At 44.7% G+C, this 52,527-nt stretch overlaps 10 non-coding genes and 4 pseudogenes across 10 annotated transcripts; all 14 read right to left on the reverse strand.

Moving 5' to 3' along the window:
- Positions 1–118: 118 nt before the first annotated feature.
- Positions 119–293, reverse strand: LOC141250068 (U2 spliceosomal RNA; annotated as a pseudogene).
- A 13,224-nt stretch (positions 294–13,517) lies between these two features.
- On the reverse strand, positions 13,518–13,706 carry LOC141250064 (U2 spliceosomal RNA). Its single transcript, XR_012312435.1, has one exon. It is a non-coding gene; the product is annotated as a U2 spliceosomal RNA (small nuclear RNA).
- Positions 13,707–19,780: 6,074 nt separating this feature from the next.
- On the reverse strand, positions 19,781–19,971 carry LOC141250062 (U2 spliceosomal RNA). Its single transcript, XR_012312434.1, has one exon. It is a non-coding gene; the product is annotated as a U2 spliceosomal RNA (small nuclear RNA).
- Positions 19,972–21,086: 1,115 nt separating this feature from the next.
- LOC141250061 (U2 spliceosomal RNA) lies at positions 21,087–21,277 on the reverse strand. The gene has a single exon (XR_012312433.1). It is a non-coding gene; the product is annotated as a U2 spliceosomal RNA (small nuclear RNA).
- A 1,115-nt stretch (positions 21,278–22,392) lies between these two features.
- LOC141250071 (U2 spliceosomal RNA) lies at positions 22,393–22,583 on the reverse strand. The gene has a single exon (XR_012312439.1). It is a non-coding gene; the product is annotated as a U2 spliceosomal RNA (small nuclear RNA).
- Positions 22,584–23,698: 1,115 nt separating this feature from the next.
- Positions 23,699–23,889, reverse strand: LOC141250073 (U2 spliceosomal RNA). Its single transcript, XR_012312440.1, has one exon. It is a non-coding gene; the product is annotated as a U2 spliceosomal RNA (small nuclear RNA).
- A 1,115-nt stretch (positions 23,890–25,004) lies between these two features.
- On the reverse strand, positions 25,005–25,195 carry LOC141250074 (U2 spliceosomal RNA). The gene has a single exon (XR_012312441.1). It is a non-coding gene; the product is annotated as a U2 spliceosomal RNA (small nuclear RNA).
- A 1,115-nt stretch (positions 25,196–26,310) lies between these two features.
- On the reverse strand, positions 26,311–26,501 carry LOC141250075 (U2 spliceosomal RNA). The gene has a single exon (XR_012312442.1). It is a non-coding gene; the product is annotated as a U2 spliceosomal RNA (small nuclear RNA).
- A 1,115-nt stretch (positions 26,502–27,616) lies between these two features.
- On the reverse strand, positions 27,617–27,805 carry LOC141250065 (U2 spliceosomal RNA). The gene has a single exon (XR_012312436.1). It is a non-coding gene; the product is annotated as a U2 spliceosomal RNA (small nuclear RNA).
- A 6,074-nt stretch (positions 27,806–33,879) lies between these two features.
- LOC141250066 (U2 spliceosomal RNA) lies at positions 33,880–34,078 on the reverse strand. The gene has a single exon (XR_012312437.1). It is a non-coding gene; the product is annotated as a U2 spliceosomal RNA (small nuclear RNA).
- A 6,070-nt stretch (positions 34,079–40,148) lies between these two features.
- On the reverse strand, positions 40,149–40,346 carry LOC141250067 (U2 spliceosomal RNA). The gene has a single exon (XR_012312438.1). It is a non-coding gene; the product is annotated as a U2 spliceosomal RNA (small nuclear RNA).
- Positions 40,347–41,124: 778 nt separating this feature from the next.
- On the reverse strand, positions 41,125–41,216 carry LOC141250069 (U2 spliceosomal RNA; annotated as a pseudogene).
- A 1,115-nt stretch (positions 41,217–42,331) lies between these two features.
- LOC141250063 (U2 spliceosomal RNA) lies at positions 42,332–42,537 on the reverse strand (annotated as a pseudogene).
- Positions 42,538–51,904: 9,367 nt separating this feature from the next.
- On the reverse strand, positions 51,905–52,019 carry LOC141250070 (U2 spliceosomal RNA; annotated as a pseudogene).
- Positions 52,020–52,527: the final 508 nt, after the last annotated feature.

The raw sequence follows: 52,527 nt of genomic DNA on the forward strand, positions 1-52,527 counted from the left end.
AATCCAATGAGGAGAAGAAAAGCAAAGCCAAAGAGTCCATCCCAAAATCCGACAAACAAGCAAAATGAACAAAAAACATTGAATTCAATTCTTTCTGATTTTAGAAACTGCATTAAAGAAGGGGTGCACCGGTCCTGGAGATACTGCAATACCAGGTCAATGCGTGGAGTGGACAGAGCAAGCTCTTTTTCCATCTCCCTGTTCTAAAAATCCATTTAATATATGGTCCCCAGATAGGGGACGTATCAGATATTAACCCCTTAATAACATCTGACGTACTAATACGCGTCTGTGCCCTGGGACTTAAGAGCCAGACCCGTATTAGTACGTCATCGCGATCGCGCCCGCACACAGGCTGTGCGGGCGCGATCGCCGCCGGGTGTCAGCTGATTGTCACAGCTGACACCCGGTACTATGTGCAGGGAGCGGTCACGCACCGCTCCCAGCACATTAACCCCCGCGATGCTGCGATCGAAGTCGATCGAAGTCGATCGCGGCATTGGGGGGGCAAGGGGAGGTGATCGGCGATACTCACCTCCTCTTCCGGCTTCCAGCGCAGTCTGCAAAGGCTTCCCGGGTGTTGCCATGACGACCCGATGTCGTCATGACAACATCCGGGTCACCAGAGAGCAGGAAGATTGCTTGGACATGCGCAGTGCATCTCCAAGCAATCTTCACACTGTGCATTTCTGACAGCTTGCATGGCATAGGGATGGTGCTCCATTCCTGTGCCATGCAGGCGATCAGAAAAAAAAGTGAAAGTCCCAGAGTGGGACAAAGTAATAAAGTGTATAAACTGTGTGAAAGTGGAAAAAAAAAAAAAAAAAAATGTGCAAAAATATTATAAAAAAATAAAAAAAATAATACACCAAAAATAAAAATATAATGTACCCATCAATAAATATTATTATAAAAAAAATAAAAAAAAAACAATAAAAGTACACATATTTGGTATCGCCGCGTCCGGAACAACCTGACCTATAAAACTGTCCCACTAGTTAACCCCTTCAGTGAACACGGTAAAAAAAAAAAAAAAAAAAACAAGCAAAAAACAATGCTTTATCACCATACCGCCAAACAAAAAGTGGAATAACACGCGATCAAAAAGACGCATATAAATAAAAATAATACCGCTGAAAACGTCATCTCGTCCCGCAAAAAACAAGCCGCCATATAGCTCCATCAGCCGAAAAATAAAAAAGTTATAGCTCTCAGAATAAAGCAATACTAAAAAATATTTTTTTCTATAAAATAGCTTTTATTGTGTATAAGCGCCAAAACATAGAAAAATGATACAAATGTGGTACCGCTGTAAACGTACTGACCCGAAGAGTAAAGCTGCCTCATCAATTTTACCACACGCGGAACAGAATAAAAAAAAAAAAAAAAAAACAATTCCTGAATTGTTGGTTTTTGTTTATTCTGCCTCCCAAAAATCGGAATAGAAAGCGATCAAAAAATGTCACGTGCCTGAAAATGGCACCAATAACAACGTCAAGTCATCCCGCAAAAAACGAGCCGTCACATGACTGTCTGCCAAAATCTGGAAAAATTATAGCTCTCAAAATATGGCGATGCAAAAACTAGATTTTACAAAAAATGCGTCTTTTAGTGTGTGACAGCTGTCAGTCATAAAAACCCCATATGATTCTGGCATTGCTGTAATCACACCGATCCGAAGAATAAAGTCGTCTAATCACTTATACCGCACAAGGAACGGCGTCAAAAATAAACTCTTGAGTTAGGATTGGGCTAGGGTTAGGGCTGGGTTTGGGGCTAGGGTTGTGCTGGGGCTAGGGTTGTGCTGGGGCTAGGGTTTTGCTGGGGCTAGGGTTGTGCTAGGGTTAGGGCTGGGGTTGGGATTTTTTTCAAAAGTAAGAAAAAAAGATGACGATATGGCGACTAGTGTTGAGAGCAAGTGCTCGCTACTTGAGATTGCATCGGGTGCTCTGGTATGCATTTAGTATCGTGGGTATTTGAGTGACATGCTCGAGTCTCTGCCCCATATGCTTCGCGGCCAAAAAACTTTATGGGGATTGCCTGCCATGCACGAGCGATCCCCGCATGTTTTTTTTTGGGTGTCTAATAACCGTGAAACATGCGGAGCAGGGACTCGAGCATGTCACTCGAGCACTTGAGCAAACTCAAGTAGCGAGCACTTGCGCTCAAGAATAATGAAAACTTATTCAATATGATGACCTAATGTAAACAAATAATGTGCCGTACCTCTGGGTTCAAAATGTTCACTATACACCTTAATAAAATCTTTGAGGGGTATAGTTTCCAAAATGGGGACACTTGTGGGGGAGCTCCACTGTTTAGGCACATCACGGGCTCTCCAAACGCGACATGGTGTCCGCTAACAAATTGAATGGAAAATCGGCTCAAATTGTTAGCGGACGCCATGTTGCGTTTGGAGAGCCCCTGTGTGTCCAAACATTGGAGCTCCCCCACAAGTGACCCCATTTTAGAAACTAGACCCCCCAAGGCACCTATCTAGATGCATAGTGAGCACTTAGAACCCCCAGGTGCTTCACAAATTGATTCGTAAAAATGAAAAAGTGAAAATAAAACACTTTTTCATTTTTATGAATCAATTTGTGAAGCACCTGGGGTTCCAAGTGCTCACTATGAATCTAGATGGGTGCCTTGGGGGGTCTAGTTTCCAAAATGGGGTCACTTGTGGGGGAGCTCCAATGTTTGGGCACACAGGGACTCTCTAAATGCAACATGGTATCCGCTAACAAATTGAATGGAAAATCGGCTCAAATTGTTAGCGGACACCACATTGCGTTTGGAGAGCCCCTCTGTGCCCAAACTTTGGAGCTCCCCCACAAGTGACCCCATTTTGGAAACTAGACCCCCCAAGGCACCTTTCTAGATGCATAGTGAGCACTTGGAACCCCCAGGTGCTTCACAAATTGATTCGTAAAAATGAAAAAGTGAAAAAAAAAACACTTTTTCATTTTTATGAATCAATTTGTGAAGCACCTGGGGTTCCAAGTGCTCACTATGCATCTAGATAGGTGCCTTGGGGGGTCTAGTTTCCAAAATGGGGTCACTTGTGGGGGAGCTCCAATGTTTGGGCACACAGGGACTCTCTAAATGCAACATGGTATCCGCTAACAAATTGAATGGAAAATCGGCTCAAATTGTTAGCGGACACCACATTGCGTTTGGAGAGCCCCTCTGTGCCCAAACTTTGGAGCTCCCCCACAAGTGACCCCATTTTGGAAACTAGACCCCCCAAGGCACCTTTCTAGATGCATAGTGAGCACTTGGAACCCCCAGGTGCTTCACAAATTGATTCGTAAAAATGAAAAAGTGAAAAAAAAAACACTTTTTCATTTTTATGAATCAATTTGTGAAGAACCTGGGGTTCCAAGTGCTCACTATGAATCTAGATAGGTGCCTTGGGGGGTCTAGTTTCCAAAATGGGGTCACTTGTGGGGGAGCTCCAATGTTTGGGCACACAGGGACTCTCCAAATGCAACATGATATCCGCTAACAAATTGTCGGCTCAAATTGTTAGCGGATATCATGTTGCATTTGGAGAGTCCCTGTGTGCCCAAACATTGGAGCTCCTCCACAAGTGACCCCATTTTGGAAACTAGACCCCCCAAGGCACCTATCTAGATGCATAGTGAGCACTTGGAACCCCTAGGTGCTTCACAAATTAATTCGTAAAAATTAAAAAGTGTTTTTTTTTTCACTTTTTCATTATTACGAATCAATTTGTGAAGCACCTGGGGGTTCCAAGTGCTCACTATGCATCTAGAAAGGTGCCTTGGGGGGTCTAGTTTCCAAAATGGGGTCACTTGTGGGGGAGCTCCAAAGTTTGGGCACAGAGGGGCTCTCCAAACGCAATGTGGCGTCCGCTAACAATTTGAGCCGATTTTCCATTCAATTTGTTAGCGGATACCATGTTGCATTTAGAGAGTCCCTGTGTGCCCAAACATTGGAGCTCCCCCACAAGTGACCCCATTTTGGAAACTAGACCCCCCAAGGCACCTATCTAGATGCATAGTGAGCACTTGGAACCCCTAGGTGCTTCACAAATTGATTCGTAAAAATGAAAAAGTGTTTTTTTTTTTTCACTTTTTCATTATTACGAATCAATTTGTGAAGCACCTGGGGGTTCCAAGTGCTCACTATGCATCTAGAAAGGTGCCTTGGGGGGTCTAGTTTCCAAAATGGGGTCACTTGTGGGGGAGCTCCAAAGTTTGGGCACAGAGAAGCTCTCCAAACGCAATGTGGTGTCCGCTAACAATTTGAGCCGATTTTCCATTCAATTTGTTAGCGGATACCATGTTGCATTTAGAGAGTCCCTGTGTGCCCAAACATTGGAGCTCTCCCACAAGTGACCCCATTTTGGAAACTAGACCCCCCAAGGCACCTATCTAGATGCATAGTGAGCAGTTGGAACCCCCAGGTGCTTCACAAATTGATTCATAAAAATGAAAAAGTGTTTTTTTTTTCACTTTTTCATTGTTACGAATCAATTTGTGAAGCACCTGGGGGTTCCAAGTGCTCACTATGCATCTAGATAGGTGCCTTGGGGGGTCTAGTTTCCAAAATGGGGTCACTTGTGGGGGAGCTCCAATGTTTGGGCACACAGCAGCTCTCCAAATGCAACATGGTGTCGCTAACAATTTGAGCCAATTTTGCGTTAAATTTGTTAGCGGACACCATGTTGCATTTAGAGAGCCGCTGTGTGCCCAAATATTGGAGCTCCCCCACAAGTGACCCCATTTTGGAAACTAGACCACCCAAGGCACCTATCTAGATGCATAGTGAGCACTTGGAACCCTCAGGTGCTTCACAAATTGATTCATACAAATGAAAAAGTGTTTTTTTTTTCACTTTTTCATTGTTACGAATCAATTTGTGAAGCACCTGGGGGTTCCAAGTGCTCACTATGCATCTAGATAGGTGCCTTGGGGGGTCTAGTTTCCAAAATGGGGTCACTTGTCGGGGAGCTCCAATGTTTGGGCAAACAGGGACTCTCTAAATGCAACATGGTGTCCTCTAACAAATTTAACGGAAAATCGGCTCAAATTGTTAGCGACACCATGTTGCGTTTGGAGAGCCGCTGTGTGCCCAAACATTGGAGCTCCCCCACAAGTGACCCCATTTTGGAAACTAGACCCCCCAAGGCACCTATCTAGATGCATAGTGAGCACTTGGAACCCCTAGGTGCTTCACAAATTGATTCGTAAAAATGAAAAAGTGTTTTTTTTTTTTCACTTTTTCATTATTACGAATCAATTTGTGAAGCACCTGGGGGTTCCAAGTGCTCACTATGCATCTAGAAAGGTGCCTTGGGGGGTCTAGTTTCCAAAATGGGGTCACTTGTGGGGGAGCTCCAAAGTTTGGGCACAGAGAAGCTCTCCAAACGCAATGTGGTGTCCGCTAACAATTTGAGCCGATTTTCCATTCAATTTGTTAGCGGATACCATGTTGCATTTAGAGAGTCCCTGTGTGCCCAAACATTGGAGCTCTCCCACAAGTGACCCCATTTTGGAAACTAGACCCCCCAAGGCACCTATCTAGATGCATAGTGAGCAGTTGGAACCCCCAGGTGCTTCACAAATTGATTCATAAAAATGAAAAAGTGTTTTTTTTTTCACTTTTTCATTGTTACGAATCAATTTGTGAAGCACCTGGGGGTTCCAAGTGCTCACTATGCATCTAGATAGGTGCCTTGGGGGGTCTAGTTTCCAAAATGGGGTCACTTGTGGGGGAGCTCCAATGTTTGGGCACACAGCAGCTCTCCAAATGCAACATGGTGTCGCTAACAATTTGAGCCAATTTTGCGTTAAATTTGTTAGCGGACACCATGTTGCATTTAGAGAGCCGCTGTGTGCCCAAATATTGGAGCTCCCCCACAAGTGACCCCATTTTGGAAACTAGACCACCCAAGGCACCTATCTAGATGCATAGTGAGCACTTGGAACCCTCAGGTGCTTCACAAATTGATTCATACAAATGAAAAAGTGTTTTTTTTTTCACTTTTTCATTGTTACGAATCAATTTGTGAAGCACCTGGGGGTTCCAAGTGCTCACTATGCATCTAGATAGGTGCCTTGGGGGGTCTAGTTTCCAAAATGGGGTCACTTGTCGGGGAGCTCCAATGTTTGGGCACACAGGGACTCTCTAAATGCAACATGGTGTCCTCTAACAAATTTAACGGAAAATCGGCTCAAATTGTTAGCGACACCATGTTGCGTTTGGAGAGCCGCTGTGTGCCCAAACATTGGAGCTCCCCCACAAGTGACCCCATTTTGGAAACTAGACCCCCCAAGGCACCTATCTAGATGCATTGTGAGCACTTGGAACACTCAGGTGCTTCACAAATTGATTCATAAAAATGAAAAAGTGTTTTTTTTTTCACTTTTTCATTGTTACGAATCAATTTGTGAAGCACCTGGGGGTTCCAAGTGCTCACTATGCATCTAGAAAGGTGCCTTGGGGGGTCTAGTTTCCAAAATGGGGTCACTTGTGGGGGAGCTACAAAGTTTGGGCACACATGGGCTCTCCAAACACAACATGGCGTCCGCTAATTATTCAAGCAAATTTTACAATCAAAAAGTCAAATAGCGCTCCTTCCCTTCCGAGCCCTGCCGTGCGCCCAAACAGTATTTTTTCCCCAAATATTGGGTATCTGCGTGCCCAGGGGAAATTGCACAACAAATTTTGGGGTCCATTTTTTCTTGTTACCCCTGTGAAAATAAAAAAAATTGGGTCTAAATTAACATTTTTGTGAAAAAAGTTAAATGTTCATTTTTTTCTTCCACATTCAAAAAATTCCTGTGAAGCACCTGAAGGGTTAATAAAGTTCTTGAATGTGGTTTTGAGCACCTTGAGGGGTGCAGTTTTTAGAATGGTGTCACTTTTGGGTATTTTCTGTCATAAAGACCTCTCAAAGTGACTTCAAATGTGATGTGGTCCCTAAAAAAATGGTTTTGTAAATTTTGTTGGAAAAATGAGAAATCGCTGGTCAACTTTTAACCCTTATAGCTCCCTAACAAAAAAAAATTTTGGTTCCAAAATTGTGCTGATGTAAAGTAGACATGTGGGAAATGTTATTTATTAACTCTTTTGTGTGACATATCGCTCTGATTTCAGGGCTTAAAAATTCAAATTTTGAAAATTGCAAAATTTTCAAAATTTTCGCCAAATTTCCGTTTTTTTCACAAATAAACGCAAGTGATATCGAAGAAATTTTTCCACAATCATGAAGTACAATATGTCACGAAAAAATAATCTCAGAATCAGGGGGATCCGTTGAAGCGTTCGAGAGTAATTACCTCATAAAGTGACAGTGGTCAGAATTGTAAAAATTGGCCCGGTCATTAACGTGCAAACCACCCGCGGGGCTTAAGGGGTTAAACTGATAAGAACAGATTTTTTTTTTTTCCTCAGATTAAGACCCACATTAATTTATGCATCATAGCGCATATTCACATAACGGGTTCTCAAATCATCATTCGGAACAACAAAAACAAAATCCCAAAAAACACAACCCTGCAATTAACTGTTACTTACTGTAAGAAGTCCAATGTGAAAAGTTCCAGAGTGCTTCTGCTGCTGTCTCACCATACTTCTTTTTATCCAATAAATAGGCATAAAACAGTCTAGCAAGAAAAATCTTTCTGCATTCCATGGGGGAAAAAACAATCTTTTTAAAAATCACCAAATTCCGAACGTCCCATAAAACCTCTTTATATATGACAAAAATAATCCAGCTTGCCCGCTTCCTTTGCGAGTACTTAAAATCTTGACCTATTAAAATCCTTTCAAAATCGAAACAATGAAAACCAACTAAAGCAACAAACATACGTGACAACAAGGTAAAAACTTTTTTAGCAAAAAAACAGTCCCAAAAAATATGCTGTATTGTTTCCACCTTATTGCAACCTTCCCTAGGACATAGTTCTTGAACCTTTATCCCCCGGTCATTCAAAAAAGCCCTTGTTGGCAAGCATCCATGCAACGCCATCCAGGTTACATCCTTCTGTCTGTTGCTGATTCCACGCATGAAAAAAAGCTTCCACACCTGTCCAGACTGTGCATTATTACAAAACGGCACATCACATAACATCTCCTTCTTCTTAATACCTGAGACAATCAGTTTTTTGTCCGGTCTAACCATGGAGCTTATCCCATTTTGATCATAGAAGGACCTAAGCACCACATAAAAAAACGGTATCACAAACGAAACTGGTTTTCTTAAATCCTTCTCACACCAGCTCCATTTCTGGAAAAGCCGTCCTGCTAAATATTTGCACATGTCCGCAGTCCTGTTATTGCACTGGGATAATTTATAAATGTTCAAAGAATAATGCATTCTTAAAAATAAGTCAATGTTAGGAAAATCACAACCCCCATTTTCCACAGAACACATAACCATTCCTCTTCTTAGTTTCTCCATTTTGGATCCCCAAAAAAACACAAACAGTTTCCTTGTCACTCTCTTTGTCCAAAGCACAGCAGGTGGGAAAATCAAAGCAGTGTACAGCAGAAGCGGGAGAATCACAGACTTGATTACCAGCACTTTCCCTCTCAGCGACAGGTTCCTTAGTTTCCAAAAGTTCAACTTCTGATCCATTTTGTCTTCTAGAATCTTCAGGCTGCTTTTCCCTTTCAGTTCCTTCTCAAAGATGACACCAAGAACCTCAATTTCCTCCCTACTCTCCACTCCTGCCACGTTAACCTCAACCTGCCTCCCAAAGTTACAAAGCTGGCACTTTCCCCAATTCACCGCCATACCAGCCACACAACAAAAAATCCTTACGTGCAAATTCACTCTATTGAGATCCGCCTGTGAAGCACAAGTAAAAACAATATCATCCATATAACTTAAAGACTTGACTGGACCCCCGGATCCCCCAGGAATAAAAACACCAGCCACACACTTGTCAACTTGCACACTTTTTAAAAGGGCCTCCACCACACAGATAAAAAGAATTGGTGACAGGGGACAACCCTGCCTAACTCCCGATAAAATATTAAAACTGGAACTCACATGCCCATTAACTAAAATCTGGCTACTGACCCCACAATAAAAACTCTTAATGACCATCAATAATTTATCCGGAACACCAAGGTGACTTAAAGCAGAGAACAAAAATCTATGTGATATTTTATCAAAGGCTTTCTCCAGGTCCACCGACTGTAACAAAAGAGCATTCTTATTCAAATTAGCCTGATAAATTAAGTCTCTTAGAAGCAGCAAATTATCTGAAATTTTCCTACCAGGCACTGCACATGCCTGATACTCCCCCACCATATCACCTATCACATCTGCCAGTCTACCAGCCACAATTTTAGAAATAATTTTGTAATCACTGTTTAACAATGTTATGGGCCTCCAATTTTTAATATCCCTCATGTCCCCTTTCTTATGAATCAGCGTAACAATCCCCCTACGCATAGAAACCGATAAAATCCCATGAGTAAAACCATATTGCACCACCCGGGAAAACTCCACACCTATAATATCCCAAAATCTAACATAAAATTCAGCAGGAAGACCATCACAGCCTGGCGTCTTGCCTTTCGCCAAGCCATCCACTGCCCGTCTAATTTCATCTTTCCCAACCTCCTCACTTAAAAACCCAATTTTCTCCTCAGGAATATTATTAGTTAATACTTTGCAATAATCATTAATTTCCGCATCACTGGCTCTACTATCGTTAGAGAAGAGTGTTTCATAAAAGGAAAGAATACTGCCAATCATCTCATCCCCAGATACCTCCCCTGCAGGAGAAAAAACAGACTTAAAAACCCCTTTAGGTTTAAAACATTTTTTAAAAAAGTATCTCGAACATTGCTCATTTTCCTCCATGTGCTTTATTTTTGCCTTAAACATAATAGTCTTCCCTTTTTCAATAAGTATCTTCTTCAGTTCGTCCTTCAAATCTGCAATCTCTTTATCCACCTCCATCCCCGCTCTCTTAAACTTATGGAGTACTTCCAATTTTGAAATAACAGCAGCATCATGATCCCTTTTGGCTTTCGCTCTCCTAAAACACACCCCTTTAAAATAACATGCAAATTTCTCCTTAGCCCAGTCCCACCACTCTAGCAAATCTTTAAAAAGGTGCTGTTCAGACACACAAGACAAAAACACTTTATTAAAACCAACCTTAACACTCTCCTCTTCCAGCAGGCTTACGTTCAGCTTCCAGAGTCCCTTTCCAAAAGCCAGGGACTCAGCTATACACAGATCTACCACTATCATCTTGTGGTCAGAAAAAGTCGTCATCACGTGGTTGCACTTGGCCACCTTAATCCCTTCAGACATAAAAACATAGTCAATTCGGGAAACACTACGTCCACTATCTGATATGTATGTGAACTTATCACTTGGCCCAACCATCAGACCAGCATCCGTGTAGCGTAAATCCTGCACAATCTGATTTAAAATATTAGACGTAACATCAGTCCTACCTTCCGTAGAGCTCTTACGATCTTTTGCGGATCTGACACAATTAAAATCTCCAGCCACTATAGTGAAGTCTCTGCCTGGTAAAAACAACTTTAGAGACTCCAAAAACCCAACTCTTGCTTGTTTATCAGCAGGGGCATAAACATTAAAAACCCGTACCCGCTGACCTAAAAAATCCACTAATAAAAACAGACATCTCCCAGGTATGATTACTTTAAACTCTAAAACCTTTAGACTGGAATTACACAGTAAAATGCCCACCCCTTCATTCCTGTTTTCTGAGCATGGGGACCAAAAAGATTGCCCCTTATTCCACTCACTCTCATGCGGGGCAGATTTAATTACACATTCCTGCAGACAGACAATATCTGCATTCACACTCTCAATGTACTCCAGTATCCCTGCTCTCCTACAAGCAGAACCAATCCCTCGTACATTCAGAGAAGCAACACACAACGCCATCATAACAACAGGAAAAAATCTCCACCATACCCGATCCATCATGAACCAGGAGAAAACCCACTCCTGCCACCCACTTTTCTACGTATATCAGGCGACTCAGAACTCGAGTCCCTGTTAGAATAACCTGGTCTTAGGGAGACTGGATCTTCCTGCCCCCCAGACCAACACCCCTCCACCTTACTTCTTTTAATCACGGAGGCATAACTCTCCTCCTTGCCATCATCTTCCTCCTCATTTTCACTCCAATCACTGTTAACCCTATCACGCTGCTGAGGGGTTATAGTTCCATCCGAATCAGAATCCTCCTCCTCCAAAACCTCCATTTCCTCACCCCCATCTCTTCCCAAAACAGGATTCACTGACTCCGCCATATTAGACAAATCCATCCCATCACCCGGGCCATGCACATCAGCTACTTTGTTTATTACTTCCAGCCCCTCCCTCAAACCAACTTTCTTCTGGCTCCGCCCCTTTTCCTCCATCTTGGGCACCGCATGGTCTCTTCCCCTACCACCATCTTGTTTTTGGCTTTCCCCCTCTGAGTCTGAGCCTTCGCCCTCCTCCCCACTTTCCTGCCGAGTCTTCTTCTGCCTCTCTTCAGCGTCCACCTGTGACCTAGGAATCTGAGCCCACAATCTACATTTCCTTGCAAGGTGATCTGCATGTCCACACAAATCACACACCTTATTCATTGGGCAACCACTTGCAACATGCCCAGATTTCCCACAACCTCTACAAACATCACCTTGCACTGGACAATCTTTCTGAACATGTCCAAACTCATGACACTTCCTACAATATTCCATCTGTCCATTATAAAAACAAAATCCCCTTTCTCCTCCGATAGAAAACTGTGCAGGAATGCTCTTGGCACCCCCAATAGCTCTATCATCCGGTCTCAGTTTTACAACATATCTCCTCTTGCCATTTAGATAATTGTATTTGTTCTTCATTCTTCCCAAAAATTTAACCTCACTGCAATACCGAGCTAAAAAATTGGAAACAGTCTCATCCGGAACTTTAGGGTTATACATGTGCACAACCACATACTTATATGTCTGCTGGAACAGAGGTTCCAGTGCAATAAACTCTAGGCATTTCAATTCCTTTTCTTCCTTCATTCGTACCAACTCCATGTAGACTCTCTGGCAAATACTCAAAGAAACAAAAGTGATATCATAAATTCCTTGTTTCTGAAAATCCTGCAGTGCCAATACATCCGTTACCTTCAAGCCATTAATGTTCTTCAAGACATCAACGCAAACTTGGTCCAAACCGATTTCTCCTTCATGACCTGCAGCCACCTTCAGACGGACCGAGTCCTCTAATCCACGTGTTTTCTCCACCATTTTTACAGCAGATAAACACAATCGCCGCTCAATCGCACACTAGGGCCCCACAAGGGGGAACCCCAGTCACAACTGCCCTCCAAACAACACCAGCAGCAGAAAACCACCACTGATCTTGCCAAAAGCCCGAGAAGCGATAACCAGAATTGGTTTCAAACTACGGAGCCACCCAAGGATCCTGAAAAGTCCATTTGTGGAGATGAGCTCCTGGACTCCCGTTAAGAAGACATGTTGTCAACCTCTAGATCCCTTACATGCCTGCACTTTTCGGCTTGCTGCTGCTGCAATCCACGCGTTTTAGATCTGCATAACTCCACCTCTTTAAACACAGCACCTTCACCCCCTGCTGTTCCCACCCGCCTCAACACCGTTGGAAGGGAGGAGAACCAATTAAGGCGGGGGGTGGGGTGGAACGAGCAGCTGTCTACCCTTAGCAGGAGGGCTGCTGATTACATACCTCTCCTGCTGCTGCTGCTGCTGGCTGTCCAGCAGCAGACTGAAGGTGGCTGCTGCTGTGCACAGGTATATAAAGGCTCAGAGCCTATTATGACACGCGCAGCCAGCGTTCCATTGCCACATTCCATCTACTGCAGGCAGGATACCTGGCTGGCTGAATGTCGCTGAGAAGCTCACAGAGACCGCCATAAGCAACAGTTTAACAGAATGCCACAGACTAATCAACCAAACTTTTTGGGTTGGGTTCTCTTTTATAGTCTGCAGGCATTAAATGAAAGAAGTCAGTGTTCCAGCAGAGGGAGACAACGTTTCAGAAAAGGCATTGTAGCAAACCAAAAAAGAAATTTTAAGCGCAGCAGAGTAACCAGCGCACATACCTGTTAGCTCAGGTGAGTTTAAAAGGCTGCTGTTGATAACAAGGGCATTTGCTAAATAGATGGTGTGTGTGCAACAATATACTGAAAGGTCAATTATATTGTGCAGCTTATCTCACCACCTGTAGTTATTTAGGTGAAAGCTCCAAAATGCTTGCCTAATATGTCTGTTTATCCAAAAGGAAGTAAAAAGGGAGAGCTAGAAAGATAGCATTGCATTACATTACATGGCAATGCAATGCACAGTTGCTGAAGTTGAACCAAAATGAGCTTGTAATCTGGCTTCTGCAACTTTGAACATGAAAAATCCAATGAGGAGAAGAAAAGCAAAGCCAAAGAGTCCATCCCAAAATCCGACAAACAAGCAAAATGAACAAAAAACATTGAATTCAATTCTTTCTGATTTTAGAAACTGCATTAAAGAAGGGGTGCACCGGTCCTGGAGATACTGCAATACCAGGTCAATGCGTGGAGTGGACAGAGCAAGCTCTTTTTCCATCTCCCTGTTCTAAAAATCCATTTAATATATGGTCCCCAGATAGGGGACGTATCAGATATTAAACTGATAAGAACAGATTTTTTTTTTTTCCTCAGATTAAGACCCACATTAATTTATGCATCATAGCGCATATTCACATAATGGGTTCTCAAATCATCATTCGGAAAAACAAAAACAAAATCCCAAAAAACACAACCCTGCAATTAACTGTTACTTACTGTAAGAAGTCCAATGTGAAAAGTTCCAGAGTGCTTCTGCTGCTGTCTCACCATACTTCTTTTTATCCAATAAATAGGCATAAAACAGTCTAGCAAGAAAAATCTTTCTGCATTCCATGGGGGAAAAAACAATCTTTTTAAAAATCACCAAATTCCGAACGTCCCATAAAACCTCTTTATATATGACAAAAATAATCCAGCTTGCCCGCTTCCTTTGCGAGTACTTAAAATCTTGACCTATTAAAATCCTTTCAAAATCGAAACAATGAAAACCAACTAAAGCAACAAACATACGTGACAACAAGGTAAAAACTTTTTTAGCAAAAAAACAGTCCCAAAAAATATGCTGTATTGTTTCCACCTTATTGCAACCTTCCCTAGGACATAGTTCTTGAACCTTTATCCCCCGGTCATTCAAAAAAGCCCTTGTTGGCAAGCATCCATGCAACGCCATCCAGGTTACATCCTTCTGTCTGTTGCTGATTCCACGCATGAAAAAAAGCTTCCACACCTGTCCAGACTGTGCATTATTACAAAACGGCACATCACATAACATCTCCTTCTTCTTAATACCTGAGACAATCAGTTTTTTGTCCGGTCTAACCATGGAGCTTATCCCATTTTGATCATAGAAGGACCTAAGCACCACATAAAAAAACGGTATCACAAACGAAACTGGTTTTCTTAAATCCTTCTCACACCAGCTCCATTTCTGGAAAAGCCGTCCTGCTAAATATTTGCACATGTCCGCAGTCCTGTTATTGCACTGGGATAATTTATAAATGTTCAAAGAATAATGCATTCTTAAAAATAAGTCAATGTTAGGAAAATCACAACCCCCATTTTCCACAGAACACATAACCATTCCTCTTCTTAGTTTCTCCATTTTGGATCCCCAAAAAAACACAAACAGTTTCCTTGTCACTCTCTTTGTCCAAAGCACAGCAGGTGGGAAAATCAAAGCAGTGTACAGCAGAAGCGGGAGAATCACAGACTTGATTACCAGCACTTTCCCTCTCAGCGACAGGTTCCTTAGTTTCCAAAAGTTCAACTTCTGATCCATTTTGTCTTCTAGAATCTTCAGGCTGCTTTTCCCTTTCAGTTCCTTCTCAAAGATGACACCAAGAACCTCAATTTCCTCCCTACTCTCCACTCCTGCCACGTTAACCTCAACCTGCCTCCCAAAGTTACAAAGCTGGCACTTTCCCCAATTCACCGCCATACCAGCCACACAACAAAAAATCCTTACGTGCAAATTCACTCTATTGAGATCCGCCTGTGAACCACAAGTAAAAACAATATCATCCATATAACTTAAAGACTTGACTGGACCCCCGGATCCCCCAGGAATAAAAACACCAGCCACACACTTGTCAACTTGCACACTTTTTAAAAGGGCCTCCACCACACAGATAAAAAGAATTGGTGACAGGGGACAACCCTGCCTAACTCCCGATAAAATATTAAAACTGGAACTCACATGCCCATTAACTAAAATCTGGCTACTGACCCCACAATAAAAACTCTTAATGACCATCAATAATTTATCCGGAACACCAAGGTGACTTAAAGCAGAGAACAAAAATCTATGTGATATTTTATCAAAGGCTTTCTCCAGGTCCACCGACTGTAACAAAAGAGCATTCTTATTCAAATTAGCCTGATAAATTAAGTCTCTTAGAAGCAGCAAATTATCTGAAATTTTCCTACCAGGCACTGCACATGCCTGATACTCCCCCACCATATCACCTATCACATCTGCCAGTCTACCAGCCACAATTTTAGAAATAATTTTGTAATCACTGTTTAACAATGTTATGGGCCTCCAATTTTTAATATCCCTCATGTCCCCTTTCTTATGAATCAGCGTAACAATCCCCCTACGCATAGAAACCGATAAAATCCCATGAGTAAAACCATATTGCACCACCCGGGAAAACTCCACACCTATAATATCCCAAAATCTAACATAAAATTCAGCAGGAAGACCATCACAGCCTGGCATCTTGCCTTTCGCCAAGCCATCCACTGCCCGTCTAATTTCATCTTTCCCAACCTTCTCACTTAAAAACCCAATTTTCTCCTCAGGAATATTATTAGTTAATACTTTGCAATAATCATTAATTTCCGCATCACTGGCTCTACTATCGTTAGAGAAGAGTGTTTCATAAAAGGAAAGAATACTGCCAATCATCTCATCCCCAGATACCTCCCCTGCAGGAGAAAAAACAGACTTAAAAACCCCTTTAGGTTTAAAACATTTTTTAAAAAAGTATCTCGAACATTGCTCATTTTCCTCCATGTGCTTTATTTTTGCCTTAAACATAATAGTCTTCCCTTTTTCAATAAGTATCTTCTTCAGTTCGTCCTTCAAATCTGCAATCTCTTTATCCACCTCCATCCCCGCTCTCTTAAACTTATGGAGTACTTCCAATTTTGAAATAACAGCAGCATCATGATCCCTTTTGGCTTTCGCTCTCCTAAAACACACCCCTTTAAAATAACATGCAAATTTCTCCTTAGCCCAGTCCCACCACTCTAGCAAATCTTTAAAAAGGTGCTGTTCAGACACACAAGACAAAAACACTTTATTAAAACCAACCTTAACACTCTCCTCTTCCAGCAGGCTTACGTTCAGCTTCCAGAGTCCCTTTCCAAAAGCCAGGGACTCAGCTATACACAGATCTACCACTATCATCTTGTGGTCAGAAAAAGTCGTCATCACGTGGTTGCACTTGGCCACCTTAATCCCTTCAGACATAAAAACATAGTCAATTCGGGAAACACTACGTCCACTATCTGATATGTATGTGAACTTATCACTTGGCCCAACCATCAGACCAGCATCCGTGTAGCGTAAATCCTGCACAATCTGATTTAAAATATTAGACGTAACATCAGTCCTACCTTCCGTAGAGCTCTTACGATCTTTTGCGGATCTGACACAATTAAAATCTCCAGCCACTATAGTGAAGTCTCTGCCTGGTAAAAACAACTTTAGAGACTCCAAAAACCCAACTCTTGCTTGTTTATCAGCAGGGGCATAAACATTAAAAACCCGTACCCGCTGACCTAAAAAATCCACTAATAAAAACAGACATCTCCCAGGTATGATTACTTTAAACTCTAAAACCTTTAGACTGGAATTACACAGTAAAATGCCCACCCCTTCATTCCTGTTTTCTGAGCATGGGGACCAAAAAGATTGCCCCTTATTCCACTCACTCTCATGCGGGGCAGATTTAATTACACATTCCTGCAGACAGACAATATCTGCATTCACACTCTCAATGTACTCCAGTATCCCTGCTCTCCTACAAGCAGAACCAATCCCTCGTACATTCAGAGAAGCAACACACAACGCCATCATAACAACAGGAAAAAATCTCCACCATACCCGATCCATCATGAACCAGGAGAAAACCCACTCCTGCCACCCACTTTTCTACGTATATCAGGCGACTCAGAACTCGAGTCCCTGTTAGAATAACCTGGTCTTAGGGAGACTGGATCTTCCTGCCCCCCAGACCAACACCCCTCCACCTTACTTCTTTTAATCACGGAGGCATAACTCTCCTCCTTGCCATCATCTTCCTCCTCATTTTCACTCCAATCACTGTTAACCCTATCACGCTGCTGAGGGGTTATAGTTCCATCCGAATCAGAATCCTCCTCCTCCAAAACCTCCATTTCCTCACCCCCATCTCTTCCCAAAACAGGATTCACTGACTCCGCCATATTAGACAAATCCATCCCATCACCCGGGCCATGCACATCAGCTACTTTGTTTATTACTTCCAGCCCCTCCCTCAAACCAACTTTCTTCTGGCTCCGCCCCTTTTCCTCCATCTTGGGCACCGCATGGTCTCTTCCCCTACCACCATCTTGTTTTTGGCTTTCCCCCTCTGAGTCTGAGCCTTCGCCCTCCTCCCCACTTTCCTGCCGAGTCTTCTTCTGCCTCTCTTCAGCGTCCACCTGTGACCTAGGAATCTGAGCCCACAATCTACATTTCCTTGCAAGGTGATCTGCATGTCCACACAAATCACACACCTTATTCATTGGGCAACCACTTGCAACATGCCCAGATTTCCCACAACCTCTACAAACATCACCTTGCACTGGACAATCTTTCTGAACATGTCCAAACTCATGACACTTCCTACAATATTCCATCTGTCCATTATAAAAACAAAATCCCCTTTCTCCTCCGATAGAAAACTGTGCAGGAATGCTCTTGGCACCCCCAATAGCTCTATCATCCGGTCTCAGTTTTACAACATATCTCCTCTTGCCATTTAGATAATTGTATTTGTTCTTCATTCTTCCCAAAAATTTAACCTCACTGCAATACCGAGCTAAAAAATTGGAAACAGTCTCATCCGGAACTTTAGGGTTATACATGTGCACAACCACATACTTATATGTCTGCTGGAACAGAGGTTCCAGTGCAATAAACTCTAGGCATTTCAATTCCTTTTCTTCCTTCATTCGTACCAACTCCATGTAGACTCTCTGGCAAATACTCAAAGAAACAAAAGTGATATCATAAATTCCTTGTTTCTGAAAATCCTGCAGTGCCAATACATCCGTTACCTTCAAGCCATTAATGTTCTTCAAGACATCAACGCAAACTTGGTCCAAACCGATTTCTCCTTCATGACCTGCAGCCACCTTCAGACGGACCGAGTCCTCTAATCCACGTGTTTTCTCCACCATTTTTACAGCAGATAAACACAATCGCCGCTCAATCGCACACTAGGGCCCCACAAGGGGGAACCCCAGTCACAACTGCCCTCCAAACAACACCAGCAGCAGAAAACCACCACTGATCTTGCCAAAAGCCCGAGAAGCGATAACCAGAATTGGTTTCAAACTACGGAGCCACCCAAGGATCCTGAAAAGTCCATTTGTGGAGATGAGCTCCTGGACTCCCGTTAAGAAGACATGTTGTCAACCTCTAGATCCCTTACATGCCTGCACTTTTCGGCTTGCTGCTGCTGCAATCCACGCGTTTTAGATCTGCATAACTCCACCTCTTTAAACACAGCACCTTCACCCCCTGCTGTTCCCACCCGCCTCAACACCGTTGGAAGGGAGGAGAACCAATTAAGGCGGGGGGTGGGGTGGAACGAGCAGCTGTCTACCCTTAGCAGGAGGGCTGCTGATTACATACCTCTCCTGCTGCTGCTGCTGCTGGCTGTCCAGCAGCAGACTGAAGGTGGCTGCTGCTGTGCACAGGTATATAAAGGCTCAGAGCCTATTATGACACGCGCAGCCAGCGTTCCATTGCCACATTCCATCTACTGCAGGCAGGATACCTGGCTGGCTGAATGTCGCTGAGAAGCTCACAGAGACCGCCATAAGCAACAGTTTAACAGAATGCCACAGACTAATCAACCAAACTTTTTGGGTTGGGTTCTCTTTTATAGTCTGCAGGCATTAAATGAAAGAAGTCAGTGTTCCAGCAGAGGGAGACAACGTTTCAGAAAAGGCATTGTAGCAAACCAAAAAAGAAATTTTAAGCGCAGCAGAGTAACCAGCGCACATACCTGTTAGCTCAGGTGAGTTTAAAAGGCTGCTGTTGATAACAAGGGCATTTGCTAAATAGATGGTGTGTGTGCAACAATATACTGAAAGGTCAATTATATTGTGCAGCTTATCTCACCACCTGTAGTTATTTAGGTGAAAGCTCCAAAATGCTTGCCTAATATGTCTGTTTATCCAAAAGGAAGTAAAAAGGGAGAGCTAGAAAGATAGCATTGCATTACATTACATGGCAATGCAATGCACAGTTGCTGAAGTTGAACCAAAATGAGCTTGTAATCTGGCTTCTGCAACTTTGAACATGAAAAATCCAATGAGGAGAAGAAAAGCAAAGCCAAAGAGTCCATCCCAAAATCCGACAAACAAGCAAAATGAACAAAAAACATTGAATTCAATTCTTTCTGATTTTAGAAACTGCATTAAAGAAGGGGTGCACCGGTCCTGGAGATACTGCAATACCAGGTCAATGCGTGGAGTGGACAGAGCAAGCTCTTTTTCCATCTCCCTGTTCTAAAAATCCATTTAATATATGGTCCCCAGATAGGGGACGTATCAGATATTAAACTGATAAGAACAGATACTACACTTGATCTTAGCCAAAAGGTCGAGAAGCGATAACCAGAATTGGTTTCAAACTACGGAGCCACCCAAGGATCCTGAAAAGTCCATTTGTGGAGATGAGCTCCTGGACTCCCGTTAAGAAGACATGTTGTCAACCTCTAGATCCCTTACATGCCTGCACTTTTCGGCTTGCTGCTGCTGCAATCCACGCGTTTTAGATCTGCATAACTCCACCTCTTTAAACACAGCACCTTCACCCCCTGCTGTTCCCACCCGCCTCAACACCGTTGGAAGGGAGGAGAACCAATTAAGGCGGGGGGTGGGGTGGAACGAGCAGCTGTCTACCCTTAGCAGGAGGGCTGCTGATTACATACCTCTCCTGCTGCTGCTGCTGCTGGCTGTCCAGCAGCAGACTGAAGGTGGCTGCTGCTGTGCACAGGTATATAAAGGCTCAGAGCCTATTATGACACGCGCAGCCAGCGTTCCATTGCCACATTCCATCTACTGCAGGCAGGATACCTGGCTGGCTGAATGTCGCTGAGAAGCTCACAGAGACCGCCATAAGCAACAGTTTAACAGAATGCCACAGACTAATCAACCAAACTTTTTGGGTTGGGTTCTCTTTTATAGTCTGCAGGCATTAAATGAAAGAAGTCAGTGTTCCAGCAGAGGGAGACAACGTTTCAGAAAAGGCATTGTAGCAAACGAAAAAAGAAATTTTAAGCGCAGCAGAGTAACCAGCGCACATACCTGTTAGCTCAGGTGAGTTTAAAAGGCTGCTGTTGATAACAAGGGCATTTGCTAAATAGATGGTGTGTGTGCAACAATATACTGAAAGGTCAATTATATTGTGCAGCTTATCTCACCACCTGTAGTTATTTAGGTGAAAGCTCCAAAATGCTTGCCTAATATGTCTGTTTATCCAAAAGGAAGTAAAAAGGGAGAGCTAGAAAGATAGCATTGCATTACATTACATGGCAATGCAATGCACAGTTGCTGAAGTTGAACCAAAATGAGCTTGTAATCTGGCTTCTGCAACTTTGAACATGAAAAATCCAATGAGGAGAAGAAAAGCAAAGCCAAAGAGTCCATCCCAAAATCCGACAAACAAGCAAAATGAACAAAAAACATTGAATTCAATTCTTTCTGATTTTAGAAACTGCATTAAAGAAGGGGTGCACCGGTCCTGGAGATACTGCAATACCAGGTCAATGCGTGGAGTGGACAGAGCAAGCTCTTTTTCCATCTCCCTGTTCTAAAAATCCATTTAATATATGGTCCCCAGATAGGGGACGTATCAGATATTAAACTGATAAGAACAGATACTACACTTGATCTTAGCCAAAAGGCCGAGAAGCGATAACCAGAATTGGTTTCAAACTACGGAGCCACCCAAGGATCCTGAAAAGTCCATTTGTGGAGATGAGCTCCTGGACTCCCGTTAAGAAGACATGTTGTCAACCTCTAGATCCCTTACATGCCTGCACTTTTCGGCTTGCTGCTGCTGCAATCCACGCGTTTTAGATCTGCATAACTCCACCTCTTTAAACACAGCACCTTCACCCCCTGCTGTTCCCACCCGCCTCAACACCGTTGGAAGGGAGGAGAACCAATTAAGGCGGGGGGTGGGGTGGAACGAGCAGCTGTCTACCCTTAGCAGGAGGGCTGCTGATTACATACCTCTCCTGCTGCTGCTGCTGCTGGCTGTCCAGCAGCAGACTGAAGGTGGCTGCTGCTGTGCACAGGTATATAAAGGCTCAGAGCCTATTATGACACGCGCAGCCAGCGTTCCATTGCCACATTCCATCTACTGCAGGCAGGATACCTGGCTGGCTGAATGTCGCTGAGAAGCTCACAGAGACCGCCATAAGCAACAGTTTAACAGAATGCCACAGACTAATCAACCAAACTTTTTGGGTTGGGTTCTCTTTTATAGTCTGCAGGCATTAAATGAAAGAAGTCAGTGTTCCAGCAGAGGGAGACAACGTTTCAGAAAAGGCATTGTAGCAAACGAAAAAAGAAATTTTAAGCGCAGCAGAGTAACCAGCGCACATACCTGTTAGCTCAGGTGAGTTTAAAAGGCTGCTGTTGATAACAAGGGCATTTGCTAAATAGATGGTGTGTGTGCAACAATATACTGAAAGGTCAATTATATTGTGCAGCTTATCTCACCACCTGTAGTTATTTAGGTGAAAGCTCCAAAATGCTTGCCTAATATGTCTGTTTATCCAAAAGGAAGTAAAAAGGGAGAGCTAGAAAGATAGCATTGCATTACATTACATGGCAATGCAATGCACAGTTGCTGAAGTTGAACCAAAATGAGCTTGTAATCTGGCTTCTGCAACTTTGAACATGAAAAATCCAATGAGGAGAAGAAAAGCAAAGCCAAAGAGTCCATCCCAAAATCCGACAAACAAGCAAAATGAACAAAAAACATTGAATTCAATTCTTTCTGATTTTAGAAACTGCATTAAAGAAGGGGTGCACCGGTCCTGGAGATACTGCAATACCAGGTCAATGCGTGGAGTGGACAGAGCAAGCTCTTTTTCCATCTCCCTGTTCTAAAAATCCATTTAATATATGGTCCCCAGATAGGGGACGTATCAGATATTAAACTGATAAGAACAGATACTACACTTGATCTTAGCCAAAAGGCCGAGAAGCGATAACCAGAATTGGTTTCAAACTACGGAGCCACCCAAGGATCCTGAAAAGTCCATTTGTGGAGATGAGCTCCTGGACTCCCGTTAAGAAGACATGTTGTCAACCTCTAGATCCCTTACATGCCTGCACTTTTCGGCTTGCTGCTGCTGCAATCCACGCGTTTTAGATCTGCATAACTCCACCTCTTTAAACACAGCACCTTCACCCCCTGCTGTTCCCACCCGCCTCAACACCGTTGGAAGGGAGGAGAACCAATTAAGGCGGGGGGTGGGGTGGAACGAGCAGCTGTCTACCCTTAGCAGGAGGGCTGCTGATTACATACCTCTCCTGCTGCTGCTGCTGCTGGCTGTCCAGCAGCAGACTGAAGGTGGCTGCTGCTGTGCACAGGTATATAAAGGCTCAGAGCCTATTATGACACGCGCAGCCAGCGTTCCATTGCCACATTCCATCTACTGCAGGCAGGATACCTGGCTGGCTGAATGTCGCTGAGAAGCTCACAGAGACCGCCATAAGCAACAATTTAACAGAATGCCACAGACTAATCAACCAAACTTTTTGGGTTGGGTTCTCTTTTATAGTCTGCAGGCATTAAATGAAAGAAGTCAGTGTTCCAGCAGAGGGAGACAACGTTTCAGAAAAGGCATTGTAGCAAACCAAAAAAGAAATTTTAAGCGCAGCAGAGTAACCAGCGCACATACCTGTTAGCTCAGGTGAGTTTAAAAGGCTGCTGTTGATAACAAGGGCATTTGCTAAATAGATGGTGTGTGTGCAACAATATACTGAAAGGTCAATTATATTGTGCAGCTTATCTCACCACCTGTAGTTATTTAGGTGAAAGCTCCAAAATGCTTGCCTAATATGTCTGTTTATCCAAAAGGAAGTAAAAAGGGAGAGCTAGAAAGATAGCATTGCATCACATTACATGGCAATGCAATGCACAGTTGCTGAAGTTGAACCAAAATGAGCTTGTAATCTGGCTTCTGCAACTTTGAACATGAAAAATCCAATGAGGAGAAGAAAAGCAAAGCCAAAGAGTCCATCCCAAAATCCGACAAACAAGCAAAATGAACAAAAAACATTGAATTCAATTCTTTCTGATTTTAGAAACTGCATTAAAGAAGGGGTGCACCGGTCCTGGAGATACTGCAATACCAGGTCAATGCGTGGAGTGGACAGAGCAAGCTCTTTTTCCATCTCCCTGTTCTAAAAATCCATTTAATATATGGTCCCCAGATAGGGGACGTATCAGATATTAAACTGATAAGAACAGATACTACACTTGATCTTAGCCAAAAGGCCGAGAAGCGATAACCAGAATTGGTTTCAAACTACGGAGCCACCCAAGGATCCTGAAAAGTCCATTTGTGGAGATGAGCTCCTGGACTCCCGTTAAGAAGACATGTTGTCAACCTCTAGATCCCTTACATGCCTGCACTTTTTGGCTTGCTGCTGCTGCAATCCACGCGTTTTAGATCTGCATAACTCCACCTCTTTAAACACAGCACCTTCACCCCCTGCTGTTCCCACCCGCCTCAACACCGTTGGAAGGGAGGAGAACCAATTAAGGCGGGGGGTGGGGTGGAACGAGCAGCTGTCTACCCTTAGCAGGAGGGCTGCTGATTACATACCTCTCCTGCTGCTGCTGCTGCTGGCTGTCCAGCAGCAGACTGAAGGTGGCTGCTGCTGTGCACAGGTATATAAAGGCTCAGAGCCTATTATGACACGCGCAGCCAGCGTTCCATTGCCACATTCCATCTACTGCAGGCAGGATACCTGGCTGGCTGAATGTCGCTGAGAAGCTCACAGAGACCGCCATAAGCAACAGTTTAACAGAATGCCACAGACTAATCAACCAAACTTTTTGGGTTGGGTTCTCTTTTATAGTCTGCAGGCATTAAATGAAAGAAGTCAGTGTTCCAGCAGAGGGAGACAACGTTTCAGAAAAGGCATTGTAGCAAACCAAAAAAGAAATTTTAAGCGCAGCAGAGTAACCAGCGCACATACCTGTTAGCTCAGGTGAGTTTAAAAGGCTGCTGTTGATAACAAGGGCATTTGCTAAATAGATGGTGTGTGTGCAACAATATACTGAAAGGTCAATTATATTGTGCAGCTTATCTCACCACCTGTAGTTATTTAGGTGAAAGCTCCAAAATGCTTGCCTAATATGTCTGTTTATCCAAAAGGAAGTAAAAAGGGAGAGCTAGAAAGATAGCATTGCATTACATTACATGGCAATGCAATGCACAGTTGCTGAAGTTGAACCAAAATGAGCTTGTAATCTGGCTTCTGCAACTTTGAACATGAAAAATCCAATGAGGAGAAGAAAAGCAAAGCCAAAGAGTCCATCCCAAAATCCGACAAACAAGCAAAATGAACAAAAAACATTGAATTCAATTCTTTCTGATTTTAGAAACTGCATTAAAGAAGGGGTGCACCGGTCCTGGAGATACTGCAATACCAGGTCAATGCGTGGAGTGGACAGAGCAAGCTCTTTTTCCATCTCCCTGTTCTAAAAATCCATTTAATATATGGTCCCCAGATAGGGGACGTATCAGATATTAAACTGATAAGAACAGATACTACACTTGATCTTAGCCAAAAGGCCGAGAAGCGATAACCAGAATTGGTTTCAAACTACGGAGCCACCCAAGGATCCTGAAAAGTCCATTTGTGGAGATGAGCTCCTGGACTCCCGTTAAGAAGACATGTTGTCAACCTCTAGATCCCTTACATGCCTGCACTTTTCGGCTTGCTGCTGCTGCAATCCACGCGTTTTAGATCTGCATAACTCCACCTCTTTAAACACAGCACCTTCACCCCCTGCTGTTCCCACCCGCCTCAACACCGTTGGAAGGGAGGAGAACCAATTAAGGCGGGGGGTGGGGTGGAACGAGCAGCTGTCTACCCTTAGCAGGAGGGCTCCTGATTACATACCTCTCCTGCTGCTGCTGCTGCTGCTGGCTGTCCAGCAGCAGACTGAAGGTGGCTGCTGCTGTGCACAGGTATATAAAGGCTCAGAGCCTATTATGACACGCGCAGCCAGCGTTCCATTGCCACATTCCATCTACTGCAGGCAGGATACCTGGCTGGCTGAATGTCGCTGAGAAGCTCACAGAGACCGCCATAAGCAACAGTTTAACAGAATGCCACAGACTAATCAACCAAACTTTTTGGGGTGGGTTCTCTTTTATAGTCTGCAGGCATTACATGAAAGAAGTCAGTGTTCCAGCAGAGGGAGACGTTTCAGAAAAGGCATTGCAGCAAACCAAAATAGAAATTTTAAGCGCAGCAGAGTAACCAGCGCACATACCTGTTAGCTCAGGTGAGTTTAAAAGGCTGCTGTTGATAACAAGGGCATTTGCTAAATAGATGGTGTGTGTGCAACAATATACTGAAAGGTCAATTATATTGTGCAGCTTATCTCACCACCTGTAGTTATTTAGGTGAAAGCTCCAAAATGCTTGCCTAATATGTCTGTTTATCCAAAAGGAAGTAAAAAGGGAGAGCTAGAAAGATAGCATTGCATTACATTACATGGCAATGCAATGCACAGTTGCTGAAGTTGAACCAAAATGAGCTTGTAATCTGGCTTCTGCAACTTTGAACATGAAAAATCCAATGAGGAGAAGAAAAGCAAAGCCAAAGAGTCCATCCCAAAATCCGACAAACAAGCAAAATGAACAAAAAACATTGAATTCAATTCTTTCTGATTTTAGAAACTGCATTAAAGAAGGGGTGCACCGGTCCTGGAGATACTGCAATACCAGGTCAATGCGTGGAGTGGACAGAGCAAGCTCTTTTTCCATCTCCCTGTTCTAAAAATCCATTTAATATATGGTCCCCAGATAGGGGACGTATCAGATATTAAACTGATAAGAACAGATACTACACTTGATCTTAGCCAAAAGGCCGAGAAGCGATAACCAGAATTGGTTTCAAACTACGGAGCCACCCAAGGATCCTGAAAAGTCCATTTGTGGAGATGAGCTCCTGGACTCCCGTTAGGAAGACATGTTGTCAACCTCTAGATCCCTTACATGCCTGCACTTTTCGGCTTGCTGCTGCTGCAATCCACGCGTTTTAGATCTGCATAACTCCACCTCTTTAAACACAGCACCTTCACCCCCTGCTGTTCCCACCCGCCTCAACACCGTTGGAAGGGAGGAGAACCAATTAAGGCGGGGGGTGGGGTGGAACGAGCAGCTGTCTACCCTTAGCAGGAGGGCTGCTGATTACATACCTCTCCTGCTGCTGCTGCTGCTGGCTGTCCAGCAGCAGACTGAAGGTGGCTGCTGCTGTGCACAGGTATATAAAGGCTCAGAGCCTATTATGACACGCGCAGCCAGCGTTCCATTGCCACATTCCATCTACTGCAGGCAGGATACCTGGCTGGCTGAATGTCGCTGAGAAGCTCACAGAGACCGCCATAAGCAACAGTTTAACAGAATGCCACAGACTAATCAACCAAACTTTTTGGGTTGGGTTCTCTTTTATAGTCTGCAGGCATTAAATGAAAGAAGTCAGTGTTCCAGCAGAGGGAGACAACGTTTCAGAAAAGGCATTGTAGCAAACCAAAAAAGAAATTTTAAGCGCAGCAGAGTAACCAGCGCACATACCTGTTAGCTCAGGTGAGTTTAAAAGGCTGCTGTTGATAACAAGGGCATTTGCTAAATAGATGGTGTGTGTGCAACAATATACTGAAAGGTCAATTATATTGTGCAGCTTATCTCACCACCTGTAGTTATTTAGGTGAAAGCTCCAAAATGCTTGCCTAATATGTCTGTTTATCCAAAAGGAAGTAAAAAGGGAGAGCTAGAAAGATAGCATTGCATTACATTACATGGCAATGCAATGCACAGTTGCTGAAGTTGAACCAAAATGAGCTTGTAATCTGGCTTCTGCAACTTTGAACATGAAAAATCCAATGAGGAGAAGAAAAGCAAAGCCAAAGAGTCCATCCCAAAATCCGACAAACAAGCAAAATGAACAAAAAACATTGAATTCAATTCTTTCTGATTTTAGAAACTGCATTAAAGAAGGGGTGCACCGGTCCTGGAGATACTGCAATACCAGGTCAATGCGTGGAGTGGACAGAGCAAGCTCTTTTTCCATCTCCCTGTTCTAAAAATCCATTTAATATATGGTCCCCAGATAGGGGACGTATCAGATATTAAACTGATAAGAACAGATTTTTTTTTTTTCCTCAGATTAAGACCCACATTAATTTATGCATCATAGCGCATATTCACATAACGGGTTCTCAAATCATCATTCGGAAAAACAAAAACAAAATCCCAAAAAACACAACCCTGCAATTAACTGTTACTTACTGTAAGAAGTCCAATGTGAAAAGTTCCAGAGTGCTTCTGCTGCTGTCTCACCATACTTCTTTTTATCCAATAAATAGGCATAAAACAGTCTAGCAAGAAAAATCTTTCTGCATTCCATGGGGGAAAAAACAATCTTTTTAAAAATCACCAAATTCCGAACGTCCCATAAAACCTCTTTATATATGACAAAAATAATCCAGCTTGCCCGCTTCCTTTTCGAGTACTTAAAATCTTGACCTATTAAAATCCTTTCAAAATCGAAACAATGAAAACCAACTAAAGCAACAAACATACGTGACAACAAGGTAAAAACTTTTTTAGCAAAAAAACAGTCCCAAAAAATATGCTGTATTGTTTCCACCTTATTGCAACCTTCCCTAGGACATAGTTCTTGAACCTTTATCCCCCGGTCATTCAAAAAAGCCCTTGTTGGCAAGCATCCATGCAACGCCATCCAGGTTACATCCTTCTGTCTGTTGCTGATTCCACGCATGAAAAAAAGCTTCCACACCTGTCCAGACTGTGCATTATTACAAAACGGCACATCACATAACATCTCCTTCTTCTTAATACCTGAGACAATCAGTTTTTTGTCCCGTCTAACCATGGAGCTTATCCCATTTTGATCATAGAAGGACCTAAGCACAACATAAAAAAACGGTATCACAAACGAAACTGGTTTTCTTAAATCCTTCTCACACCAGCTCCATTTCTGGAAAAGCCGTCCTGCTAAATATTTGCACATGTCCGCAGTCCTGTTATTGCACTGGGATAATTTATAAATGTTCAAAGAATAATGCATTCTTAAAAATAAGTCAATGTTAGGAAAATCACAACCCCCATTTTCCACAGAACACATAACCATTCCTCTTCTTAGTTTCTCCATTTTGGATCCCCAAAAAAACACAAACAGTTTCCTTGTCACTCTCTTTGTCCAAAGCACAGCAGGTGGGAAAATCAAAGCAGTGTACAGCAGAAGCGGGAGAATCACAGACTTGATTACCAGCACTTTCCCTCTCAGCGACAGGTTCCTTAGTTTCCAAAAGTTCAACTTCTGATCCATTTTGTCTTCTAGAATCTTCAGGCTGCTTTTCCCTTTCAGTTCCTTCTCAAAGATGACACCAAGAACCTCAATTTCCTCCCTACTCTCCACTCCTGCCACGTTAACCTCAACCTGCCTCCCAAAGTTACAAAGCTGGCACTTTCCCCAATTCACCGCCATACCAGCCACACAACAAAAAATCCTTACGTGCAAATTCACTCTATTGAGATCCGCCTGTGAACCACAAGTAAAAACAATATCATCCATATAACTTAAAGACTTGACTGGACCCCCGGATCCCCCAGGAATAAAAACACCAGCCACACACTTGTCAACTTGCACACTTTTTAAAAGGGCCTCCACCACACAGATAAAAAGAATTGGTGACAGGGGACAACCCTGCCTAACTCCCGATAAAATATTAAAACTGGAACTCACATGCCCATTAACTAAAATCTGGCTACTGACCCCACAATAAAAACTCTTAATGACCATCAATAATTTATCCGGAACACCAAGGTGACTTAAAGCAGAGAACAAAAATCTATGTGATATTTTATCAAAGGCTTTCTCCAGGTCCACCGACTGTAACAAAAGAGCATTCTTATTCAAATTAGCCTGATAAATTAAGTCTCTTAGAAGCAGCAAATTATCTGAAATTTTCCTACCAGGCACTGCACATGCCTGATACTCCCCCACCATATCACCTATCACATCTGCCAGTCTACCAGCCACAATTTTAGAAATAATTTTGTAATCACTGTTTAACAATGTTATGGGCCTCCAATTTTTAATATCCCTCATGTCCCCTTTCTTATGAATCAGCGTAACAATCCCCCTACGCATAGAAACCGATAAAATCCCATGAGTAAAACCATATTGCACCACCCGGGAAAACTCCACACCTATAATATCCCAAAATCTAACATAAAATTCAGCAGGAAGACCATCACAGCCTGGCATCTTGCCTTTCGCCAAGCCATCCACTGCCCGTCTAATTTAATCTTTCCCAACCTCCTCACTTAAAAACCCAATTTTCTCCTCAGGAATATTATTAGTTAATACTTTGCAATAATCATTAATTTCCGCATCACTGGCTCTACTATCGTTAGAGAAGAGTGTTTCATAAAAGGAAAGAATACTGCCAATCATCTCATCCCCAGATACCTCCCCTGCAGGAGAAAAAACAGACTTAAAAACCCCTTTAGGTTTAAAACATTTTTTAAAAAAGTATCTCGAACATTGCTCATTTTCCTCCATGTGCTTTATTTTTGCCTTAAACATAATAGTCTTCCCTTTTTCAATAAGTATCTTCTTCAGTTCGTCCTTCAAATCTGCAATCTCTTTATCCACCTCCATCCCCGCTCTCTTAAACTTATGGAGTACTTCCAATTTTGAAATAACAGCAGCATCATGATCCCTTTTGGCTTTCGCTCTCCTAAAACACACCCCTTTAAAATAACATGCAAATTTCTCCTTAGCCCAGTCCCACCACTCTAGCAAATCTTTAAAAAGGTGCTGTTCAGACACACAAGACAAAAACACTTTATTAAAACCAACCTTAACACTCTCCTCTTCCAGCAGGCTTACGTTCAGCTTCCAGAGTCCCTTTCCAAAAGCCAGGGACTCAGCTATACACAGATCTACCACTATCATCTTGTGGTCAGAAAAAGTCGTCATCACGTGGTTGCACTTGGCCACCTTAATCCCTTCAGACATAAAAACATAGTCAATTCGGGAAACACTACGTCCACTATCTGATATGTATGTGAACTTATCACTTGGCCCAACCATCAGACCAGCATCCGTGTAGCGTAAATCCTGCACAATCTGATTTAAAATATTAGACGTAACATCAGTCCTACCTTCCGTAGAGCTCTTACGATCTTTTGCGGATCTGACACAATTAAAATCTCCAGCCACTATAGTGAAGTCTCTGCCTGGTAAAAACAACTTTAGAGACTCCAAAAACCCAACTCTTGCTTGTTTATCAGCAGGGGCATAAACATTAAAAACCCGTACCCGCTGACCTAAAAAATCCACTAATAAAAACAGACATCTCCCAGGTATGATTACTTTAAACTCTAAAACCTTTAGACTGGAATTACAAAGTAAAATGCCCACCCCTTCATTCCTGTTTTCTGAGCATGGGGACCAAAAAGATTGCCCCTTATTCCACTCACTCTCATGCGGGGCAGATTTAATTACACATTCCTGCAGACAGACAATATCTGCATTCACACTCTCAATGTACTCCAGTATCCCTGCTCTCCTACAAGCAGAACCAATCCCTCGTACATTCAGAGAAGCAACACACAACGCCATCATAACAACAGGAAAAAATCTCCACCATACCCGATCCATCATGAACCAGGAGAAAACCCACTCCTGCCACCCACTTTTCTACGTATATCAGGCGACTCAGAACTCGAGTCCCTGTTAGAATAACCTGGTCTTAGGGAGACTGGATCTTCCTGCCCCCCAGACCAACACCCCTCCACCTTACTTCTTTTAATCACGGAGGCATAACTCTCCTCCTTGCCATCATCTTCCTCCTCATTTTCACTCCAATCACTGTTAACCCTATCACGCTGCTGAGGGGTTATAGTTCCATCCGAATCAGAATCCTCCTCCTCCAAAACCTCCATTTCCTCACCCCCATCTCTTCCCAAAACAGGATTCACTGACTCTGCCATATTAGACAAATCCATCCCATCACCCGGGCCATGCACATCAGCTACTTTGTTTATTACTTCCAGCCCCTCCCTCAAACCAACTTTCTTCTGGCTCCGCCCCTTTTCCTCCATCTTGGGCACCGCATGGTCTCTTCCCCTACCACCATCTTGTTTTTGGCTTTCCCCCTCTGAGTCTGAGCCTTCGCCCTCCTCCCCACTTTCCTGCCGAGTCTTCTTCTGCCTCTCTTCAGCGTCCACCTGTGACCTAGGAATCTGAGCCCACAATCTACATTTCCTTGCAAGGTGATCTGCATGTCCACACAAATCACACACCTTATTCATTGGGCAACCACTTGCAACATGCCCAGATTTCCCACAACCTCTACAAACATCACCTTGCACTGGACAATCTTTCTGAACATGTCCAAACTCATGGCACTTCCTACAATATTCCATCTGTCCATTATAAAAACAAAATCCCCTTTCTCCTCCGATAGAAAACTGTGCAGGAATGCTCTTGGCACCCCCAATAGCTCTATCATCCGGTCTCAGTTTTACAACATATCTCCTCTTGCCATTTAGATAATTGTATTTGTTCTTCATTCTTCCCAAAAATTTAACCTCACTGCAATACCGAGCTAAAAAATTGGAAACAGTCTCATCCGGAACTTTAGGGTTATACATGTGCACAACCACATACTTATATGTCTGCTGGAACAGAGGTTCCAGTGCAATAAACTCTAGGCATTTCAATTCCTTTTCTTCCTTCATTCGTACCAACTCCATGTAGACTCTCTGGCAAATACTCAAAGAAACAAAAGTGATATCATAAATTCCTTGTTTCTGAAAATCCTGCAGTGCCAATACATCCGTTACCTTCAAGCCATTAATGTTCTTCAAGACATCAACGCAAACTTGGTCCAAACCGATTTCTCCTTCATGACCTGCAGCCACCTTCAGACGGACCGAGTCCTCTAATCCACGTGTTTTCTCCACCATTTTTACAGCAGATAAACACAATCGCCGCTCAATCGCACACTAGGGCCCCACAAGGGGGAACCCCAGTCACAACTGCCCTCCAAACAACACCAGCAGCAGAAAACCACCACTGATCTTGCCAAAAGCCCGAGAAGCGATAACCAGAATTGGTTTCAAACTACGGAGCCACCCAAGGATCCTGAAAAGTCCATTTGTGGAGATGAGCTCCTGGACTCCCGTTAAGAAGACATGTTGTCAACCTCTAGATCCCTTACATGCCTGCACTTTTCGGCTTGCTGCTGCTGCAATCCACGCGTTTTAGATCTGCATAACTCCACCTCTTTAAACACAGCACCTTCACCCCCTGCTGTTCCCACCCGCCTCAACACCGTTGGAAGGGAGGAGAACCAATTAAGGCGGGGGGTGGGGTGGAACGAGCAGCTGTCTACCCTTAGCAGGAGGGCTGCTGATTACATACCTCTCCTGCTGCTGCTGCTGCTGGCTGTCCAGCAGCAGACTGAAGGTGGCTGCTGCTGTGCACAGGTATATAAAGGCTCAGAGCCTATTATGACACGCGCAGCCAGCGTTCCATTGCCACATTCCATCTACTGCAGGCAGGATACCTGGCTGGCTGAATGTCGCTGAGAAGCTCACAGAGACCGCCATAAGCAACAGTTTAACAGAATGCCACAGACTAATCAACCAAACTTTTTGGGTTGGGTTCTCTTTTATAGTCTGCAGGCATTAAATGAAAGAAGTCAGTGTTCCAGCAGAGGGAGACAACGTTTCAGAAAAGGCATTGTAGCAAACCAAAAAAGAAATTTTAAGCGCAGCAGAGTAACCAGCGCACATACCTGTTAGCTCAGGTGAGTTTAAAAGGCTGCTGTTGATAACAAGGGCATTTGCTAAATAGATGGTGTGTGTGCAACAATATACTGAAAGGTCAATTATATTGTGCAGCTTATCTCACCACCTGTAGTTATTTAGGTGAAAGCTCCAAAATGCTTGCCTAATATGTCTGTTTATCCAAAAGGAAGTAAAAAGGGAGAGCTAGAAAGATAGCATTGCATTACATTACATGGCAATGCAATGCACAGTTGCTGAAGTTGAACCAAAATGAGCTTGTAATCTGGCTTCTGCAACTTTGAACATGAAAAATCCAATGAGGAGAAGAAAAGCAAAGCCAAAGAGTCCATCCCCAAATCCGACAAACAAGCAAAATGAACAAAAAACATTGAATTCAATTCTTTCTGATTTTAGAAACTGCATTAAAGAAGGGGTGCACCGGTCCTGGAGATACTGCAATACCAGGTCAATGCGTGGAGTGGACAGAGCAAGCTCTTTTTCCATCTCCCTGTTCTAAAAATCCATTTAATATATGGTCCCCAGATAGGGGACGTATCAGATATTAAACTGATAAGAACAGATTTTTTTTTTTTTTTTTTCCTCAGATTAAGACCCACATTAATTTATGCATCATAGCGCAAATTCACATAACGGGTTCTCAAATCATCATTCGGAAAAACAAAAACAAAATCCCAAAAAACACAACCCTGCAATTAACTGTTACTTACTGTAAGAAGTCCAATGTGAAAAGTTCCAGAGTGCTTCTGCTGCTGTCTCACCATACTTCTTTTTATCCAATAAATAGGCATAAAACAGTCTAGCAAGAAAAATCTTTCTGCATTCCATGGGGGAAAAAACAATCTTTTTAAAAATCACCAAATTCCGAACGTCCCATAAAACCTCTTTATATATGACAAAAATAATCCAGCTTGCCCGCTTCCTTTGCGAGTACTTAAAATCTTGACCTATTAAAATCCTTTCAAAATCGAAACAATGAAAACCAACTAAAGCAACAAACATACGTGACAACAAGGTAAAAACTTTTTTAGCAAAAAAACAGTCCCAAAAAATATGCTGTATTGTTTCCACCTTATTGCAACCTTCCCTAGGACATAGTTCTTGAACCTTTATCCCCCGGTCATTCAAAAAAGCCCTTGTTGGCAAGCATCCATGCAACGCCATCCAGGTTACATCCTTCTGTCTGTTGCTGATTCCACGCATGAAAAAAAGCTTCCACACCTGTCCAGACTGGGCATTATTACAAAACGGCACATCACATAACATCTCCTTCTTCTTAATACCTGAGACAATCAGTTTTTTGTCCGGTCTAACCATGGAGCTTATCCCATTTTGATCATAGAAGGACCTAAGCACCACATAAAAAAACGGTATCACAAACGAAACTGGTTTTCTTAAATCCTTCTCACACCAGCTCCATTTCTGGAAAAGCCGTCCTGCTAAATATTTGCACATGTCCGCAGTCCTGTTATTGCACTGGGATAATTTATAAATGTTCAAAAAATAATGCATTCTTAAAAATAAGTCAATGTTAGGAAAATCACAACCCCCATTTTCCACAGAACACATAACCATTCCTCTTCTTAGTTTCTCCATTTTGGATCCCCAAAAAAACACAAACAGTTTCCTTGTCACTCTCTTTGTCCAAAGCACAGCAGGTGGGAAAATCAAAGCAGTGTACAGCAGAAGCGGGAGAATCACAGACTTGATTACCAGCACTTTCCCTCTCAGCGACAGGTTCCTTAGTTTCCAAAAGTTCAACTTCTGATCCATTTTGTCTTCTAGAATCTTCAGGCTGCTTTTCCCTTTCAGTTCCTTCTCAAAGATGACACCAAGAACCTCAATTTCCTCCCTACTCTCCACTCCTGCCACGTTAACCTCAACCTGCCTCCCAAAGTTACAAAGCTGGCACTTTCCCCAATTCACCGCCATACCAGCCACACAACAAAAAATCCTTACGTGCAAATTCACTCTATTGAGATCCGCCTGTGAACCACAAGTAAAAACAATATCATCCATATAACTTAAAGACTTGACTGGACCCCCGGATCCCCCAGGAATAAAAACACCAGCCACACACTTGTCAACTTGCACACTTTTTAAAAGGGCCTCCACCACACAGATAAAAAGAATTGGTGACAGGGGACAACCCTGCCTAACTCCCGATAAAATATTAAAACTGGAACTCACATGCCCATTAACTAAAATCTGGCTACTGACCCCACAATAAAAACTCTTAATGACCATCAATAATTTATCCGGAACACCAAGGTGACTTAAAGCAGAGAACAAAAATCTATGTGATATTTTATCAAAGGCTTTCTCCAGGTCCACCGACTGTAACAAAAGAGCATTCTTATTCAAATTAGCCTGATAAATTAAGTCTCTTAGAAGCAGCAAATTATCTGAAATTTTCCTACCAGGCACTGCACATGCCTGATACTCCCCCACCATATCACCTATCACATCTGCCAGTCTACCAGCCACAATTTTAGAAATAATTTTGTAATCACTGTTTAACAATGTTATGGGCCTCCAATTTTTAATATCCCTCATGTCCCCTTTCTTATGAATCAGCGTAACAATCCCCCTACGCATAGAAACCGATAAAATCCCATGAGTAAAACCATATTGCACCACCCGGGAAAACTCCACACCTATAATATCCCAAAATCTAACATAAAATTCAGCAGGAAGACCATCACAGCCTGGCGTCTTGCCTTTCGCCAAGCCATCCACTGCCCGTCTAATTTAATCTTTCCCAACCTCCTCACTTAAAAACCCAATTTTCTCCTCAGGAATATTATTAGTTAATACTTTGCAATAATCATTAATTTCCGCATCACTGGCTCTACTATCGTTAGAGAAGAGTGTTTCATAAAAGGAAAGAATACTGCCAATCATCTCATCCCCAGATACCTCCCCTGCAGGAGAAAAAACAGACTTAAAAACCCCTTTAGGTTTAAAACATTTTTTAAAAAAGTATCTCGAACATTGCTCATTTTCCTCCATGTGCTTTATTTTTGCCTTAAACATAATAGTCTTCCCTTTTTCAATAAGTATCTTCTTCAGTTCGTCCTTCAAATCTGCAATCTCTTTATCCACCTCCATCCCCGCTCTCTTAAACTTATGGAGTACTTCCAATTTTGAAATAACAGCAGCATCATGATCCCTTTTGGCTTTCGCTCTCCTAAAACACACCCCTTTAAAATAACATGCAAATTTCTCCTTAGCCCAGTCCCACCACTCTAGCAAATCTTTAAAAAGGTGCTGTTCAGACACACAAGACAAAAACACTTTATTAAAACCAACCTTAACACTCTCCTCTTCCAGCAGGCTTACGTTCAGCTTCCAGAGTCCCTTTCCAAAAGCCAGGGACTCAGCTATACACAGATCTACCACTATCATCTTGTGGTCAGAAAAAGTCGTCATCACGTGGTTGCACTTGGCCACCTTAATCCCTTCAGACATAAAAACATAGTCAATTCGGGAAACACTACGTCCACTATCTGATATGTATGTGAACTTATCACTTGGCCCAACCATCAGACCAGCATCCGTGTAGCGTAAATCCTGCACAATCTGATTTAAAATATTAGACGTAACATCAGTCCTACCTTCCGTAGAGCTCTTACGATCTTTTGCGGATCTGACACAATTAAAATCTCCAGCCACTATAGTGAAGTCTCTGCCTGGTAAAAACAACTTTAGAGACTCCAAAAACCCAACTCTTGCTTGTTTATCAGCAGGGGCATAAACATTAAAAACCCGTACCCGCTGACCTAAAAAATCCACTAATAAAAACAAACATCTCCCAGGTATGATTACTTTAAACTCTAAAACCTTTAGACTGGAATTACACAGTAAAATGCCCACCCCTTCATTCCTGTTTTCTGAGCATGGGGACCAAAAAGATTGCCCCTTATTCCACTCACTCTCATGCGGGGCAGATTTAATTACACATTCCTGCAGACAGACAATATCTGCATTCACACTCTCAATGTACTCCAGTATCCCTGCTCTCCTACAAGCAGAACCAATCCCTCGTACATTCAGAGAAGCAACACACAACGCCATCATAACAACAGGAAAAAATCTCCACCATACCCGATCCATCATGAACCAGGAGAAAACCCACTCCTGCCACCCACTTTTCTACGTATATCAGGCGACTCAGAACTCGAGTCCCTGTTAGAATAACCTGGTCTTAGGGAGACTGGATCTTCCTGCCCCCCAGACCAACACCCCTCCACCTTACTTCTTTTAATCACGGAGGCATAACTCTCCTCCTTGCCATCATCTTCCTCCTCATTTTCACTCCAATCACTGTTAACCCTATCACGCTGCTGAGGGGTTATAGTTCCATCCGAATCAGAATCCTCCTCCTCCAAAACCTCCATTTCCTCACCCCCATCTCTTCCCAAAACAGGATTCACTGACTCCGCCATATTAGACAAATCCATCCCATCACCCGGGCCATGCACATCAGCTACTTTGTTTATTACTTCCAGCCCCTCCCTCAAACCAACTTTCTTCTGGCTCCGCCCCTTTTCCTCCATCTTGGGCACCGCATGGTCTCTTCCCCTACCACCATCTTGTTTTTGGCTTTCCCCCTCTGAGTCTGAGCCTTCGCCCTCCTCCCCACTTTCCTGCCGAGTCTTCTTCTGCCTCTCTTCAGCGTCCACCTGTGACCTAGGAATCTGAGCCCACAATCTACATTTCCTTGCAAGGTGATCTGCATGTCCACACAAATCACACACCTTATTCATTGGGCAACCACTTGCAACATGCCCAGATTTCCCACAACCTCTACAAACATCACCTTGCACTGGACAATCTTTCTGAACATGTCCAAACTCATGACACTTCCTACAATATTCCATCTGTCCATTATAAAAACAAAATCCCCTTTCTCCTCCGATAGAAAACTGTGCAGGAATGCTCTTGGCACCCCCAATAGCTCTATCATCCGGTCTCAGTTTTACAACATATCTCCTCTTGCCATTTAGATAATTGTATTTGTTCTTCATTCTTCCCAAAAATTTAACCTCACTACAATACCGAGCTAAAAAATTGGAAACAGTCTCATCCGGAACTTTAGGGTTATACATGTGCACAACCACATACTTATATGTCTGCTGGAACAGAGGTTCCAGTGCAATAAACTCTAGGCATTTCAATTCCTTTTCTTCCTTCATTCGTACCAACTCCATGTAGACTCTCTGGCAAATACTCAAAGAAACAAAAGTGATATCATAAATTCCTTGTTTCTGAAAATCCTGCAGTGCCAATACATCCGTTACCTTCAAGCCATTAATGTTCTTCAAGACATCAACGCAAACTTGGTCCAAACCGATTTCTCCTTCATGACCTGCAGCCACCTTCAGACGGACCGAGTCCTCTAATCCACGTGTTTTCTCCACCATTTTTACAGCAGATAAACACAATCGCCGCTCAATCGCACACTAGGGCCCCACAAGGGGGAACCCCAGTCACAACTGCCCTCCAAACAACACCAGCAGCAGAAAACCACCACTGATCTTGCCAAAAGGCCGAGAAGCGATAACCAGAATTGGTTTCAAACTACGGAGCCACCCAAGGATCCTGAAAAGTCCATTTGTGGAGATGAGCTCCTGGACTCCCGTTAAGAAGACATGTTGTCAACCTCTAGATCCCTTACATGCCTGCACTTTTCGGCTTGCTGCTGCTGCAATCCACGCGTTTTAGATCTGCATAACTCCACCTCTTTAAACACAGCACCTTCACCCCCTGCTGTTCCCACCCGCCTCAACACCGTTGGAAGGGAGGAGAACCAATTAAGGCGGGGGGTGGGGTGGAACGAGCAGCTGTCTACCCTTAGCAGGAGGGCTGCTGATTACATACCTCTCCTGCTGCTGCTGCTGCTGGCTGTCCAGCAGCAGACTGAAGGTGGCTGCTGCTGTGCACAGGTATATAAAGGCTCAGAGCCTATTATGACACGCGCAGCCAGCGTTCCATTGCCACATTCCATCTACTGCAGGCAGGATACCTGGCTGGCTGAATGTCGCTGAGAAGCTCACAGAGACCGCCATAAGCAACAGTTTAACAGAATGCCACAGACTAATCAACCAACCTTTTTGGGTTGGGTTCTCTTTTATAGTCTGCAGGCATTAAATGAAAGAAGTCAGTGTTCCAGCAGAGGGAGACAACGTTTCAGAAAAGGCATTGTAGCAAACCAAAAAAGAAATTTTAAGCGCAGCAGAGTAACCAGCGCACATACCTGTTAGCTCAGGTGAGTTTAAAAGGCTGCTGTTGATAACAAGGGCATTTGCTAAATAGATGGTGTGTGTGCAACAATATACTGAAAGGTCAATTATATTGTGCAGCTTATCTCACCACCTGTAGTTATTTAGGTGAAAGCTCCAAAATGCTTGCCTAATATGTCTGTTTATCCAAAAGGAAGTAAAAAGGGAGAGCTAGAAAGATAGCATTGCATTACATTACATGGCAATGCAATGCACAGTTGCTGAAGTTGAACCAAAATGAGCTTGTAATCTGGCTTCTGCAACTTTGAACATGAAAAATCCAATGAGGAGAAGAAAAGCAAAGCCAAAGAGTCCATCCCAAAATCCGACAAACAAGCAAAATGAACAAAAAACATTGAATTCAATTCTTTCTGATTTTAGAAACTGCATTAAAGAAGGGGTGCACCGGTCCTGGAGATACTGCAATACCAGGTCAATGCGTGGAGTGGACAGAGCAAGCTCTTTTTCCATCTCCCTGTTCTAAAAATCCTTTTAATATATGGTCCCCAGATAGGGGACGTATCAGATATTAAACTGATAAGAACAGATTTTTTTTTTTTTTTTTAAGCCCGAATTAGTGTACAAAACCCGAGTGCGCTTAAAAAAGTGACAAGTGCCACAAAAAAAGTGCACTAGGATGCTGGTATTCTTGAAACCCTCTCCAAAAGGAGAAGGGTCCCCCAAACCATTCCCCGTCCCTCCGAGCCAGAAGGCCACAGCGAGGAACAGGGACAAATAGCCACCTCCAGCCGGAGCCAGAAGCGACCCAATCTTACCCCCAATACCTGCCCGAGTTCTCACCCGAGCAAGGCACTGGGAGCCAAAGACTGTGCTCCCCTCCCGGAAGAGGGGAGCCAACAACGTTCTCCTCCCGAAAGAGGAGAGCCAGGGGGGTTCAGGGGGGAGCGGAACCTGATGGCCACACACTCCCCCCCTAGACCTGCCAAGAGAGGAACCCGTAAGGGAACCGCATCCCGACAAAATCCTAGTAAGGACGTGGACACACGTGAAAAAGTGGACACACAGTGACAAAAAAAATTAAATAAATAGTGAAGGTTTCACAGTATAATACTGCCCGGACCTTCAACCGGGAATTGAAAAATTCCCCATCCTAAGGCCAGAAGGCCCGGAATAAGGGTGTGTGTGAAGAAAGAAATATTGAAGTGCTAGTGCAAATGTGCCATAAACTCAAGTGGGGTTCCCAATCCCAGTGAGTTAAGGCACCCCAGGGTCACCACTCCTGGGGCACTTCACACTTCGGGCTTTCGATCTTCCCCGGCCCAATGGCATCGATCCTGGGGGGCCATGCTTTCCACCAGATGACTATATTAGCCAACTGGCGTACTAACAAGCGCCTAAGCCCCAGTGTGCATAATGTATCAATCTACTAGGGCGGCCAACATCCAAAACCGCCTTTTCGAAAGATACTACACTTGATCTTAGCCAAAAGGCCGAGAAGCGATAACCAGAATTGGTTTCAAACTACGGAGCCACCCAAGGATCCTGAAAAGTCCATTTGTGGAGATGAGCTCCTGGACTCCCGTTAAGAAGATATGTTGTCAACCTCTAGATCCCTTACATGCCTGCACTTTTCAGCTTGCTGCTGCTGCAATCCACACGTTTTAGATCTGCATAACTCCACCTCTTTAAACACAGCACCTTCACCCCCTGCTGTTCCCACCCGCCTCAACACCGTTGGAAGGGAGGAGAACCAATTAAGGCGGGGGGTGGGGTGGAACGAGCAGCTGTCTACCCTTAGCAGGAGGGCTGCTGATTACATACCTCTCCTGCTGCTGCTGCTGCTGGCTGTCCAGCAGCAGACTGAAGGTGGCTGCTGCTGTGCACAGGTATATAAAGGCTCAGAGCCTATTATGACACGCGCAGCCAGCGTTCCATTGCCACATTCCATCTACTGCAGGCAGGATACCTGGCTGGCTGAATGTCGCTGAGAAGCTCACAGAGACCGCCATAAGCAACAGTTTAACAGAATGCCACAGACTAATCAACCAAACTTTTTGGGTTGGGTTCTCTTTTATAGTCTGCAGGCATTAAATGAAAGAAGTCAGTGTTCCAGCAGAGGGAGACAACGTTTCAGAAAAGGCATTGTAGCAAACCAAAAAAGAAATTTTAAGCGCAGCAGAGTAACCAGCGCACATACCTGTTAGCTCAGGTGAGTTTAAAAGGCTGCTGTTGATAACAAGGGCATTTGCTAAATAGATGGTGTGTGTGCAACAATATACTGAAAGGTCAATTATATTGTGCAGCTTATCTCACCACCTGTAGTTATTTAGGTGAAAGCTCCAAAATGCTTGCCTAATATGTCTGTTTATCCAAAAGGAAGTAAAAAGGGAGAGCTACAAAGATAGCATTGCATTACATTACATGGCAATGCAATGCACAGTTGCTGAAGTTGAACCAAAATGAGCTTGTAATCTGGCTTCTGCAACTTTGAACATGAAAAATCCAATGAGGAGAAGAAAAGCAAAGCCAAAGAGTCCATCCCAAAATCCGACAAACAAGCAAAATGAACAAAAAACATTGAATTCAATTCTTTCTGATTTTAGAAACTGCATTAAAGAAGGGGTGCACCGGTCCTGGAGATACTGCAATACCAGGTCAATGCGTGGAGTGGACAGAGCAAGCTCTTTTTCCATCTCCCTGTTCTAAAAATCCATTTAATATATGGTCCCCAGATAGGGGACGTATCAGATATTAAACTGATAAGAACAGATTTTTTTTTTTTTTTTTTTTTTTTAAACCATTCAGGTTGTTGTAAACAACAGTATGAAAGTCCGCCAAAACCTTCAAATAGTTGCTCAACTATAACTCATCATCATGGTTAATCTTTATTCTTTTTATAAATTTATGTTTCCAAAATCAGAGTTAGTAAATTTGTGCTATATTACTCTCATGAAGGTACATAAAATTACTGGTACTTTACCAGATGACGCCATTTCATGACCTTCCAAATGCCCTCAGCGTCCAATCCACCACCTCTACTCTTGTCCCATTTATATATAAGGTACAACCTAGATAGAATTAACCGAATACAGTCATTAATAGGTACAGTTTTTCTTTTGAACAAAGCCAGGTTTCTCACATCCCAAAGGCTTTCCATGACACACACCATTATTAACCACAAAATCCTTTCATTCACCTTTCCACATGCACCAATACCAAACATAGCCACTCTCCAGTTAATATAACTCACACCTGCTAATTCCTTACATAGACCACCCACGCCTTTCCACACACTATATGCATAATCACAATCCCACATCACATGTCTCACAGTCTCACTCGCTCCACACCCTTCTCTTGGACATACATTCGTTCTGATCAAATCTCTTCTCTTTTGCACATCTCTCACAGGCAGTATATCATGCAAAGCCATCCACACCACATCCTTCTGTTTATTCGACATACCATTCGTACCCAATTTTTCCCATGCATCCGCCACTTCATTAAATCTTAAATCATTAATATTACATTCAATCTCATTTGCTCTCATTTTTCCCATCACCGCTTTTGGTTTCTCAAACTCACACATAGACACAGCCAGCAAATCATTCTTTCTAACAAACCTTTCAATCACCTCATACCACACAGGACATTTAAAAGCCACAGGCACACTTCCATCTTTTTTCACCCAGCATAACCCATACAACATCCATCCAGCCATATATCGCAACATATATGTGTAGCACCCTGAGGATTCGGCTGCTACAGGGGTATTGCACCTCAACCCAGAGGTGTGATATTCCACTCCCGGGTAAGGAAGGAGTGTGGAACTGAGCTCAGATAGACTGCATGCATTACATACATCCCATTTCCGGGGAGCAGGCCGACGGCACTCCCACTTAGAAATGTGCAGGTGCGACCGAGCCTGTTCCTGGCTGGAGTGGGAGGGGGGAGGAACATCCCATGTAGTGTAGGGGCAGATAGGGGGAGCAGTCTGGGTAGTGATAGGAGCTCATTGGGTGCTGGTCACCTGAGCTCACACATAGAGGGATATATAAGGAGGGCACCAACTTAGATCAGGGTCAGACGCTGAGAACAAGTCAGTTGGAGAGGAGAGAGAAGGAAACAGCAGCCCTGGAGAGAGAGAGAGGAGAAAGAAAGAGAAAGACCCAGAGGGGGAAGACTGAAGGGACCCAAGAACCCAAATTAGAGCACCGGGTGAGGAGTCAGCAACAGGGTACCGGAACCCAAGCTGGTGGGGGCAAAAACAATCCCCAGCCAGAGACCGGAGACCGTGGGCAGTGTCTGTCACGGTCACCCACCACATTCACCCCGAAGGCACACCACATGCAGGGTCAGGGAACCCAGGGCCAAGGGTGTCCCAAAAGAAGGCCCGAGGGAGCTGGACCTAGGTGAATCCCTGGTGGGGACGGCTGAAGAAAGGACAGAGGGAGAGCTCAGGGCCACGCTCTGGACTTGTTTGGGGGTTGGCCGGATCCAGGACCTGGTGGACGCAGCACGGCTCGGGTGGTCACTAGCAGCTGGAGTGACCAGTACAACATCAGCAGTAAGTAAACACCCTTAACTGCACAACCCGAGTCTGTCTTCATTGCCGGCTGCATCGCACCACCACAACCCCCATCCTCTGCGCCTGTCCCCTCTGAGGCTATACCCCTCCCGTTGGGGGTTATCCCACCAAGCTGCGCATCCACCATCAGCCTCAGCGGACCCTGCAGCAGCGGCGGCCACAGTGACCGCATCACAACGGGTGGCGTAGTCGACACAACGAACTTTAATAACATCAGTAAAGACTGCCACATAACACTGAGCTTGACGCCCTGGGCACGGGACCGGGTCACAGCCGCTCGGAGACTACAACCCCCCCCATCTGATCCGGTGCCGGGTATTCCCCTCAGAAAGGAATATGTCCCAGGGGGCGCGTCAACTTTGGCGTAGTCGGCAGGATTACGTGCCCGCAACACCCGGGTACTGCGTGCCTGAAGAAAAGTGCAAGTTTACCTCAGAAAGAAGTCTCCCGCCGGTTCCGGAGGGTCCACGCCATCGGACTCCATCACCAGTCGTTTCCCGCCGATTGTCCGCCATTTCCAACTTGTTCCCGCCATCTGCAGAGTTTCCCGCCACTGGGCGACGCTTCCCGCCAAAACCGCAGATTTCCCGCCTTGGAAGAGCAGCGGACGCCATTATGGGCGTGCCGAAGGAGGGCAGGAGGCCACCTCCCATCGTGGGCCAGGACAGAAAATGGCGCCAAAAGTGGAAACCGCCCCCACCAATAGAGACTGTGATGCTGGAGGTGTCTGTCAGCGTGAAAGAACTCCCCCTGGAGCTGACAGTCACCGAGTTGCCCCGGGACCGCCCTCGAAGTGGGAGGAGACGAAAGAGAAGAACAAAGATGGGTGTCGCTTGGAGCAGTCTGGAGCGAGCGCACCCGGAGGCAAGAGGTCTAACGAGGAGTAGCGGAGGAGCTCACCCGGAGATGGAGAGAAAGCAGAACAGCACCGGCCCGCTGGCCAGGAGTCTGCTAGAGACCGAGGAAGGAGGGCAGAGCAGCACCGGCCCGCTGGCCAGGAGCCTGCCGGAAGCAGAGCAGAGCAGCACCGACCCGATGGTCAGGAGCCTGCTAGAGTCCACAACCCCGCTAGGTCTAGCGGAGATCCTTGCACAGCTCCCCCGAGACCGGGAGTGTGCACAAACTGCCCTGGAGGGCCTCGCAAGGAGGATGGCCCGGGTACAGCGCGAGATACTGGCGGAGTGGAGCCGGGAGATGGCCCAGCAAGCAGAGACCAGTCAACGGAGCACGCTACCCTGGAAGAGGAAGCAGACCGCCTCTGAGGATGGCGCGGGAGGACCCAAGGCCGGAGACGGCGCCGAGGAGGGAGCCGAACGCATGGAGGCAGGTAAAGGGGACGCCTATACCCCAAGCCGTGACACCGCTTACCTGTCCCAGCTCCCCGTCGCAGAGCCCGAAAGTCCCCCTGCTGTGCCCGAAAACGCCATGTCACCGACGCAGACTAGGCCCCAACCGGAAGCCGCCGCCGCGACCCCTGTGACGTCACACGCCTCGACCCCGAGCGTGACCAAGCAGGAAGTACCACCAGCCTGGTCGCAGGGCCTAGAATTCCCGGGCGCCGCAACACCAACAGCGCCCCCTACCTCTGCGGAGCCTCCGGCCTGGTCGCAAGGCCAGGTAGCCCAGGGCGCCGCCGTATTAACGGTGCCCTTCACCTTCCAGGTGCCCCAGGCCTGGCCGCAAGGCCTGGGCAACCCGGGCGCCACCACCACCGCGCCCGCGCCCGTAAAACCAAGGGTGCCACACCTGGGGGAGGACTTGTTCAGCCAGCTCACATGGCCGGACGGGTCTGAAGTAACAATCAGCTATAAGCAAAGAGCAGGAGGAAGACGCCGTTGAGTGCGGCCGACAAGTGATGTAAATAGTTACCCAATCGGGGTATAAAGGAACTGAAACTGAAACTGGAACTGTTGCTGCTGCTAAAATAGTCCCCGTTGGGACCAGTGAACTGTTTACCCGTTAACCCCTTCATCCTACAGGCTGAGGACTGTGAGCAGCCATTCCCTTCCCTCTACCTGGCCGAGGACTGAGAGCGGCCAACTTCCAACTTCCCCTGTATATAGTTGCGCGTCCTAAAGCGCCCCCTACCGGTTTTATAAGAAAACCAGATTTTTCTAAGAGACTGTCGCACTTTTCGCGGACACACGTTGCACAGTGTCCGGAGGAGGAACCAGAGACAAGAGAAGTCTACGAGAATATTTATATAAAAAGTTTTATATATATATAATGTTTATATGTTTTATATGTTCATATAAAAATTTTGTATGTTTTGGTGTTTTTTGTCTTACAGCCCGAGGACGTGCTGTGATTTACCAGGGGGGAATGTAGCACCCTGAGGATTCGGCTGCTACAGGGGTATTGCACCTCAACCCAGAGGTGTGATATTCCACTCCCGGGTAAGGAAGGAGTGTGGAACTGAGCTCAGATAGACTGCATGCATTACATACATCCCATTTCCGGGGAGCAGGCCGACGGCACTCCCACTTAGAAATGTGCAGGTGCGACCGAGCCTGTTCCTGGCTGGAGTGGGAGGGGGGAGGAACATCCCATGTAGTGTAGGGGCAGATAGGGGGAGCAGTCTGGGTAGTGATAGGAGCTCATTGGGTGCTGGTCACCTGAGCTCACACATAGAGGGATATATAAGGAGGGCACCAACTTAGATCAGGGTCAGACGCTGAGAACAAGTCAGTTGGAGAGGAGAGAGAAGGAAACAGCAGCCCTGGAGAGAGAGAGAGGAGAAAGAAAGAGAAAGACCCAGAGGGGGAAGACTGAAGGGACCCAAGAACCCAAATTAGAGCACCGGGTGAGGAGTCAGCAACAGGGTACCGGAACCCAAGCTGGTGGGGGCAAAAACAATCCCCAGCCAGAGACCGGAGACCGTGGGCAGTGTCTGTCACGGTCACCCACCACATTCACCCCGAAGGCACACCACATGCAGGGTCAGGGAACCCAGGGCCAAGGGTGTCCCAAAAGAAGGCCCGAGGGAGCTGGACCTAGGTGAATCCCTGGTGGGGACGGCTGAAGAAAGGACAGAGGGAGAGCTCAGGGCCACGCTCTGGACTTGTTTGGGGGTTGGCCGGATCCAGGACCTGGTGGACGCAGCACGGCTCGGGTGGTCACTAGCAGCTGGAGTGACCAGTACAACATCAGCAGTAAGTAAACACCCTTAACTGCACAACCCGAGTCTGTCTTCATTGCCGGCTGCATCGCACCACCACAACCCCCATCCTCTGCGCCTGTCCCCTCTGAGGCTATACCCCTCCCGTTGGGGGTTATCCCACCAAGCTGCGCATCCACCATCAGCCTCAGCGGACCCTGCAGCAGCGGCGGCCACAGTGACCGCATCACAACGGGTGGCGTAGTCGACACAACGAACTTTAATAACATCAGTAAAGACTGCCACATAACACTGAGCTTGACGCCCTGGGCACGGGACCGGGTCACAGCCGCTCGGAGACTACAACCCCCCCCATCTGATCCGGTGCCGGGTATTCCCCTCAGAAAGGAATATGTCCCAGGGGGCGCGTCATATGCACCTTTGTTCTTTTTACCCATTAGCACTACCACCGTTTTAATATAATTAAGGCTCAGGAATATTTCAATATCAGGAAAATTCAGACCACCATTCTGATATGTTTTGTATAAATATTCTCTCTTTAATTTTTCCATTTTACTCCCCCAAAAAAAAGTAAAAATTAATTTTTGTACTCTTTTTATTTTTTTGTATGGGGACGGAAAGACCCCAGCAACATAAAGTAATATTGGAAGTATTACTGCCTTAATTATAAGTACCTTTCCATTCAATGTCAACTCACGCATTCGCCAAAAATTCAGTTTCTTCTCTATCCGTAACCCACACTCATCCCAACTTTCAGTACCCTTCAGATCATCATTCAGCAATATACCCAAGACTTTAATCGGCCCTTCCATACATGTCACACCATCCATCTTAATCCTACTATCACCAAAACACTTAAAACAACATTTATCCCAGTTTACCCTAAAAGCAGACGCACCACAGAAAAAATCCAATAATAACTTCACTCTACTCATAGACGCAATACTCTCACTCACAATCACCACATCATCCATATATCCCAGCACCTTGACATTCATTCCTTTACTCCCAGGTATTAGCATTCCTCTTATCGCTTTCTCTCTCCTAATCATACATAACAAAGGTTCAATCACACTAACAAACAAAACAGGGGAGAGAGGGCACCCCTGTCTAACACCTGATTTAATCAGGAATTTATCACACAACCAACCATTCACTAAAACTTCACTCGTCACATCATCATACAAACATCTCACACCATCTAGGAACTTCTTAGGGAAACCCATTTTTTCTAACACTTCAAACATAAACACATGCGACACTCTATCAAACGCCTTCTCAAAATCTAAAGCCAACAACATACACTTCTGCTTTCTATCTCTACAGTCTCCCAGCACATCTCTCAACAACAACAGATTATCACTTATACATCTCCCAGGCACAGCACACACTTGATCATCCTTGACAACCTTCCCAATCACTTCACGCATACGGTTTGCTAAAATCTTGCTATACACCTTGTAGTCGGAATTTAGAAGCGTTATTGGCCTCCAATTCCCCAGTTTTTTCTTTTCACCTTTTTTATAGATTAACACAACCACACCTTCTTTCATAGATTCACACAGTTCTCCATTCTCCCACATATACTTACATACTTCCGTCAGATCCGCACCCATGCACTCCCACGCTTTCACATACAACTCTACTGGTATACCATCTTTACCTGGTGTTTTGTTTTTCTGAGCACTGAACACCACCTTTCTCACTTCATCCAGAATCACATCCTCACACAAGTTCTCACATTCATCATTATCCAATTTATCTTCCAAGCTACCTAACACTTCACCCATCAAACCAGAATCAATCCATTTATCCCCATACAGTCTACTATAGAAACCATTCACCTCCTCAATCACACCCTCTCCAGTTATACTCACATCATTCTCATCCAGTAATTCATCCATATCCATTTTTTTCCCATTCATTTTTTTGAAAAAGTATCTGGTACATTTTTCGTTTTTTTCCAGGTGTTCTATTTTGGTTCTGTACATTATTTCTTTCCCCTTTTTCTCAATCACACGTTTTAACTCATTCTTTGCTTCCACTAACAAATCACTCACATCAATCCCAGACATACTGCATTTTTTCAACCATTCAATCCTCATATTTAATTCTTTGAATTTATTTCTATATATGGCGGCTTTCTTGTAGCCCCATTTTCTGAAAAATTTTTTGATTTCTTGCTTCACCCAATCCCACCATTCTAACACACATGCAAACCTGTTTTTATAGTATCCCCACCTTTCATACTTCTTTTTAAACTCACTCATCACTCTTTCATCCTCTAGCAACCTCACATTCAGCTTCCATACACCCCTCCCATGCACAAAGCTCCCTTTCTGTCTGAACATACCCCTCAAACACTCGTGGTCCGAGAAGGGGACCGCACACTACTTAAAACTAATGCACTCCAGATTTTTGGAGAAAAGCATCCTGTCAATACGTGATTCGATCCCCCCTCTGTCCGCCCTATATGTAGGTGGTGGATTGTCCGACCTTAAAGTAGCGGCATCTGAAAAAGAAAAATCTGAAATTAAATGGGATAATTTTTTCCCGGTTACATCACCGGTTTCATCCGTAACACAATTAAAGTCACCAACAAAAATGGTAGGAATCTTTCCTGGCAAAAATAACTGAACCTTTTCCAAGAAAGCAAGACGCTCCTCTTTTCCGGTAGGACTATAGATGTTAACTATTCTTACCCGCCACCCCCTATATTTCACTATGGCAATAATGCACCTCCCCACCTCCACCACTGTGTAGCTGTCCATGCTGCACTCTGCGTTCCCCAGCAGGATCCCCACACCATCGTTCTTATTTACATTAGACCCAGACCAGATGTGCTGTCCATGAGGCCAGTCCTGATCGTCCGGCACTTCTGATAATCCGCACTCCTGCAGGCAGTAAATGTCTGCTCCCAATGATCTGATATACCTGAGCACAGTACACCTGCGTCCTTTAGATTTCATCTGCCTCACATTTAAGGATAGGACATTAAGTGAAGCTTTGGAAGCCATATCAGAACTTTCTTATGGAGATTTCTACATGTCCCCCATTTCTGTATCAGCCTTGTACTTCTGGGGGCTGGCAGCCGGACTGGTAACAGGTGAGGGCAGGAACCCCCTCTAAAAAATCGCAATCAGGGGAGAAAACCAAGTCTGGATAAGCCCGCTCACTCATGGGACTTTCACTGCCCTCATCTGCATAATGATAAGCGAGGCGGGGTTTCTTCACAGCATTCCCCCTGGTCTCTTCAGAGGACCTTGCTGCTGCTGTGAAATCCCCCTGCTCCTTTATTTCACACTTAGTGCCACTGGCACTGACACTCTGCTCCTCCTCTTCATCTGCCTGCAGCTTGTCCCAGGAGACATGGGGCGTTCTGCTCAGTGCCTCCTCCACATCTCCTTCACCACAGGCAGACACAAGTACTGGGAGCTGCTCGCTGAGCTCCATGTCTAGCTCCGCCCCCTCTGACGTCACCGGCTCCGTAGCTCCGCCCCCCACTCTCACTGCAGATACAGAGGCTGCTGCTGGAGCGCTCTGAGTCACAGGGACGGCAGCACTCACAGGTGTGAGATTCAGCAGCTGATTGCCTGAGGGCAGCTGATTACCTGCAGCTGAGGAGGCAAGTAACTCTTCACTGACAATGGAGTCAGCTCCATGAGGTCGGCTCTGCTGCAGAGCATTGCTACCAGGCATTACAGGGCTGGCAGAGGCAACCTGGGCATACAGCCTGGCTCCACCAGTGCGTGCCCTGCAATCCCTGTACACATGTCCAGACTCCCCACAGCCATTACATACAACAGGGTTGGGGCAGTCCTTTGCACGGTGCCCAGGTAGATTACATTTTCTGCAGAGCATTGCTTCAGGGCAGTTCTCCTGCATGTGGCCATAGGAGTTACATTTGCGGCAGTAAAAGGGGGCTTCAGGGAAAAATAAATATCCATTATTCCTGCCAATGCTGAAATTTAAAGGGGGATAGTGGAAACCCCCAGGGCCCTGAGGGTCTATCCCAAAACGGACAAAGAACTTGTGCTTCCCAGTCCACAGTCCAGACTCCATGCTAACTACTCTGTGGGCATACTGTACATAGGAACAATGTCTTTTAAGGAAATCTGCTATTTCTTCCAGGGGGACAAAGGGATTATGCATGAAAACCACTAAGGGTATGTCCCCTCTAGAATAAAGGACTGTGAAAGTAAGTCCTGAAAGCAAGTCATTGTCAGCATTTTCACTGAGGGCTCTGTACAGGTTCTGGCATGCACCAACAGAAGAAAAAACAAGCACATACCGTCCCTCTCTCCTGAATTCCTGCAGGCATACGATCTCCTCCTTCTTTACCTTCAGTATGTCATAAAGCACCATATTGACCAGGTATCCCAGTGAAAAATGCATTCTCTTCTCCTGCGCGACCTCGATCCTGAAACCATTACGGACCCGGGCATCCCCGGTCCCTGCGAAGTGGACAACTACTCCCATCCTTTCCAGGTTCGCCTTCTCTCTCCACCACTCCTTTTAGTACAGCATAGCTGTACTAGCCTTTAAAAGACCAGACCAGGCATACTGCACTTGATCTTAGCCAAAAGGCCGAGAAGCGATAACCAGAATTGGTTTCAAACTACGGAGCCACCCAAGGATCCTGAAAAGTCCATTTGTGGAGATGAGCTCCTGGACTCCCGTTAAGAAGACATGTTGTCAACCTCTAGATCCCTTACATGCCTGCACTTTTCGGCTTGCTGCTGCTGCAATCCACGCGTTTTAGATCTGCATAACTCCACCTCTTTAAACACAGCACCTTCACCCCCTGCTGTTCCCACCCGCCTCAACACCGTTGGAAGGGAGGAGAACCAATTAAGGCGGGGGGTGGGGTGGAACGAGCAGCTGTCTACCCTTAGCAGGAGGGCTGCTGATTACATACCTCTCCTGCTGCTGCTGCTGCTGGCTGTCCAGCAGCAGACTGAAGGTGGCTGCTGCTGTGCACAGGTATATAAAGGCTCAGAGCCTATTATGACACGCGCAGCCAGCGTTCCATTGCCACATTCCATCTACTGCAGGCAGGATACCTGGCTGGCTGAATGTCGCTGAGAAGCTCACAGAGACCGCCATA

This window comes from Phyllobates terribilis, unplaced genomic scaffold (assembly GCF_046119375.1).
Source record: "Phyllobates terribilis strain yellow unplaced genomic scaffold, ASM4611937v1 Scaffold_5324__1_contigs__length_52526, whole genome shotgun sequence".
Lineage (NCBI taxonomy): Eukaryota > Metazoa > Chordata > Amphibia > Anura > Dendrobatidae > Phyllobates > Phyllobates terribilis.